Source organism: Oncorhynchus nerka, linkage group LG12, assembly GCF_034236695.1.
Source record: "Oncorhynchus nerka isolate Pitt River linkage group LG12, Oner_Uvic_2.0, whole genome shotgun sequence".
In the NCBI taxonomy this organism is placed as follows: domain Eukaryota; kingdom Metazoa; phylum Chordata; class Actinopteri; order Salmoniformes; family Salmonidae; genus Oncorhynchus; species Oncorhynchus nerka.
Window position 1 is genome coordinate 13,342,043 of NC_088407.1, and position 72,089 is coordinate 13,414,131.

Here is a 72,089-nt window from a genome sequence, read left to right on the forward strand (position 1 = left end):
AGTCTGATGACCAGATGAGACAGTATACAACACCAGTCTGATGACCAGATGAGACAGTATACAACACCAGTCTGATGACCAGATGAGACAGTATACAACCAGTCTGATGACCAGATGAGACAGTATACAACACCAGTCTGATGACCAGATGAGACAGTATACAACACCAGCCTGATGACCAGATGAGACAGTATACAACACCAGTCTGATGACCAGATGAGACAGTATACAACACCAGTCTGATGACCAGATGAGACAGTATACAACACCAGTCTGATGACCAGATGAGACAGTATACAACACCAGTCTGATGACCAGATGAGACAGTATACAACACCAGCCTGATGACCAGATGAGACAGTATACAACACCAGCCTGATGACCAGATGAGACAGTATACAACACCAGTCTGATGACCAGATGAGACAGTATACAACACCAGTCTGATGACCAGATGAGACAGTATACAACACCAGTCTGATGACCAGATGAGACAGTATACAACACCAGTCTGATGACCAGATGAGACAGTATACAACACCAGTCTGATGACCAGATGAGACAGTATACAACACCAGTCTGATGACCAGATGAGACAGTATACAACACCAGTCTGATGACCAGATGAGACAGTATACAACACCAGTCTGATGACCAGATGAGACAGTATACAACACCAGTCTGATGACCAGATGAGACAGTATACAACACCAGTCTGATGACCAGATGAGACAGTATACAACACCAGTCTGATGACCAGATGAGACAGTATACAACACCAGTCTGATGACCAGATGAGACAGTATACAACACCAGTCTGATGACCAGATGAGACAGTATACAACACCAGTCTGATGACCAGATGAGACAGTATACAACACCAGTCTGATGACCAGATGAGACAGTATACAACACCAGTCTGATGACCAGATGAGACAGTATACAACACCAGTCTGATGACCAGATGAGACAGTATACAACACCAGTCTGATGACCAGATGAGACAGTATACAACACCAGTCTGATGACCAGATGAGACAGTATACAACACCAGTCTGATGACCAGATGAGACAGTATACAACACCAGTCTGATGACCAGATGAGACAGTATACAACACCAGTCTGATGACCAGATGAGACAGTATACAACACCAGTCTGATGACCAGATGAGACAGTATACAACACCAGCCTGATGACCAGATGAGACAGTATACAACACCAGTCTGATGACCAGATGAGACAGTATACAACACCAGTCTGATGACCAGATGAGACAGTATACAACACCAGTCTGATGACCAGATGAGACAGTATACAACACCAGCCTGATGACCAGATGAGACAGTATACAACACCAGCCTGATGACCAGATGAGACAGTATACAACACCAGTCTGATGACCAGATGAGACAGTATACAACACCAGTCTGATGACCAGATGAGACAGTATACAACACCAGTCTGATGACCAGATGAGACAGTATACAACACCAGTCTGATGACCAGATGAGACAGTATACAACACCAGTCTGATGACCAGATGAGACAGTATACAACACCAGTCTGATGACCAGATGAGACAGTATACAACACCAGTCTGATGACCAGATGAGACAGTATACAACACCAGCCTGATGACCAGATGAGACAGTATACAACACCAGTCTGATGACCAGATGAGACAGTATACAACACCAGCCTGATGACCAGATGAGACAGTATACAACACCAGTCTGATGACCAGATGAGACAGTATACAACACCAGTCTGATGACCAGATGAGACAGTATACAACACCAGTCTGATGACCAGATGAGACAGTATACAACACCAGTCTGATGACCAGATGAGACAGTATACAACACCAGCCTGATGACAGTAGAGTCTGAGACAGTATACAACACCAGTCTGATGACCAGATGAGACAGTATACAGTCTGAACCAGATGAGACCAGTCTGATGACCAGATGAGACAGTATACAACACCAGTCTGATGACTAGATGAGACAGTATACAACACCAGCCTGATGACCAGATGAGACAGTATACAACACCAGCCTGATGACCAGATGAGACAGTATACAACACCAGCCTGATGACCAGATGAGACAGTATACAACACCAGTCTGATGACCAGATGAGACAGTATACAACACCAGCCTGATGACCAGATGAGACAGTATACAACACCAGTCAGTCTGATGACCAGATGAGACAGTATACAACACCAGTCTGATGACCAAGCCTGATGATGAGACAGTATACAACACCAGCCTGATGACCAGATGAGACAGTATACAACACCAGTCTGATGACCAGATGAGACAGTATACAACACCAGCCTGATGACCAGATGAGACAGTATACAACACCAGTCTGATGACCAGATGAGACCAGATATACAACACCAGTCTGATGACCAGATGAGACAGTATACAACACCAGTCTGATGACCAGATGAGACAGTATACAACACCAGTCTGATGACCAGATGAGACAGTATACAACACCAGTCTGATGACCAGATGAGACAGTATACAACACCAGTCTGATGACCAGATGAGACAGTATACAACACCAGTCTGATGACCAGATGAGACAGTATACAACACCAGTCTGATGACCAGATGAGACAGTATACAACACCAGTACAAGCCTGATGACCAGATGAGACAGTATACAACACCAGTCTGATGACCAGATGAGATGAGTATACAACACCAGCCTGATGACCAGATGAGACAGTATACAACACCAGTCTGATGACCAGATGAGACAGTATACAACACCAGTCTGATGACCAGATGAGACAGTATACAACACCAGTCTGATGACCAGATGAGACAGTATACAACACCAGCCTGATGACCAGATGAGACAGTATACAACACCAGTCTGATGACCAGATGAGACAGTATACAACACCAGCCTGATGACCAGATGAGACAGTATACAACACCAGTCTGATGACCAGATGAGACAGTATACAACACCAGCCTGATGACCAGATGAGACAGTATACAACACCAGCCTGATGACCAGATGAGACAGTATACAACACCAGCCTGATGACCAGATGAGACAGTATACAACACCAGTCTGATGACCAGATGAGACAGTATACAACACCAGTCTGATGACCAGATGAGACAGTATACAACACCAGTCTGATGACCAGATGAGACAGTATACAACACCAGTCTGATGACCAGATGAGACAGTATACAACACCAGTCTGATGACCAGATGAGACAGTATACAACACCAGTCTGATGACCAGATGAGACAGTATACAACACCAGCCTGATGACCAGATGAGACAGTATACAACACCAGTCTGATGACCAGATGAGACAGTATACAACACCAGCCTGATGACCAGATGAGACAGTATACAACACCAGCCTGATGACCAGATGAGACAGTATACAACACCAGCCTGATGACCAGATGAGACAGTATACAACACCAGTCTGATGACCAGATGAGACAGTATACAACACCAGTCTGATGACCAGATGAGACAGTATACAACACCAGCCTGATGACCAGATGAGACAGTATACAACACCAGTCTGATGACCAGATGAGACAGTATACAACACCAGTCTGATGACCAGATGAGACAGTATACAACACCAGTCTGATGACTAGATGAGACAGTATACAACACCAGTCTGATGACCAGATGAGACAGTATACAACACCAGTCTGATGACCAGATGAGACAGTATACAACACCAGTCTGATGACCAGATGAGACAGTATACAACACCAGCCTGATGACCAGATGAGACAGTATACAACACCAGTCTGATGACCAGATGAGACAGTATACAACACCAGTCTGATGACCAGATGAGACAGTATACAACACCAGTCTGATGACCAGATGAGACAGTATACAACACCAGTCTGATGACCAGATGAGACAGTATACAACACCAGTCTGATGACCAGATGAGACAGTATACAACACCAGTCTGATGACCAGATGAGACAGTATACAACACCAGCCTGATGACCAGATGAGACAGTATACAACACCAGTCTGATGACCAGATGAGACAGTATACAACACCAGTCTGATGACCAGATGAGACAGTATACAACACCAGTCTGATGACCAGATGAGACAGTATACAACACCAGTCTGATGACCAGATGAGACAGTATACAACACCAGTCTGATGACCAGATGAGACAGTATACAACACCAGTCTGATGACCAGATGAGACAGTATACAACACCAGTCTGATGACCAGATGAGACAGTATACAACACCAGTCTGATGACCAGATGAGACAGTATACAACACCAGTCTGATGACAGATGAGACAGTATACAACACCAGTCTGATGACCAGATGAGACAGTATACAACACCAGTCTGATGACCAGATGAGACAGTATACAACACCAGCCTGATGACCAGATGAGACAGTATACAACACCAGTCTGATGACCAGATGAGACAGTATACAACACCAGTCTGATGACCAGATGAGACAGTATACAACACCAGCCTGATGACCAGATGAGACAGTATACAACACCAGTCTGATGACCAGATGAGACAGTATACAACACCAGCCTGATGACCAGATGAGACAGTATACAACACCAGTCTGATGACCAGATGAGACAGTATACAACACCAGTCTGATGACTAGATGAGACAGTATACAACACCAGTCTGATGACCAGATGAGACAGTATACAAGCCTGATGACCAGATGAGACAGTATACAACACCAGTCTGATGACCAGATGAGACAGTATACAACAGATGAGACAGTATACAACACCAGTCTGATGACCAGATGAGACAGTATACAACACCAGTCTGATGACCAGATGAGACAGTATACAACACCAGTCTGATGACCAGATGAGACAGTATACAACACCAGTCTGATGACCAGATGAGACAGTATACAACACCAGCCTGATGACCAGATGAGACAGTATACAACACCAGTCTGATGACCAGATGAGACAGTATACAACACCAGTCTGATGACCAGATGAGACAGTATACAACACCAGTCTGATGACCAGATGAGACAGTATACAACACCAGTCTGATGACCAGATGAGACAGTATACAACACCAGCCTGATGACCAGATGAGACAGTATACAACACCAGTCTGATGACCAGATGAGACAGTATACAACACCAGTCTGATGACCAGATGAGACAGTATACAACACCAGTCTGATGACCAGATGAGACAGTATACAACACCAGCCTGATGACCAGATGAGACAGTATACAACACCAGTCTGATGACCAGATGAGACAGTATACAACACCAGTCTGATGACCAGATGAGACAGTATACAACACCAGTCTGATGACCAGATGAGACAGTATACAACACCAGCCTGATGACCAGATGAGACAGTATACAACACCAGTCTGAGTATACAACACCAGTCTGACCAGATGAGACAGTATACAACACCAGTCTGATGACCAGATGAGACAGTATACAAGCCTGATGACCAGATGAGACAGTATACAACACCAGCCTGATGACCAGATGAGACAGTATACAACACCAGCCTGATGACCAGATGAGACAGTATACAACACCAGTCTGATGACCAGATGAGACAGTACACAGCCTGACACCAGTCTGATGACCAGATGAGACAGTATACAACACCAGTCTGATGACCAGATGAGACAGTATACAACACCAGTCTGATGACCAGATGAGACAGTATACAACACCAGTCTGATGACCAGATGAGACAGTATACAACACCAGTCTGATGACTAGATGAGACAGTATACAACACCAGTCTGATGACCAGATGAGACAGTATACAACACCAGTCTGATGACCAGATGAGACAGTATACAACACCAGCCTGACCAGATGAGACAGTATACAACACCAGTCTGATGACCAGATGAGACAGTATACAACACCAGCCTGATGACCAGATGAGACAGTATACAACACCAGTCTGATGACCAGATGAGACAGTATACAACACCAGTCTGATGACCAGATGAGACAGTATACAACACCAGTCTGATGACCAGATGAGACAGTATACAACACCAGTCTGATGACCAGATGAGACAGTATACAACACCAGCCTGATGACCAGATGAGACAGTATACAACACCAGTCTGATGACCAGATGAGACAGTATACAACACCAGTCTGATGACCAGATGAGACAGTATACAACACCAGTCTGATGACCAGATGAGACAGTATACAACACCAGTCTGTGACCTGAGTATGACCAGATGAGACAGAGTATACAACACCAGTCTGATGACCAGATGAGACAGTATACAACACCAGTCTGATGACCAGATGAGACAGTATACAACACCAGTCTGATGACCAGATGAGACAGTATACAACACCAGTCTGATGACCAGATGAGACAGTATACAACACCAGTCTGATGACCAGATGAGACAGTATACAACACCAGTCTGATGACCAGATGAGACAGTATACAACACCAGTCTGATGACTAGATGAGACAGTATACAACACCAGTCTGATGACCAGATGAGACAGTATACACCAGTCTGATGACCAGATGAGACAGTATACAACACCAGTCTGATGACCAGATGAGACAGTATACAACACCAGCCTGATGACCAGATGAGACAGTATACAACACCAGTCTGATGACCAGATGAGACAGTATACAACACCAGCCTGATGACCAGATGAGACAGTATACAACACCAGTCTGATGACCAGATGAGACAGTATACAGTATACAAGCCTGATGACCAGATGAGACAGTATACAACACCAGTCTGATGACCAGATGAGACAGTATACAACACCAGTCTGATGACCAGATGAGACAGTATACAACACCAGTCTGATGACCAGATGAGACAGTATACAACACCAGATGACCTGAGACAGTATACAACACCATGACCAGATGAGACAGTATACAACACCAGTCTGATGACCAGATGAGACAGTATACAACACCAGTCTGATGACCAGATGAGACAGTATACAACACCAGTCTGATGACCAGATGAGACAGTATACAACACCAGTCTGATGACCAGATGAGACAGTATACAACACCAGTCTGATGACCAGATGAGACAGTATACAACACCAGTCTGATGACCAGATGAGACAGTATACAACACCAGCCTGATGACCAGATGAGACAGTATACAACACCAGTCTGATGACCAGATGAGACAGTATACAACACCAGTCTGATGACCAGATGATGACCAGATATACAACACCAGCCTGATGACCAGATGAGACAGTATACAACACCAGTCTGATGACCAGATGAGACAGTATACAACACCAGTCTGATGACCAGATGAGACAGTATACAACACCAGTCTGATGACCAGATGAGACAGTATACAACACCAGTCTGATGACCAGATGAGACAGTATACAACACCAGTCTGATGACCAGATGAGACAGTATACAACACCAGTCTGATGACCAGATGAGACAGTATACAACACCAGTCTGATGACCAGATGAGACAGTATACAACACCAGCCTGATGACCAGATGAGACAGTATACAACACCAGTCTGATGACCAGATGAGACAGTATACAACACCAGTCTGATGACCAGATGAGACAGTATACAACACCAGTCTGATGACCAGATGAGACAGTATACAACACCAGTCTGATGACCAGATGAGACAGTATACAACACCAGTCTGATGACCAGATGAGACAGTATACAACACCAGTCTGATGACCAGATGAGACAGTATACAACACCAGTCTGATGACCAGATGAGACAGTATACAACACCAGTCTGATGACCAGATGAGACAGTATACAAGCCTGATGACCAGATGAGACAGTATACAACACCAGTCTGATGACCAGATGAGACAGTATACACAAGCCTGATGACCAGATGAGACAGTATACAACACCAGTCTGATGACTAGATGAGACAGTATACACCAGCCTGATGACCAGATGAGACAGTATACAACACCAGTCTGATGACCAGATGAGACAGTATACAACACCAGTCTGATGACCAGATGAGACAGTATACAACACCAGTCTGATGACCAGATGAGACAGTATACAACACCAGTCTGATGACCAGATGAGACAGTATACAAGCCTGATGACCAGATGAGACAGTATACAACACCAGTCTGATGACCAGATGAGACAGTATACAAGCCTGATGACCAGATGAGACAGTATACAACACCAGTCTGATGACCAGATGAGACAGTATACAACACCAGTCTGATGACCAGATGAGACAGTATACAACACCAGTCATGACCAGATGAGACAGTATACAACAGCCTGATGACCAGATGAGACAGTATACAACACCAGTCTGATGACCAGATGAGACAGTATACAAGCCTGATGACCAGATGAGACAGTATACAACACCAGTCTGATGACCAGATGAGACAGTATACAACACCAGCCTGATGACCAGATGAGACAGTATACAACACCAGTCTGATGACCAGATGAGACAGTATACAACACCAGCCTGATGACCAGATGAGACAGTATACAACACCAGTGAGACAGTATACAAGCCTGATGACCAGATGAGACAGTATACAACACCAGCCTGATGACCAGATGAGACAGTATACAACACCAGTCTGATGACCAGATGAGACAGTATACAACACCAGTCTGATGACCAGATGAGACAGTATACAACACCAGTCTGATGACCAGATGAGACAGTATACAACACCAGCCTGATGACCAGATGAGACAGTATACAACACCAGTCTGATGACCAGATGAGACAGTATACAACACCAGTCTGATGACCAGATGAGAGACAGTATACAGATGAGACACCAGTCTGATGACCAGATGAGACAGTATACAACACCAGTCTGATGACCAGATGAGACAGTATACAACACCAGCCTGATGACCAGATGAGACAGTATACAACACCAGCCTGATGACCAGATGAGACAGTATACAACACCAGTCTGATGACCAGATGAGACAGTATACAACACCAGTCTGATGACCAGATGAGACAGTATACAACACCAGCCTGATGACCAGATGAGACAGTATACAACACCAGCCTGATGACCAGATGAGACAGTATACAACACCAGTCTGATGACCAGATGAGACAGTATACAAGCCTGATGACCAGATGAGACAGTATACAACACCAGCCTGATGACTAGATGAGACAGTATACAACACCAGCCTGATGACCAGATGAGACAGTATACAACACCAGTCTGATGACCAGATGAGACAGTATACAACACCAGCCTGATGACCAGATGAGACAGTATACAAGCCTGATGACCAGATGAGACAGTATACAACACCAGTCTGATGACCAGATGAGACAGTATACAAGCCTGATGACCAGATGAGACAGTATACAACACCAGTCTGATGACTAGATGAGACAGTATACAAGCCTGATGACCAGATGAGACAGTATACAACACCAGTCTGATGACCAGATGAGACAGTATACAAGCCTGATGACCAGATGAGACAGTATACAACACCAGTCTGATGACCAGATGAGACAGTATACAACACCAGTCTGATGACCAGATGAGACAGTATACAACACCAGTCTGATGACCAGATGAGACAGTATACAACACCAGTCTGATGACCAGATGAGACAGTATACAACACCAGTCTGATGACCAGAGATGAGACAGTATACAACACCAGCCTGATGACCAGATGAGACAGTATACAACACCAGTCTGATGACCAGATGAGACAGTATACAACACCAGTCTGATGACCAGATGAGACAGTATACAACACCAGTCTGATGACCAGATGAGACAGTATACAACACCAGCCTGATGACTAGATGAGACAGTATACAACACCAGCCTGATGACCAGATGAGACAGTATACAACACCAGTCTGATGACCAGATGAGACAGTATACAACACCAGTCTGATGACCAGATGAGACAGTATACAACACCAGTCTGATGACCAGATGAGACAGTATACAACACCAGTCTGATGACCAGATGAGACAGTATACAACACCAGTCTGATGACCAGATGAGACAGTATACAACACCAGTCTGATGACCAGATGAGACAGTATACAACACCAGTCTGATGACCAGATGAGACAGTATACAACACCAGTCTGATGACCAGATGAGACAGTATACAACACCAGTCTGATGACCAGATGAGACAGTATACAACACCAGTCTGATGACCAGATGAGACAGTATACAACACCAGTCTGATGACCAGATGAGACAGTATACAACACCAGTCTGATGACCAGATGAGACAGTATACAACACCAGTCTGATGACCAGATGAGACAGTATACAACACCAGTCTGATGACCAGATGAGACAGTATACAACACCAGTCTGATGACCAGATGAGACAGTATACAACACCAGTCTGATGACCAGATGAGACAGTATACAACACCAGTCTGATGACCAGATGAGACAGTATACAACACCAGCCTGATGACCAGATGAGACAGTATACAACACCAGTCTGATGACCAGATGAGACAGTATACAACACCAGTCTGATGAGACCAGATGAGACAGTATACAACACCAGTCTGATGACAGATGAGACAGTATACAACACCAGTCTGATGACCAGATGAGACAGTATACAACACCAGTCTGATGACCAGATGAGACAGTATACAACACCAGTCTGATGACCAGATGAGACAGTATACAACACCAGTCTGATGACCAGATGAGACAGTATACAACACCAGTCTGATGACCAGATGAGACAGTATACAACACCAGTCTGATGACCAGATGAGACAGTATACAACACCAGTCTGATGACCAGATGAGACAGTATACAACACCAGTCTGATGACCAGATGAGACAGTATACAACACCAGTCTGATGACCAGATGAGACAGTATACAACACCAGTCTGATGACCAGATGAGACAGTATACAACACCAGTCTGATGACTAGATGAGACAGTATACAACACCAGTCTGATGACCAGATGAGACAGTATACAACACCAGTCTGATGACCAGATGAGACAGTATACAACACCAGCCTGATGACCAGATGAGACAGTATACAACACCAGTCTGATGACCAGATGAGACAGTATACAACACCAGTCTGATGACCAGATGAGACAGTATACAACACCAGCCTGATGACCAGATGAGACAGTATACAACACCAGTCTGATGACCAGATGAGACAGTATACAACACCAGTCTGATGACCAGATGAGACAGTATACAACACCAGTCTGATGACTAGATGAGACACCAGTCTGATGACCAGACAGACAGCCAACACCAGTCTGATGACCAGATGAGACAGTATACAACACCAGTCTGATGACCAGATGAGACAGTATACAAGCCTGATGACCAGATGAGACAGTATACAACACCAGTCTGATGACTAGATGAGACAGTATACAAGCCTGATGACCAGATGAGACAGTATACAACACCAGTCTGATGACCAGATGAGACAGTATACAAGCCTGATGACCAGATGAGACAGTATACAACACCAGTCTGATGACCAGATGAGACAGTATACAAGCCTGATGACCAGATGAGACAGTATACAACACCAGCCTGATGACTAGATGAGACAGTATACAACACCAGCCTGATGACCAGATGAGACAGTATACAACACCAGTCTGATGACCAGATGAGACAGTATACAACACCAGTCTGATGACCAGATGAGACAGTATACAACACCAGTCTGATGACTAGATGAGACAGTATACAACACCAGCCTGATGACCAGATGAGACAGTATACAACACCAGTCTGATGACCAGATGAGACAGTATACAACACCAGTCTGATGACCAGATGAGACAGTATACAACACCAGCCTGATGACCAGATGAGACAGTATACAACACCAGTCTGATGACCAGATGAGACAGTATACAACACCAGTCTGATGACCAGATGAGACAGTATACAACACCAGCCTGATGACCAGATGAGACAGTATACAACACCAGCCTGATGACCAGATGAGACAGTATACAACACCAGTCTGATGACCAGATGAGACAGTATACAACACCAGTCTGATGACCAGATGAGACAGTATACAACACCAGCCTGATGACCAGATGAGACAGTATACAACACCAGTCTGATGACCAGATGAGACAGTATACAACACCAGTCTGATGACAAGATGAGACAGTATACAACACCAGTCTGATGACCAGATGAGACAGTATACAACACCAGTCTGATGACCAGATGAGACAGTATACAACACCAGTCTGATGACCAGATGAGACAGTATACAACACCAGTCTGATGACCAGATGAGACAGTATACAACACCAGTCTGATGACCAGATGAGACAGTATACAACACCAGTCTGATGACCAGATGAGACAGTATACAACACCAGTCTGATGACCAGATGAGACAGTATACAACACCAGTCTGATGACCAGATGAGACAGTATACAACACCAGTCTGATGACCAGATGAGACAGTATACAACACCAGTCTGATGACCAGATGAGACAGTATACAACACCAGTCTGATGACCAGATGAGACAGTATACAACACCAGCCTGATGACCAGATGAGACAGTATACAACACCAGCCTGATGACCAGATGAGACAGTATACAACACCAGCCTGATGACCAGATGAGACAGTATACACACCAGTCTGATGACCAGATGAGACAGTATACAACACCAGTCTGATGACCAGATGAGACAGTATACAACACCAGTCTGATGACCAGATGAGACAGTATACAACACCAGTCTGATGACCAGATGAGACAGTATACAACACCAGTCTGATGACCAGATGAGACAGTATACAACACCAGTCTGATGACCAGATGAGACAGTATACAACACCAGTCTGATGACCAGATGAGACAGTATACAACACCAGTCTGATGACCAGATGAGACAGTATACAACACCAGTCTGATGACCAGATGAGACAGTATACAACACCAGTCTGATGACCAGATGAGACAGTATACAACACCAGTCTGATGACCAGATGAGACAGTATACAACATCAGTCTGATGACCAGATGAGACAGTATACAACACCAGCCTGATGACCAGATGAGACAGTATACAACACCAGTCTGATGACCAGATGAGACAGTATACAACACCAGTCTGATGACCAGATGAGACAGTATACAACATCAGTCTGATGACTAGATGAGACAGTATACAACACCAGTCTGATGACCAGATGAGACAGTATACAAGCCTGATGACCAGATGAGACAGTATACAACACCAGTCTGATGACCAGATGAGACAGTATACAAGCCTGATGACCAGATGAGACAGTATACAACACCAGTCTGATGACTAGATGAGACAGTATACAAGCCTGATGACCAGATGAGACAGTATACAACACCAGCCTGATGACTAGATGAGACAGTATACAACACCAGCCTGATGACCAGATGAGACAGTATACAACACCAGTCTGATGACTAGATGAGACAGTATACAACACCAGCCTGATGACCAGATGAGACAGTATACAAGCCTGATGACCAGATGAGACAGTATACAACACCAGTCTGATGACCAGATGAGACAGTATACAAGCCTGATGACCAGATGAGACAGTATACAACACCAGTCTGATGACTAGATGAGACAGTATACAAGCCTGATGACCAGATGAGACAGTATACAACACCAGTCTGATGACCAGATGAGACAGTATACACCAGCCTGATGACCAGATGAGACAGTATACAACACCAGCCTGATGACCAGATGAGACAGTATACAACACCAGCCTGATGACCAGATGAGACAGTATACAACACCAGTCTGATGACCAGATGAGACAGTATACAACACCAGCCTGATGACCAGATGAGACAGTATACAACACCAGTCTGATGACCAGATGAGACAGTATACAACACCAGCCTGATGACCAGATGAATGAGACACTATATAACACCAGCCTGATGACCAGATGAGACAGTATACAACACCAGTCTGATGACCAGATGAGACAGTATACAACACCAGTCTGATGACCAGATGAGACAGTATACAACACCAGTCTGATGACCAGATGAGACAGTATACAACACCAGTCTGATGACTAGATGAGACAGTATACAACACCAGTCTGATGACCAGATGAGACAGTATACAACACCAGTCTGATGACTAGATGAGACAGTATACAACACCAGTCTGATGACCAGATGAGACAGTATACAACACCAGTCTGATGACCAGATGAGACAGTATACAACACCAGTCTGATGACCAGATGAGACAGTATACAACACCAGTCTGATGACCAGATGAGACAGTATACAACACCAGCCTGATGACCAGATGATGAGACAGTATACAACACCAGCCTGATGACCAGATGAGACAGTATACAACACCAGTCTGATGACCAGATGAGACAGTATACAACACCAGTCTGATGACCAGATGAGACAGTATACAACACCAGTCTGATGACCAGATGAGACAGTATACAACACCAGTCTGATGACCAGATGAGACAGTATACAACACCAGTCTGATGACCAGATGAGACAGTATACAACACCAGTCTGATGACCAGATGAGACAGTATACAACACCAGTCTGATGACCAGATGAGACAGTATACAACACCAGTCTGATGACCAGATGAGACAGTATACAACACCAGCCTGATGACCAGATGAGACAGTATACAACACCAGTCTGATGACCAGATGAGACAGTATACAACACCAGCCTGATGACCAGATGAGACAGTATACAACACCAGCCTGATGACCAGATGAGACAGTATACAACACCAGTCTGATGACCAGATGAGACAGTATACAACACCAGCCTGATGACCAGATGAGACAGTATACAACACCAGTCTGATGACCAGATGAGACAGTATACAACACCAGCCTGATGACCAGATGAGACAGTATACAACACCAGTCTGATGACCAGATGAGACAGTATACAACACCAGTCTGATGACCAGATGAGACAGTATACAACACCAGTCTGATGACCAGATGAGACAGTATACAACACCAGTCTGATGACCAGATGAGACAGTATACAACACCAGTCTGATGACCAGATGAGACAGTATACAACACCAGCCTGATGACCAGATGAGACAGTATACAACACCAGTCTGATGACCAGATGAGACAGTATACAACACCAGTCTGATGACCAGATGAGACAGTATACAACACCAGCCTGATGACCAGATGAGACAGTATACAACACCAGTCTGATGACCAGATGAGACAGTATACAACACCAGTCTGATGACCAGATGAGACAGTATACAACACCAGTCTGATGACCAGATGAGACAGTATGAGACAGTATACAACAGATGAGACAGTATACAACACCAGCCTGATGACCAGATGAGACAGTATACAACACCAGTCTGATGACCAGATGAGACAGTATACAACACCAGTCTGATGACCAGATGAGACAGTATACAACACCAGTCTGATGACCAGATGAGACAGTATACAACACCAGTCTGATGACCAGATGAGACAGTATACAACACCAGTCTGATGACCAGATGAGACAGTATACAACACCAGCCTGATGACCAGATGAGACAGTATACAACACCAGTCTGATGACCAGATGAGACAGTATACAACCAGTCTGATGACCAGATGAGACAGTATACAACACCAGTCTGATGACCAGATGAGACAGTATACAACACCAGCCTGATGACCAGATGAGACAGTATACAACACCAGTCTGATGACCAGATGAGACAGTATACAACACCAGCCTGATGACCAGATGAGACAGTATACAACACCAGTCTGATGACCAGATGAGACAGTATACAACACCAGTCTGATGACCAGATGAGACAGTATACAACACCAGTCTGATGACCAGATGAGACAGTATACAACACCAGTCTGATGACCAGATGAGACAGTATACAACACCAGTCTGATGACCAGATGAGACAGTATACAACACCAGTCTGATGACCAGATGAGACAGTATACAACACCAGTGACCAGATGACCAGATGAGACAGTATACAACACCAGTCTGATGACCAGATGAGACAGTATACAACACCAGTCTGATGACCAGATGAGACAGTATACAACACCAGTCTGATGACCAGATGAGAGACACCAGCCTATGACCAGATGAGACACCAGCCTGATGACCAGATGAGACAGTATACAACACCAGTCTGATGACCAGATGAGACAGTATACAACACCAGTCTGATGACCAGATGAGACAGTATACAACACCAGTCTGATGACCAGATGAGACAGTATACAACACCAGTCTGATGACCAGATGAGACAGTATACAACACCAGTCTGATGACCAGATGAGACAGTATACAACACCAGTCTGATGACCAGATGAGACAGTATACAACACCAGTCTGATGACCAGATGAGACAGTATACAACACCAGTCTGATGACCAGATGAGACAGTATACAACACCAGTCTGATGACCAGATGAGACAGTATACAACACCAGTCTGATGACCAGATGAGACAGTATACAACACCAGTCTGATGACCAGATGAGACAGTATACAACACCAGCCTGATGACCAGATGAGACAGTATACAACACCAGTCTGATGACCAGATGAGACAGTATACAACACCAGTCTGATGACCAGATGAGACAGTATACAACACCAGTCTGATGACCAGATGAGACAGTATACAACACCAGTCTGATGACCAGATGAGACAGTATACAACACCAGTCTGATGACCAGATGAGACAGTATACAACACCAGTCTGATGACCAGATGAGACAGTATACAACACCAGTCTGATGACCAGATGAGACAGTATACAACACCAGTCTGATGACCAGATGAGACAGTATACAACACCAGTCTGATGACCAGATGAGACAGTATACAACACCAGCCTGATGACCAGATGAGACAGTATACAACACCAGCCTGATGACCAGATGAGACAGTATACAACACCAGTCTGATGACCAGATGAGACAGTATACAACACCAGTCTGATGACCAGATGAGACAGTATACAACACCAGTCTGATGACCAGATGAGACAGTATACAACACCAGTCTGATGACCAGATGAGACAGTATACAACACCAGTCTGATGACCAGATGAGACAGTATACAACACCAGTCTGATGACCAGATGAGACAGTATACAACACCAGTCTGATGACCAGATGAGACAGTATACAACACCAGTCTGATGACCAGATGAGACAGTATACAACACCAGTCTGATGACCAGATGAGACAGTATACAACACCAGTCTGATGACCAGATGAGACAGTATACAACACCAGTCTGATGACCAGATGAGACAGTATACAACACCAGTCTGATGACCAGATGAGACAGTATACAACACCAGTCTGATGACCAGATGAGACAGTATACAACACCAGCCTGATGACCAGATGAGACAGTATACAACACCAGTCTGATGACCAGATGAGACAGTATACAACACCAGTCTGATGACCAGATGAGACAGTATACAACACCAGTCTGATGACCAGATGAGACAGTATACAACACCAGTCTGATGACCAGATGAGACAGTATACAAGCCTGATGACCAGATGAGACAGTATACAACACCAGTCTGATGACTAGATGAGACAGTATACAAGCCTGATGACCAGAAGAGACAGTATACAACACCAGCCTGATGACCAGATGAGACAGTATACAACACCAGTCTGATGACCAGATGAGACAGTATACAACACCAGCCTGATGACCAGATGAGACAGTATACAACACCAGTCTGATGACCAGATGAGACAGTATACAACACCAGCCTGATGACCAGATGAGACAGTATACAACACCAGTCTGATGACCAGATGAGACAGTATACAACACCAGCCTGATGACCAGATGAGACAGTATACAACACCAGTCTGATGACTAGATGAGACAGAGCCTGATGACCAGATGAGACAGTATACAACACCAGTCTGATGACCAGATGAGACAGTATACAAGCCTGATGACCAGATGAGACAGTATACAACACCAGCCTGATGACTAGATGAGACAGTATACAACACCAGCCTGATGACCAGATGAGACAGTATACAACACCAGTCTGATGACCAGATGAGACAGTATACAACACCAGTCTGATGACCAGATGAGACAGTATACAACACCAGTCTGATGACCAGATGAGACAGTATACAACACCAGCCTGATGACCAGATGAGACAGTATACAACACCAGTCTGATGACCAGATGAGACAGTATACAACACCAGTCTGATGACCAGATGAGACAGTATACAACACCAGTCTGATGACCAGATGAGACAGTATACAACACCAGTCTGATGACCAGATGAGACAGTATACAACACCAGTCTGATGACCAGATGAGACAGTATACAACACCAGTCTGATGACCAGATGAGACAGTATACAACACCAGTCTGATGACTAGATGAGACAGTATACAACACCAGTCTGATGACTAGATGAGACAGTATACAACACCAGTCTGATGACCAGATGAGACAGTATACAACACCAGTCTGATGACCAGATGAGACAGTATACAACACCAGTCTGATGACCAGATGAGACAGTATACAACACCAGTCTGATGACCAGATGAGACAGTATACAACACCAGCCTGATGACCAGATGAGACAGTATACAACACCAGTCTGATGACCAGATGAGACAGTATACAACACCAGTCTGATGACCAGATGAGACAGTATACAACACCAGTCTGATGACTAGATGAGACAGTATACAACACCAGTCTGATGACCAGATGAGACAGTATACAACACCAGTCTGATGACCAGATGAGACAGTATACAACACCAGTCTGATGACCAGATGAGACAGTATACAACACCAGTCTGATGACCAGATGAGACAGTATACAACACCAGTCTGATGACCAGATGAGACAGTATACAACACCAGTCTGATGACTAGATGAGACAGTATACAACACCAGCCTGATGACCAGATGAGACAGTATACAAGCCTGATGACCAGATGAGACAGTATACAACACCAGCCTGATGACCAGATGAGACAGTATACAACACCAGTCTGATGACCAGATGAGACAGTATACAACACCAGTCTGATGACAAGATGAGACAGTATACAACACCAGTCTGATGACCAGATGAGACAGTATACAACACCAGTCTGATGACCAGATGAGACAGTATACAACATCAGTCTGATGACCAGATGAGACAGTATACAACACCAGTCTGATGACCAGATGAGACAGTATACAACACCAGTCTGATGACCAGATGAGACAGTATACAACACCAGTCTGATGACCAGATGAGACAGTATACAACACCAGTCTGATGACCAGATGAGACAGTATACAACACCAGTCTGATGACCAGATGAGACAGTATACAACACCAGTCTGATGACCAGATGAGACAGTATACAACATCAGTCTGATGACCAGATGAGACAGTATACAACACCAGCCTGATGACCAGATGAGACAGTATACAACACCAGTCTGATGACCAGATGAGACAGTATACAACACCAGTCTGATGACCAGATGAGACAGTATACAACATCAGTCTGATGACTAGATGAGACAGTATACAACACCAGTCTGATGACCAGATGAGACAGTATACAAGCCTGATGACCAGATGAGACAGTATACAACACCAGTCTGATGACCAGATGAGACAGTATACAAGCCTGATGACCAGATGAGACAGTATACAACACCAGTCTGATGACTAGATGAGACAGTATACAAGCCTGATGACCAGATGAGACAGTATACAACACCAGCCTGATGACTAGATGAGACAGTATACAACACCAGCCTGATGACCAGATGAGACAGTATACAACACCAGTCTGATGACTAGATGAGACAGTATACAACACCAGCCTGATGACCAGATGAGACAGTATACAAGCCTGATGACCAGATGAGACAGTATACAACACCAGTCTGATGACCAGATGAGACAGTATACAAGCCTGATGACCAGATGAGACAGTATACAACACCAGTCTGATGACTAGATGAGACAGTATACAACACCAGCCTGATGACCAGATGAGACAGTATACAACACCAGTCTGATGACCAGATGAGACAGTATACAACACCAGCCTGATGACCAGATGAGACAGTATACAACACCAGCCTGATGACCAGATGAGACAGTATACAACACCAGCCTGATGACCAGATGAGACAGTATACAACACCAGTCTGATGACCAGATGAGACAGTATACAACACCAGTCTGATGACCAGATGAGACAGTATACAACACCAGTCTGATGACCAGATGAGACAGTATACAACACCAGCCTGATGACCAGATGAGACAGTATACAACACCAGCCTGATGACCAGATGAGACAGTATACAACACCAGTCTGATGACCAGATGAGACAGTATACAACACCAGTCTGATGACCAGATGAGACAGTATACAACACCAGTCTGATGACCAGATGAGACAGTATACAACACCAGTCTGATGACCAGATGAGACAGTATACAACACCAGTCTGATGACCAGATGAGACAGTATACAACACCAGTCTGATGACCAGATGAGACAGTATACAACACCAGTCTGATGACCAGATGAGACAGTATACAACACCAGTCTGATGACCAGATGAGACAGTATACAACACCAGTCTGATGACCAGATGAGACAGTATACAACACCAGTCTGATGACCAGTCTGATGACCAGATGAGACAGTATACAACACCAGTCTGATGACCAGATGAGACAGTATACAACACCAGTCTGATGACCAGATGAGACAGTATACAACACCAGTCTGATGACCAGATGAGACAGTATACAACACCAGTCTGATGACCAGATGAGACAGTATACAACACCAGTCTGATGACCAGATGAGACAGTATGAGCCTGATGACCAGATGAGACAGTATACAACACCAGTCCTGACCAGATGAGACAGTATACAACACCCTGATGACCAGATGAGACAGTATACAACACCAGTCTGATGACTAGATGAGACAGTATACAACACCAGTCTGATGACCAGATGAGACAGTATACAACACCAGCCTGATGACCAGATGAGACAGTATACAACACCAGTCTGATGACCAGATGAGACAGTATACAACACCAGTCTGATGACCAGATGAGACAGTATACAACACCAGTCTGATGACCAGATGAGACAGTATACAACACCAGCCTGATGACCAGATGAGACAGTATACAACACCAGTCTGATGACCAGATGAGACAGTATACAACACCAGTCTGATGACCAGATGAGACAGTATACAACACCAGTCTGATGACCAGATGAGACAGTATACAACACCAGCCTGATGACCAGATGAGACAGTATACAACACCAGTCTGATGACCAGATGAGACAGTATACAACACCAGTCTGATGACCAGATGAGACAGTATACAACACCAGCCTGATGACCAGATGAGACAGTATACAACACCAGTCTGATGACCAGATGAGACAGTATACAACACCAGTCTGATGACCAGATGAGACAGTATACAACACCAGTCTGATGACCAGATGAGACAGTATACAACACCAGTCTGATGACCAGATGAGACAGTATACAACACCAGCCTGATGACCAGATGAGACAGTATACAACACCAGTCTGATGACCAGATGAGACAGTATACAACACCAGTCTGATGACCAGATGAGACAGTATACAACACCAGTCTGATGACCAGATGAGACAGTATACAACACCAGTCTGATGACCAGATGAGACAGTATACAACACCAGTCTGATGACCAGATGAGACAGTATACAACACCAGCCTGATGACCAGATGAGACAGTATACAACACCAGCCTGATGACTAGATGAGACAGTATACAACACCAGCCTGATGACCAGATGAGACAGTATACAACACCAGTCTGATGACCAGATGAGACAGTATACAACACCAGCCTGATGACCAGATGAGACAGTATACAACACCAGTCTGATGACCAGATGAGACAGTATACAACACCAGTCTGATGACCAGATGAGACAGTATACAACACCAGCCTGATGACCAGATGAGACAGTATACAACACCAGTCTGATGACCAGATGAGACAGTATACAACACCAGTCTGATGACCAGATGAGACAGTATACAACACCAGTCTGATGACCAGATGAGACAGTATACAACACCAGTCTGATGACTAGATGAGACAGTATACAACACCAGTCTGATGACCAGATGAGACAGTATACAACACCAGTCTGATGACCAGATGAGACAGTATACAACACCAGTCTGATGACCAGATGAGACAGTATACAACACCAGTCTGATGACCAGATGAGACAGTATACAACACCAGTCTGATGACCAGATGAGACAGTATACAACACCAGTCTGATGACCAGATGAGACAGTATACAACACCAGCCTGATGACCAGATGAGAGAGTACAACACCAGCCTGATGACCAGATGAGACAGTATACAACACCAGTCTGATGACCAGATGAGACAGTATACAACACCAGTCTGATGACCAGATGAGACAGTATACAACACCAGTCTGATGACCAGATGAGACAGTATACAACACCAGTCTGATGACCAGATGAGACAGTATACAACACCAGTGACCAGATGAGACAGTATGACCAGTCTGATGACCAGATGAGACAGTATACAACACCAGTCTGATGACCAGATGAGACAGTATACAAGTCTGATGACCAGATGAGACAGTATACAACACCAGTCTGATGACCAGATGAGACAGTATACAACACCAGCCTGATGACCAGATGAGACAGTATACAACACCAGTCTGATGACCAGATGAGACAGTATACAACACCAGTCTGATGACCAGATGAGACAGTATACAACACCAGTCTGATGACCAGATGAGACAGTATACAACACCAGTCTGATGACTAGATGAGACAGTATACAACACCAGCCTGATGACCAGATGAGACAGTATACAACACCAGTCTGATGACCAGATGAGACAGTATACAACACCAGTCTGATGACCAGATGAGACAGTATACAACACCAGCCTGATGACTAGATGAGACAGTATACAACACCAGTCTGATGACCAGATGAGACAGTATACAACACCAGTCTGATGACCAGATGAGACAGTATACAACACCAGTATGACCAGATGAGACAGTATACAACACCAGCCTGATGACCAGATGAGACAGTATACAACACCAGTCTGATGACCAGATGAGACAGTATACAACACCAGTCTGATGACCAGATGAGACAGTATACAACACCAGTCTGATGACCAGATGAGACAGTATACAACACCAGCCTGATGACCAGATGAGACAGTATACAACACCAGTCTGATGACCAGATGAGACAGTATACAACACCAGTCTGATGACCAGATGAGACAGATGAACATGACCAGATGAGACAGTATACAACACCAGTCTGATGACCAGATGAGACAGTATACAACACCAGTCTGATGACCAGATGAGACAGTATACAACACCAGTCTGATGACCAGATGAGACAGTATACAACACCAGTCTGATGACCAGATGAGACAGTATACAACACCAGTCTGACCAGATGAGACAGTATACAACACCACTGATGACCAGATGAGACAGTATACAACACCAGTCTGATGACCAGATGAGACAGTATACAACACCAGTCTGATGACCAGATGAGACAGTATACAACACCAGTCTGATGACCAGATGAGACAGTATACAACACCAGTCTGATGACCAGATGAGACAGTATACAACACCAGTCTGATGACCAGATGAGACAGTACAACACCAGCCTGATGACCAGATGAGACAGTATACAACACCAGTCTGATGACCAGATGAGACAGTATACAACACCAGTCTGATGACCAGATGAGACAGTATACAACACCAGTCTGATGACTAGATGAGACAGTATACAACACCAGTCTGATGACCAGATGAGACAGTATACAACACCAGTCTGATGACCAGATGAGACCAGATGAGACAGTATACAACACCAGTCTGATGACCAGATGAGACAGTATACAACACCAGTCTGATGACCAGATGAGACAGTATACAACACCAGTCTGATGACCAGATGAGACAGTATACAACACCAGTATACAACACCAGTCTGATGACCAGATGAGACAGTATACAACACCAGTCTGATGACCAGATGAGACAGTATACAACACCAGTCTGATGACCAGATGAGACAGTATACAACACCAGCCTGATGACCAGATGAGACAGTATACAACACCAGTCTGATGACCAGATGAGACAGTATACAACACCAGTCTGATGACCAGATGAGACAGTATACAACACCAGTCTGATGACCAGATGAGACAGTATACAACACCAGTCTGATGACCAGATGAGACAGTATACAACACCAGTCTGATGACCAGATGAGTATGAGACCAGTCTGATGACCAGATGAGACAGTACACCAGCCTGATGACCAGATGAGACAGTATACAACACCAGTCTGATGACCAGATGAGACAGTATACAACACCAGCCTGATGACCAGATGAGACAGTATACAACACCAGTCTGATGACCAGATGAGACAGTATACAACACCAGCCTGATGACCAGATGAGACAGTATACAACACCAGTCTGATGACCAGATGAGACAGTATACAACACCAGTCTGATGACCAGATGAGACAGTATACAACACCAGTCTGATGACCAGATGAGACAGTATACAACACCAGTCTGATGACCAGATGAGACAGACACCAGTCTGATGACCAGATGAGACAGTATACAACACCAGTCTGATGACCAGATGAGACAGACCTGATGACCAGATGAGACAGTATACAACACCAGTCTGATGACCAGATGAGACAGTATACACCAGCCTGATGACCAGATGAGACAGTATACAACACCAGCCTGATGACAGATGAGACAGTATACAACACCAGTCTGATGACCAGATGAGACAGTATACAACACCAGTCTGATGACCAGATGAGACAGTATACAACACCAGCCTGATGACCAGATGAGACAGTATACAACACCAGTCTGATGACCAGATGAGACAGTATACAACACCAGCCTGATGACCAGATGAGACAGTATACAACACCAGTCTGATGACCAGATGAGACAGTATACAACACCAGTCTGATGACAGATGAGACAGTATACAACACCAGTCTGATGACCAGATGAGACAGTATACAACACCAGTCTGATGACCAGATGAGACAGTATACAACACCAGTCTGATGACCAGATGAGACAGTATACAACACCAGTCTGATGACCAGATGAGACAGTATACAACACCAGTCTGATGACCAGATGAGACAGTATACAACACCAGTCTGATGACCAGATGAGACAGTATACAACACCAGTCTGATGACCAGATGAGACAGTATACAACACCAGTCTGATGACCAGATGAGACAGTATACAACACCAGTCTGATGACCAGATGAGACAGTATACAACACCAGCCTGATGACCAGATGAGACAGTATACAACACCAGCCTGATGACCAGATGAGACAGTATACAACACCAGTCTGATGACCAGATGAGACAGTATACAACACCAGTCTGATGACCAGATGAGACAGTATACAACACCAGTCTGATGACCAGATGAGACAGTATACAACACCAGTCTGATGACCAGATGAGACAGTATACAACACCAGTCTGATGACCAGATGAGACAGTATACAACACCAGTCTGATGACCAGATGAGACAGTATACAACACCAGTCTGATGACCAGATGAGACAGTATACAACACCAGTCTGATGACCAGATGAGACAGTATACAACACCAGTCTGATGACCAGATGAGACAGTATACAACACCAGTCTGATGACAGATGAGACAGTATCTGATGACCAGATGAGACAGTATACAACACCAGTCTGATGACCAGATGAGACAGTATACAACACCAGCCTGATGACTAGATGAGACAGTATACAACACCAGTCTGATGACCAGATGAGACAGTATACAACACCAGTCTGATGACCAGATGAGACAGTATACAACACCAGTCTGATGACCAGATGAGACAGTATACAACACCAGTCTGATGACCAGATGAGACAGTATACAACACCACATGACCAGATGAGACAGTATACAACACCAGTCTGATGACCAGATGAGACAGTATACAACACCAGTCTGATGACCAGATGAGACAGTATACAACACCAGTCTGATGACCAGATGAGACAGTATACAACACCAGCCTGATGACCAGATGAGACAGTATACAACACCAGTCTGATGACCAGATGAGACAGTATACAACACCAGCCTGATGACTAGATGAGACAGTATACAACACCAGCCTGATGACCAGATGAGACAGTATACAACACCAGCCTGATGACTAGATGAGACAGTATACAACACCAGCCTGATGACCAGATGAGACAGTATACAACACCAGTCTGATGACCAGATGAGACAGTATACAACACCAGTCTGATGACCAGATGAGACAGTATACAACACCAGTCTGATGACCAGATGAGACAGTATACAACACCAGCCTGATGACCAGATGAGACAGTATACAACACCAGTCTGATGACCAGATGAGACAGTATACAACACCAGCCTGATGACCAGATGAGACAGTATACAACACCAGTCTGATGACCAGATGAGACAGTATACAACACCAGTCTGATGACCAGATGAGACAGTATACAACACCAGCCTGATGACCAGATGAGACAGTATACAACACCAGCCTGATGACCAGATGAGACAGTATACAACACCAGTCTGATGACAGATGAGACAGTATACAACACCAGATGACCAGATGAGACAGTATACAACACCAGTCTGATGACCAGATGAGACAGTATACAACACCAGTCTGATGACCAGATGAGACAGTATACAACACCAGTCTGATGACCAGATGAGACAGTATACAACACCAGTCTGATGACCAGATGAGACAGTATACAACACCAGTCTGATGACCAGATGAGACAGTATACAACACCAGTCTGATGACCAGATGAGACAGTATACAACACCAGTCTGATGACCAGATGAGACAGTATACAACACCAGTCTGATGACCAGATGAGACAGTATACAACACCAGTCTGATGACCAGATGAGACAGTATACAACACCAGTCTGATGACCAGATGAGACAGTATACAACACCAGTCTGATGACCAGATGAGACAGTATACAACACCAGTCTGATGACCAGATGAGACAGTATACAACACCAGTCTGATGACCAGATGAGACAGTATACAACACCAGTCTGATGACCAGATGAGACAGTATACAACACCAGTCTGTGACCAGATGAGACAGTATGACCAGATGACCAGATGAGACAGTATACAACACCAGTCTGATGACCAGATGAGACAGTATACAACACCAGTCTGATGACCAGATGAGACAGTATACAACACCAGTCTGATGACCAGATGAGACAGTATACAACACCAGTCTGATGACCAGATGAGTCTGATGACCAGATGAGACAGTATACAACACCAGTCTGATGACCAGATGAGACAGTATACAACACCAGTCTGATGACCAGATGAGACAGTATACAACACCAGTCTGATGACCAGATGAGACAGTATACAACACCAGTCTGATGACCAGATGAGACAGTATACAACACCAGTCTGATGACCAGATGAGACAGTATACAACACCAGTCTGATGACCAGATGAGACAGTATACAACACCAGTCTGATGACCAGATGAGACAGTATACAACACCAGTCTGATGACCAGATGAGACAGTATACAACACCAGTCTGATGACCAGATGAGACAGTATACAACACCAGTCTGATGACCAGATGAGACAGTATACAACACCAGTCTGATGACCAGATGAGACAGTATACAACACCAGTCTGATGACCAGATGAGACAGTATACAACACCAGTCTGATGACCAGATGAGACAGTATACAACACCAGTCTGATGACCAGATGAGACAGTATACAACACCAGTCTGATGACCAGATGAGACAGTATACAACACCAGTCTGATGACCAGATGAGACAGTATACAACACCAGCCTGATGACCAGATGAGACAGTATACAACACCAGTCTGATGACCAGATGAGACAGTATACAACACCAGCCTGATGACCAGATGAGACAGTATACAACACCAGTCTGATGACCAGATGAGACAGTATACAACACCAGTCTGATGACCAGATGAGACAGTATACAACACCAGTCTGATGACCAGATGAGACAGTATACAACACCAGCCTGATGACCAGATGAGACAGTATACAACACCAGTCTGATGACCAGATGAGACAGTATACAACACCAGTCTGATGACCAGATGAGACAGTATACAACACCAGTCTGATGACCAGATGAGACAGTATACAACACCAGCCTGATGACCAGATGAGACAGTATACAACACCAGTCTGATGACCAGATGAGACAGTATACAACACCAGTCTGATGACTAGATGAGACAGTATACAACACCAGTCTGATGACCAGATGAGACAGTATACAACACCAGTCTGATGACCAGATGAGACAGTATACAACACCAGTCTGATGACCAGATGAGACAGTATACAAGCCTGATGACCAGATGAGACAGTATACAACACCAGTCTGATGACCAGATGAGACAGTATACAACACCAGTCTGATGACCAGATGAGACAGTATACAACACCAGTCTGATGACCAGATGAGACAGTATACAACACCAGTCTGATGACCAGATGAGACAGTATACAACACCAGTCTGATGACCAGATGAGACAGTATACAACACCAGTCTGATGACCAGATGAGACAGTATACAACACCAGTCTGATGACCAGATGAGACAGTATACAACACCAGCCTGATGACCAGATGAGACAGTATACAACACCAGTCTGATGACCAGATGAGACAGTATACAACACCAGCCTGATGACCAGATGAGACAGTATACAACACCAGTCTGATGACCAGATGAGACAGTATACAACACCAGCCTGATGACCAGATGAGACAGTATACAACACCAGTCTGATGACCAGATGAGACAGTATACAACACCAGCCTGATGACCAGATGAGACAGTATACAACACCAGTCTGATGACCAGATGAGACAGTATACAACACCAGTCTGATGACCAGATGAGACAGTATACAACACCAGTCTGATGACCAGATGAGACAGTATACAACACCAGTCTGATGACCAGATGAGACAGTATACAACACCAGTCTGATGACCAGATGAGACAGTATACAACACCAGTCTGATGACCAGATGAGACAGTATACAACACCAGCCTGATGACCAGATGAGACAGTATACAACACCAGTCTGATGACCAGATGAGACAGTATACAACACCAGTCTGATGACCAGATGAGACAGTATACAACACCAGTCTGATGACCAGATGAGACAGTATACAACACCAGTCTGATGACCAGATGAGACAGTATACAACACCAGTCTGATGACCAGATGAGACAGTATACAACACCAGCCTGATGACCAGATGAGACAGTATACAACACCAGTCTGATGACCAGATGAGACAGTATACAACACCAGTCTGATGACCAGATGAGACAGTATACAACACCAGTCTGATGACCAGATGAGACAGTATACAACACCAGTCTGATGACCAGATGAGACAGTATACAACACCAGCCTGATGACCAGATGAGACAGTATACAACACCAGTCTGATGACCAGATGAGACAGTATACAACACCAGTCTGATGACCAGATGAGACAGTATACAACACCAGTCTGATGACCAGATGAGACAGTATACAACACCAGTCTGATGACCAGATGAGACAGTATACAACACCAGCCTGATGACCAGATGAGACAGTATACAACACCAGTCTGATGACCAGATGAGACAGTATACAACACCAGTCTGATGACCAGATGAGACAGTATACAACACCAGTCTGATGACCAGATGAGACAGTATACAACACCAGTCTGATGACCAGATGAGACAGTATACAACACCAGTCTGATGACCAGATGAGACAGTATACAACACCAGTCTGATGACCAGATGAGACAGTATACAACACCAGTCTGATGACCAGATGAGACAGTATACAACACCAGTCTGATGACCAGATGAGACAGTATACAACACCAGTCTGATGACCAGATGAGACAGTATACAACACCAGTCTGATGACCAGATGAGACAGTATACAACACCAGTCTGATGACCAGATGAGAGAGTATACAACACCAGTCTGATGACCAGATGAGACAGTATACAACACCAGTCTGATGACCAGATGAGACAGTATACAACACCAGTCTGATGACCAGATGAGACAGTATACAACACCAGTCTGATGACCAGATGAGACAGTATACAACACCAGTCTGATGACCAGATGAGACAGTATACAACACCAGTCTGATGACCAGATGAGACAGTATACAACACCAGTCTGATGACCAGATGAGACAGTATACAACACCAGTCTGATGACCAGATGAGACAGTATACAACACCAGTCTGATGACCAGATGAGACAGTATACAACACCAGTCTGATGACCAGATGAGACAGTATACAACACCAGTCTGATGACCAGATGAGACAGTATACAACACCAGTCTGATGACCAGATGAGACAGTATACAACACCAGCCTGATGACCAGATGAGACAGTATACAACACCAGCCTGATGACCAGATGAGACAGTATACAACACCAGTCTGATGACCAGATGAGACAGTATACAACACCAGTCTGATGACCAGATGAGACAGTATACAACACCAGTCTGATGACCAGATGAGACAGTATACAACACCAGTCTGATGACCAGATGAGACAGTATACAACACCAGTCTGATGACCAGATGAGACAGTATACAACACCAGCCTGATGACCAGATGAGACAGTATACAACACCAGTCTGATGACTAGATGAGACAGTATACAACACCAGCCTGATGACCAGATGAGACAGTATACAACACCAGTCTGATGACCAGATGAGACAGTATACAACACCAGCCTGATGACCAGATGAGACAGTATACAACACCAGTCTGATGACCAGATGAGACAGTATACAACACCAGCCTGATGACCAGATGAGACAGTATACAACACCAGTCTGATGACCAGATGAGACAGTATACAACACCAGTCTGATGACCAGATGAGACAGTATACAACACCCTGATGACCAGATGAGACAGTATACAACACCAGTCTGATGACCAGATGAGACAGTATACAACACCAGCCTGATGACCAGATGAGACAGTATACAACACCAGTCTGATGACCAGATGAGACAGTATACAACACCAGCCTGATGACCAGATGAGACAGTATACAACACCAGTCTGATGACCAGATGAGACAGTATACAACACCAGCCTGATGACCAGATGAGACAGTATACAACACCAGTCTGATGACCAGATGAGACAGTATACAACACCAGCCTGATGACCAGATGAGACAGTATACAACACCAGTCTGATGACCAGATGAGACAGTATACAACACCAGTCTGATGACCAGATGAGACAGTATACAACACCAGCCTGATGACTAGATGAGACAGTATACAACACCAGCCTGATGACCAGATGAGACAGTATACAACACCAGTCTGATGACCAGATGAGACAGTATACAACACCAGTCTGATGACCAGATGAGACAGTATACAACACCAGCCTGATGACCAGATGAGACAGTATACAACACCAGTCTGATGACCAGATGAGACAGTATACAACACCAGCCTGATGACCAGATGAGACAGTATACAACACCAGCCTGATGACCAGATGAATGAGACACTATATAACACCAGCCTGATGACCAGATGAGACAGTATACAACACCAGTCTGATGACCAGATGAGACAGTATACAACACCAGTCTGATGACCAGATGAGACAGTATACAACACCAGTCTGATGACCAGATGAGACAGTATACAACACCAGTCTGATGACCAGATGAGACAGTATACAACACCAGTCTGATGACCAGATGAGACAGTATACAACACCAGTCTGATGACCAGATGAGACAGTATACAACACCAGTCTGATGACCAGATGAGACAGTATACAACACCAGTCTGATGACCAGATGAGACAGTATACAACACCAGTCTGATGACCAGATGAGACAGTATACAACACCAGTCTGATGACCAGATGAGACAGTATACAACACCAGTCTGATGACCAGATGAGACAGTATACAACACCAGTCTGATGACCAGATGAGACAGTATACAACACCAGTCTGATGACCAGATGAGACAGTATACAACACCAGTCTGATGACCAGATGAGACAGTATACAACACCAGTCTGATGACCAGATGAGACAGTATACAACACCAGTCTGATGACCAGATGAGACAGTATACAACACCAGTCTGATGACCAGATGAGACAGTATACAACACCAGCCTGATGACCAGATGAGACAGTATACAACACCAGTCTGATGACCAGATGAGACAGTATACAACACCAGTCTGATGACCAGATGAGACAGTATACAACACCAGTCTGATGACCAGATGAGACAGTATACAACACCAGTCTGATGACCAGATGAGACAGTATACAACACCAGTCTGATGACCAGATGAGACAGTATACAACACCAGTCTGATGACCAGATGAGACAGTATACAACACCAGTCTGATGACCAGATGAGACAGTATACAACACCAGTCTGATGACCAGATGAGACAGTATACAACACCAGTCTGATGACCAGATGAGACAGTATACAACACCAGTCTGATGACCAGATGAGACAGTATACAACACCAGTCTGATGACCAGATGAGACAGTATACAACACCAGTCTGATGACCAGATGAGACAGTATACAACACCAGCCTGATGACCAGATGAGACAGTATACAACACCAGTCTGATGACCAGATGAGACAGTATACAACACCAGTCTGATGACCAGATGAGACAGTATACAACACCAGTCTGATGACCAGATGAGACAGTATACAACACCAGTCTGATGACCAGATGAGACAGTATACAACAAGCCTGATGACCAGATGAGACAGTATACAACACCAGTCTGATGACCAGATGAGACAGTATACAACACCAGTCTGATGACCAGATGAGACAGTATACAACACCAGTCTGATGACCAGATGAGACAGTATACAACACCAGTCTGATGACCAGATGAGACAGTATACAACACCAGCCTGATGACCAGATGAGACAGTATACAACACCAGCCTGATGACCAGATGAGACAGTATACAACACCAGTCTGATGACCAGATGAGACAGTATACAACACCAGCCTGATGACCAGATGAGACAGTATACAAGCCTGATGACCAGATGAGACAGTATACAACACCAGTCTGATGACCAGATGAGACAGTATACAACACCAGCCTGATGACCAGATGAGACAGTATACAACACCAGTCTGATGACCAGATGAGACAGTATACAACACCAGCCTGATGACCAGATGAGACAGTATACAACACCAGTCTGATGACCAGATGAGACAGTATACAACACCAGCCTGATGACCAGATGAGACAGTATACAACACCAGTCTGATGACCAGATGAGACAGTATACAACACCAGTCTGATGACCAGATGAGACAGTATACAACACCAGTCTGATGACCAGATGAGACAGTATACAACACCAGCCTGATGACCAGATGAGACAGTATACAACACCAGTCTGATGACCAGATGAGACAGTATACAACACCAGTCTGATGACCAGATGAGACAGTATACAACACCAGCCTGATGACCAGATGAGACAGTATACAACACCAGTCTGATGACCAGATGAGACAGTATACAACACCAGTCTGATGACCAGATGAGACAGTATACAACACCAGTCTGATGACCAGATGAGACAGTATACAACACCAGTCTGATGACCAGATGAGACAGTATACAACACCAGTCTGATGACCAGATGAGACAGTATACAACACCAGTCTGATGACCAGATGAGACAGTATACAACACCAGTCTGATGACCAGATGAGACAGTATACAACACCAGTCTGATGACCAGATGAGACAGTATACAACACCAGTCTGATGACCAGATGAGACAGTATACAACACCAGTCTGATGACCAGATGAGACAGTATACAACACCAGTCTGATGACCAGATGAGACAGTATACAACACCAGTCTGATGACCAGATGAGACAGTATACAACACCAGTCTGATGACCAGATGAGACAGTATACAACACCAGTCTGATGACCAGATGAGACAGTATACAACACCAGTCTGATGACCAGATGAGACAGTATACAACACCAGTCTGATGACCAGATGAGACAGTATACAACACCAGTCTGATGACCAGATGAGACAGTATACAACACCAGTCTGATGACCAGATGAGACAGTATACAACACCAGTCTGATGACCAGATGAGACAGTATACAACACCAGTCTGATGACCAGATGAGACAGTATACAACACCAGCCTGATGACCAGATGAGACAGTATACAACACCAGTCTGATGACCAGATGAGACAGTATACAACACCAGTCTGATGACCAGATGAGACAGTATACAACACCAGCCTGATGACCAGATGAGACAGTATACAACACCAGCCTGATGACCAGATGAGACAGTATACAACACCAGTCTGATGACCAGATGAGACAGTATACAACACCAGCCTGATGACCAGATGAGACAGTATACAACACCAGCCTGATGACCAGATGAGACAGTATACAACACCAGTCTGATGACCAGATGAGACAGTATACAAGCCTGATGACCAGATGAGACAGTATACAACACCAGTCTGATGACTAGATGAGACAGTATACAACACCAGTCTGATGACCAGATGAGACAGTATACAACACCAGTCTGATGACCAGATGAGACAGTATACAAACCACCAGTCCAGATGACCAGATGAGACAGTATACAACACCAGTCTGATGACCAGATGAGACAGTATACAACACCAGCCTGATGACCAGATGAGACAGTATACAACACCAGCCTGATGACCAGATGAGACAGTATACAACACCAGTCTGATGACCAGATGAGACAGTATACAACACCAGTCTGATGACCAGATGAGACAGTATACAACACCAGTCTGATGACCAGATGAGACAGTATACAACACCAGCCTGATGACCAGATGAGACAGTATACAACACCAGTCTGATGACCAGATGAGACAGTATACAACACCAGTCTGATGACCAGATGAGACAGTATACAACACCAGCCTGATGACCAGATGAGACAGTATACAACACCAGCCTGATGACCAGATGAGACAGTATACAACACCAGTCTGATGACCAGATGAGACAGTATACAACACCAGTCTGATGACCAGATGAGACAGTATACAACACCAGTCTGATGACCAGATGAGACAGTATACAACACCAGTCTGATGACCAGATGAGACAGTATACAACACCAGTCTGATGACCAGATGAGACAGTATACAACACCAGTCTGATGACCAGATGAGACAGTATACAACACCAGTCTGATGACCAGATGAGACAGTATACAACACCAGTCTGATGACCAGATGAGACAGTATACAACACCAGTCTGATGACCAGATGAGACAGTATACAACACCAGTCTGATGACCAGATGAGACAGTATACAACACCAGTCTGATGACCAGATGAGACAGTATACAACACCAGTCTGATGACCAGATGAGACAGTATACAACACCAGTCTGATGACCAGATGAGACAGTATACAACACCAGTCTGATGACCAGATGAGACAGTATACAACACCAGTCTGATGACCAGATGAGACAGTATACAACACCAGTCTGATGACCAGATGAGACAGTATACAACACCAGTCTGATGACCAGATGAGACAGTATACAACACCAGTCTGATGACCAGATGAGACAGTATACAACACCAGTCTGATGACCAGATGAGACAGTATACAACACCAGTCTGATGACCAGATGAGACAGTATACAATGACCAGATGAGACAGTATACAACACCAGCCTGATGACCAGATGAGACAGTATACAACACCAGTCTGATGACCAGATGAGACAGTATACAACACCAGTCTGATGACCAGATGAGACAGTATACAACACCAGTCTGATGACCAGATGAGACAGTATACAACACCAGTCTGATGACCAGATGAGACAGTATACAACACCAGTCTGATGACCAGATGAGACAGTATACAACACCAGTCTGATGACCAGATGAGACAGTATACAACACCAGTCTGATGACCAGATGAGACAGTATACAACACCAGTCTGATGACCAGATGAGACAGTATACAACACCAGTCTGATGACCAGATGAGACAGTATACAACACCAGTCTGATGACCAGATGAGACAGTATACAACACCAGTCTGATGACCAGATGAGACAGTATACAACACCAGTCTGATGACCAGATGAGACAGTATACAACACCAGTCTGATGACCAGATGAGACAGTATACAACACCAGTCTGATGACAGATGAGACAGTATACAACACCAGTCTGATGACCAGATGAGACAGTATACAACACCAGTCTGATGACCAGATGAGACAGTATACAACACCAGTCTGATGACCAGATGAGACAGTATACAACACCAGTCTGATGACCAGATGAGACAGTATACAACACCAGTCTGATGACCAGATGAGACAGTATACAACACCAGTCTGATGACTAGATGAGACAGTATACAACACCAGTCTGATGACCAGATGAGACAGTATACAAGCCTGATGACCAGATGAGACAGTATACAACACCAGCCTGATGACCAGATGAGACAGTATACAACACCAGTCTGATGACCAGATGAGACAGTATACAACACCAGTCTGATGACCAGATGAGACAGTATACAACACCAGTCTGATGACCAGATGAGACAGTATACAACACCAGTCTGATGACCAGATGAGACAGTATACAACATCAGTCTGATGACCAGATGAGACAGTATACAACACCAGTCTGATGACCAGATGAGACAGTATACAACACCAGTCTGATGACCAGATGAGACAGTATACAACACCAGTCTGATGACCAGATGAGACAGTATACAACACCAGTCTGATGACCAGATGAGACAGTATACAACACCAGTCTGATGACCAGATGAGACAGTATACAACACCAGTCTGATGACCAGATGAGACAGTATACAACACCAGTCTGATGACCAGATGAGACAGTATACAACACCAGTCTGATGACCAGATGAGACAGTATACAACACCAGTCTGATGACCAGATGAGACAGTATACAACACCAGTCTGATGACCAGATGAGACAGTATACAACAAGTCTGATGACCAGATGAGACAGTATACAACACCAGTCTGATGACCAGATGAGACAGTATACAACACCAGCCTGATGACCAGATGAGACAGTATACAACACCAGTCTGATGACCAGATGAGACAGTATACAACACCAGCCTGATGACCAGATGAGACAGTATACAACACCAGTCTGATGACTAGATGAGACAGTATACAACACCAGTCTGATGACCAGATGAGACAGTATACAACACCAGTCTGATGACCAGATGAGACAGTATACAACACCAGCCTGATGACTAGATGAGACAGTATACAACACCAGCCTGATGACCAGATGAGACAGTATACAACACCAGTCTGATGACCAGATGAGACAGTATACAACACCAGCCTGATGACCAGATGAGACAGTATACAACACCAGTCTGATGACCAGTCTGAGATGAGACAGTATACAACACCAGTCTGATGACCAGATGAGACAGTATACAACACCAGTCTGATGACCAGATGAGACAGTATACAACACCAGTCTGATGACCAGATGAGACAGTATACAACACCAGTCTGATGACCAGATGAGACAGTATACAACACCAGTCTGATGACTAGATGAGACAGTATACTGATGACCAGATGAGACAGTATACAACACCAGTCTGATGACCAGATGAGACAGTATACAACACCAGTCTGATGACCAGATGAGACAGTATACAACACCAGCCTGATGACCAGATGAATGAGACACTATATAACACCAGCCTGATGACCAGATGAGACAGTATACAACACCAGTCTGATGACCAGATGAGACAGTATACAACACCAGTCTGATGACCAGATGAGACAGTATACAAACCAGTCTGACCAGATGAGACAGTATACAACACCAGTCTGATGACTAGATGAGACAGTATACAACACCAGTCTGATGACCAGATGAGACAGTATACAACACCAGTCTGATGACCAGATGAGACAGTATACAACACCAGTCTGATGACCAGATGAGACAGTATACAACACCAGTCTGATGACCAGATGAGACAGTATACAACACCAGTCTGATGACCAGATGAGACAGTATACAACACCAGTCTGATGACCAGATGAGACAGTATACAACACCAGTCTGATGACCAGATGAGACAGTATACAACACCAGTCTGATGACCAGATGAGACAGTATACAACACCAGCCTGATGACCAGATGAGACAGTATACAACACCAGTCTGATGACCAGATGAGACAGTATACAACACCAGTCTGATGACCAGATGAGACAGTATACAACACCAGTCTGATGACTAGATGAGACAGTATACAACACCAGTCTGATGACCAGATGAGACAGTATACAACACCAGTCTGATGACCAGATGAGACAGTATACAACACCAGTCTGATGACCAGATGAGACAGTATACAACACCAGTCTGATGACCAGATGAGACACCAGTCTGATGACCAGATGAGACAGTATACAACACCAGTCTGATGACCAGATGAGACAGTATACAACACCAGTCTGATGACCAGATGAGACAGTATACAACACCAGCCTGATGACCAGATGAGACAGTATACAACACCAGTCTGATGACCAGATGAGACAGTATACAACACCAGTCTGATGACCAGATGAGACAGTATACAACACCAGTCTGATGACCAGATGAGACAGTATACAACACCAGTCTGATGACCAGATGAGACAGTATACAACACCAGTCTGATGACCAGATGAGACAGTATACAACACCAGTCTGATGACCAGATGAGACAGTATACAACACCAGTCTGATGACCAGATGAGACAGTATACAACACCAGTCTGATGACCAGATGAGACAGTATACAACACCAGTCTGATGACCAGATGAGACAGTATACAACACCAGTCTGATGACCAGATGAGACAGTATACAACACCAGTCTGATGACCAGATGAGACAGTATACAACACCAGTCTGATGACCAGATGAGACAGTATACAACACCAGCCTGATGACCAGATGAGACAGTATACAACACCAGTCTGATGACCAGATGAGACAGTATACAACACCAGTCTGATGACCAGATGAGACAGTATACAACACCAGTCTGATGACCAGATGAGACAGTATACAACACCAGTCTGATGACCAGATGAGACAGTATACAACACCAGCCTGATGACCAGATGAGACAGTATACAACACCAGTCTGATGACCAGATGAGACAGTATACAACACCAGTCTGATGACCAGATGAGACAGTATACAACACCAGTCTGATGACCAGATGAGACAGTATACAACACCAGTCTGATGACCAGATGAGACAGTATACAACACCAGTCTGATGACCAGATGAGACAGTATACAACACCAGCCTGATGACCAGATGAGACAGTATACAACACCAGTCTGATGACCAGATGAGACAGTATACAACACCAGTCTGATGACCAGATGAGACAGTATACAACACCAGTCTGATGACCAGATGAGACAGTATACAACACCAGTCTGATGACCAGATGAGACAGTATACAACACCAGTCTGATGACCAGATGAGACAGTATACAACACCAGTCTGATGACCAGATGAGACAGTATACAACACCAGTCTGATGACCAGATGAGACAGTATACAACACCAGTCTGATGACCAGATGAGACAGTATACAACACCAGCCTGATGACCAGATGAGACAGTATACAACACCAGTCTGATGACCAGATGAGACAGTATACAACACCAGCCTGATGACCAGATGAGACAGTATACAACACCAGTCTGATGACCAGATGAGACAGTATACAACACCAGTCTGATGACCAGATGAGACAGTATACAACACCAGTCTGATGACCAGATGAGACAGTATACAACACCAGTCTGATGACCAGATGAGACAGTATACAACACCAGCCTGATGACCAGATGAGACAGTATACAACACCAGTCTGATGACCAGATGAGACAGTATACAACACCAGTCTGATGACCAGATGAGACAGTATACAACACCAGTCTGATGACCAGATGAGACAGTATACAACACCAGTCTGATGACCAGATGAGACAGTATACAACACCAGTCTGATGACCAGATGAGACAGTATATACAACACCAGTCTGATGACCAGATGAGACAGTATACAACACCAGTCTGATGACCAGATGAGACAGTATACAACACCAGTCTGATGACCAGATGAGACAGTATACAACACCAGTCTGATGACCAGATGAGACAGTATACAACACCAGTCTGATGACCAGATGAGACAGTATACAACACCAGTCTGATGACCAGATGAGACAGTATACAACACCAGTCTGATGACCAGATGAGACAGTATACAACAAGCCTGATGACCAGATGAGACAGTATACAACACCAGTCTGATGACCAGATGAGACAGTATACAACACCAGTCTGATGACCAGATGAGACAGTATACAACACCAGTCTGATGACCAGATGAGACAGTATACACCAGCCTGATGACCAGATGAGACAGTATACAACACCAGCCTGATGACCAGATGAGACAGTATACAACACCAGTCTGATGACCAGATGAGACAGTATACAACACCAGTCTGATGACCAGATGAGACAGTATACAACACCAGTCTGATGACCAGATGAGACAGTATACAACACCAGTCTGATGACCAGATGAGACAGTATACAACACCAGTCTGATGACCAGATGAGACAGTATACAACACCAGTCTGATGACCAGATGAGACAGTATACAACACCAGTCTGATGACCAGATGAGACAGTATACAACACCAGTCTGATGACCAGATGAGACAGTATACAACACCAGTCTGATGACCAGATGAGACAGTATACAACACCAGTCTGATGACCAGATGAGACAGTATACAACACCAGTCTGATGACCAGATGAGACAGTATACAACACCAGTCTGACCAGATGAGACAGTATACAACACCAGCCTGATGACCAGATGAGACAGTATACAACACCAGTCTGATGACCAGATGAGACAGTATACAACACCAGTCTGATGACCAGATGAGACAGTATACAACACCAGTCTGATGACCAGATGAGACAGTATACAACACCAGTCTGATGACCAGATGACCTGATGAGATGAGACAGTATACAACACCAGTCTGATGACCAGATGAGACAGTATACAACACCAGCCTGATGACCAGATGAGACAGTATACAACACCAGTCTGATGACCAGATGAGACAGTATACAACACCCTGATGACCAGATGAGACAGTATACAACACCAGTCTGATGACCAGATGAGACAGTATACAACACCAGTCTGATGACCAGATGAGACAGTATACAACACCAGTCTGATGACCAGATGAGACAGTATACAACACCAGTCTGATGACCAGATGAGACAGTATACAACACCAGTCTGATGACCAGATGAGACAGTATACAACACCAGTCTGATGACCAGATGAGACAGTATACAACACCAGTCTGATGACCAGATGAGACAGTATACAACACCAGCCTGATGACCAGATGAGACAGTATACAACACCAGCCTGATGACCAGATGAGACAGTATACAACACCAGTCTGATGACCAGATGAGACAGTATACAACACCAGTCTGATGACCAGATGAGACAGTATACAACACCAGTCTGATGACCAGATGAGACAGTATACAACACCAGTCTGATGACCAGATGAGACAGTATACAACACCAGTCTGATGACCAGATGAGACAGTATACAACACCAGTCTGATGACCAGATGAGACAGTATACAACACCAGTCTGATGACCAGATGAGACAGTATACAACACCAGTCTGATGACCAGATGAGACAGTATACAACACCAGTCTGATGACCAGATGAGACAGTATACAACACCAGTCTGATGACCAGATGAGACAGTATACAACACCAGTCTGATGACCAGATGAGACAGTATACAACACCAGTCTGATGACCAGATGAGACAGTATACAACACCAACACCCAGCCTGATGACCAGATGAGACAGTATACAACACCAGTCTGATGACTAGATGAGACAGTATACAACAGTCTGATGACCAGATGAGACAGTATACAACACCAGTCTGATGACCAGATGAGACAGTATACAACACCAGTCTGATGACCAGATGAGACAGTATACAACACCAGTCTGATGACCAGATGAGACAGTATACAACACCAGCATACAACACCAGCCTGATGACCAGATGAGACAGTATACAACACCAGTCTGATGACCAGATGAGACAGTATACAACACCAGTCTGATGACCAGATGAGACAGTATACAACACCAGTCTGATGACCAGATGAGACAGTATACAACACCAGTCTGATGACCAGATGAGACAGTATACAACACCAGTCTGATGACCAGATGAGACAGTATACAACACCAGTCTGATGACCAGATGAGACAGTATACAACACCAGTCTGATGACCAGATGAGACAGATGAGACAGTATACAACACCAGTCTGATGACCAGATGAGACAGTATACAACACCAGCCTGATGACCAGATGAGACAGTATACAACACCAGTCTGATGACCAGATGAGACAGTATACAACACCAGTCTGATGACCAGATGAGACAGTATACAACACCAGCCTGATGACCAGATGAGACAGTATACAACACCAGTCTGATGACCAGATGAGACAGTATACAACACCAGTCTGATGACCAGATGAGACAGTATACAACACCAGCCTGATGACCAGATGAGACAGTATACAACACCAGTCTGATGACCAGATGAGACAGTATACAACACCAGTCTGATGACCAGATGAGACAGTATACAACACCAGTCTGATGACCAGATGAGACAGTATACAACACCAGTCTGATGACCAGATGAGACAGTATACAACACCAGTCTGATGACCAGATGAGACAGTATACAACACCAGTCTGATGACCAGATGAGACAGTATACAACACCAGTCTGATGACCAGATGAGACAGTATACAACACCAGTCTGATGACCAGATGAGACAGTATACAACACCAGTCTGATGACCAGATGAGACAGTATACAACACCAGTCTGATGACCAGATGAGACAGTATACAACACCAGTCTGATGACCAGATGAGACAGTATACAACACCAGTCTGATGACCAGATGAGACAGTATACAACACCAGTCTGATGACCAGATGAGACAGTATACAACACCAGCCTGATGACCAGATGAGACAGTATACAACACCAGTCTGATGACCAGATGAGACAGTATACAACACCAGTCTGATGACCAGATGAGACAGTATACAACACCAGTCTGATGACCAGATGAGACAGTATACAACACCAGTCTGACCAGATGAGACAGTATACAACACCAGTCTGATGACCAGATGAGACAGTATACAACACCAGTCTGATGACCAGATGAGACAGTATACAACACCAGTCTGATGACCAGATGACCAGATGAGACAGATGAGACAGTATACAACACCAGTCTGATGACCAGATGAGACAGTATACAACACCAGTCTGATGACCAGATGAGACAGTATACAACACCAGTCTGATGACCAGATGAGACAGTATACAACACCAGTCTGATGACCAGATGAGACAGTATACAGTCTGATGACCAGATGAGACAGTATACAACACCAGCCTGATGACCAGATGAGACAGTATACAACACCAGTCTGATGACCAGATGAGACAGTATACAACACCAGTCTGATGACCAGATGAGACAGTATACAACACCAGTCTGATGACCAGATGAGACAGTATACAACACCAGTCCTGATGACCAGATGAGACAGTATACAACACCAGTCTGATGACCAGATGAGACAGTATACAACACCAGTCTGATGACCAGATGAGACAGTATACAACACCAGTCTGATGACCAGATGAGACAGTATACAACACCAGTCTGATGACCAGATGAGACAGTATACAAGCCTGATGACCAGATGAGACAGTATACAACACCAGTCTGATGACCAGATGAGACAGTATACAACACCAGCCTGATGACCAGATGAGACAGTATACAACACCAGTCTGATGACCAGATGAGACAGTATACAACACCAGCCTGATGACCAGATGAGACAGTATACAACACCAGCCTGATGACCAGATGAGACAGTATACAACACCAGTCTGATGACCAGATGAGACCAGTATACAGTATACAACAGCCTGATGACCAGATGAGACAGTATACAACACCAGTCTGATGACCAGATGAGACAGTATACAACACCAGTCTGATGACCAGATGAGACAGTATACAACACCAGTCTGATGACCAGATGAGACAGTATACAACACCAGCCTGATGACCAGATGAGACAGTATACAACACCAGTCTGATGACCAGATGAGACAGTATACAACACCAGTCTGATGACCAGATGAGACAGTATACAACACCAGTCTGATGACCAGATGAGACAGTATACAACACCAGCCTGATGACCAGATGAGACAGTATACAACACCAGTCTGATGACCAGATGAGACAGTATACAACACCAGTCTGATGACCAGATGAGACAGTATACAACACCAGTCTGATGACCAGATGAGACAGTATACAACACCAGTCTGATGACCAGATGAGACAGTATACAACACCAGTCTGATGACCAGATGAGACAGTATACAACACCAGTCTGATGACCAGATGAGACAGTATACAACACCAGTATGACCAGATGAGACAGTATACAACACCAGCCTGATGACCAGATGAGACAGTATACAACACCAGTCTGATGACCAGATGAGACAGTATACAACACCAGTCTGATGACCAGATGAGACAGTATACAACACCAGCCTGATGACCAGATGAGACAGTATACAACACCAGTCTGATGACCAGATGAGACAGTATACAACACCAGCCTGATGACCAGATGAGACAGTATACAACACCAGTCTGATGACCAGATGAGACAGTATACAACACCAGTCTGATGACTAGATGATGACCAGATGAGACAGTATACAACACCAGTCTGATGACCAGATGAGACAGTATACAACACCAGTCTGATGACCAGATGAGACAGTATACAACACCAGTCTGATGACCAGATGAGACAGTATACAACACCAGTCTGATGACCAGATGAGACAGTATACAACACCAGCCTGATGACCAGATGAGACAGTATACAACACCAGTCTGATGACTAGATGAGACAGTATACAACACCAGCCTGATGACCAGATGAGACAGTATACAACACCAGTCTGATGACCAGATGAGACAGTATACAACACCAGTCTGATGACTAGATGAGACAGTATACAACACCAGCCTGATGACCAGATGAGACAGTATACAACACCAGTCTGATGACCAGATGAGACAGTATACAACACCAGCCTGATGACCAGATGAGACAGTATACAACACCAGCCTGATGACCAGATGAGACAGTATACAACACCAGTCTGATGACCAGATGAGACAGTATACAACACCAGTCTGATGACCAGATGAGACAGTATACAACACCAGTCTGATGACCAGATGAGACAGTATACAACACCAGTCTGATGACCAGATGAGACAGTATACAACACCAGTCTGATGACCAGATGAGACAGTATACAACACCAGTCTGATGACCAGATGAGACAGTATACAACACCAGTCTGATGACTAGATGAGACAGTATACAACACCAGTCTGATGACCAGATGAGACAGTATACAACACCAGTCTGATGACCAGATGAGACAGTATACAACACCAGCCTGATGACTAGATGAGACAGTATACAACACCAGTCTGATGACCAGATGAGACAGTATACAACACCAGTCTGATGACCAGATGAGACAGTATACAACACCAGCCTGATGACCAGATGAGACAGTATACAACACCAGTCTGATGACCAGATGAGACAGTATACAACACCAGTCTGATGACAAGATGAGACAGTATACAACACCAGTATACAACACCAGCCTGATGACCAGATGAGACAGTATACAACACCAGTCTGATGACCAGATGAGACAGTATACAACACCAGTCTGATGACCAGATGAGACAGTATACAACACCAGTCTGATGACCAGATGAGACAGTATACAACACCAGTCTGATGACCAGATGAGACAGTATACAACACCAGTCATGACTAGATGAGACCAGTCTGATGACCAGATGAGACAGTATACAACACCAGTCTGATGACCAGATGAGACAGTATACAACACCAGTCTGATGACCAGATGAGACAGTATACAACACCAGTCTGATGACCAGATGAGACAGTATACAACACCAGTCTGATGACCAGATGAGACAGTATACAACACCAGTCTGATGACCAGATGAGACAGTATACAACACCAGTCTGATGACCAGATGAGACAGTATACAAGCCTGATGACCAGATGAGACAGTATACAACACCAGTCTGATGACCAGATGAGACAGTATACAACACCAGTCTGATGACCAGATGAGACAGTATACAACACCAGTCTGATGACTAGATGAGACAGTATACAACACCAGTCTGATGACCAGATGAGACAGTATACAACACCAGTCTGATGACCAGATGAGACAGTATACAACACCAGCCTGATGACCAGATGAGACAGTATACAACACCAGTCTGATGACCAGATGAGACAGTATACAACACCAGTCTGATGACCAGATGAGACAGTATACAAGCCTGATGACCAGATGAGACAGTATACAACACCAGTCTGATGACTAGATGAGACAGTATACAAGCCTGATGACCAGATGAGACAGTATACAACACCAGTCTGATGACCAGATGAGACAGTATACAAGCCTGATGACCAGATGAGACAGTATACAACACCAGTCTGATGACTAGATGAGACAGTGACCAGATACAACAACCAGCCTGATGACCAGATGAGACAGTATACAACACCAGCCTGATGACTAGATGAGACAGTATACAACACCAGCCTGATGACCAGATGAGACAGTATACAACACCAGTCTGATGACCAGATGAGACAGTATACAACACCAGCCTGATGACCAGATGAGACAGTATACAACACCAGCCTGATGACCAGATGAGACAGTATACAACACCAGCCTGATGACCAGATGAGACAGTATACAACACCAGTCTGATGACCAGATGAGACAGTATACAACACCAGCCTGATGACCAGATGAGACAGTATACAACACCAGTCTGATGACCAGATGAGACAGTATACAACACCAGCCTGATGACCAGATGAGACACTATACAACACCAGTCTGATGACCAGATGAGACAGTATACAACACCAGCCTGATGACCAGATGAGACAGTATACAACACTTCTCTTTCTATTTCTAAGCAGCAAATGTGAGTCATATATAGTCTATTTGGATGGCTTTTACACCAGCTAGTACTGTGCTGTTCATCCCACACAACTGGAATGATTCTGTTCTATTCCTATGGGTCATGGAATGTCTCCTGGTATGGTTGCTATGGTGTCTGTGGGCTTTTAATCTGTGACATCACAGCAGCCATAAGAAAACACGTCATAGAATCTATCCAAGGTACCACCCCATTCCTCCTATGCAACCAATCAACTTACAGTCTGAAACGTTAGAGCCAATGGCGTTAGTGCTTCATTAAAGGGAGAGACAGAGACATACGTAGCATAGAATGTGGTCGCTATGGCAACGCCATGAAAGCCACAGGTGTATATCCCTGATATATAAATAAGCCACAGAGTAGAGAGAGAAAGAGAGAGAGACAACCGAGAGTACAGAGAGAACAGAGAGAACAGAGATAAAGAGAGAGAAAGAGAGAGAGAGAACCGAGAGTACAGAGAGAACAGAGATAGAGAGAGAGAAAGAGAGAGAGAGCGAGAGAGAGTACAGAGAGAACAGAGATAGAGAGAGAAAGAGAGAGAGTGAGAGAGAGTACAGAGAGAACAGAGATAGAGAGAGAAAAAGAGAGAGAGTGAGAGAGAGAACCGAGAGTACAGAGATAGAGAGAGAGAGTAATGGTGTGTGTGTGTGTGTGTGTGGTGTGGGTGTGGGTTTGTGAAAAGATGTACAGTTTTTCTGATATGCTACCTTGAGACTCAGTAAATAGAGGGAGGGAGGGAGGGAGGGAGGGATGACACAGTGAAAGTTCTCCTCTCATTTCCTCTTCCCAATTGGCATCCTATACCCTATGTAGTGTACTACTTTAGACCAGGGCCCACAGGGTGCTATTTGGGACACAGCCAGAGATGACTGCAAGGCAGGCATCCCGTGGCACTAGTTCTATCTAGATCATAGGCCTTTTGGGATGCAGACACTGTTCTCTCTAGACGACGTGACAAACGACCGGTGGAGACAGGAGCTCCATACTTTATAACACACAACCATTTAAGACCTTCACTTTAAGAACCATTTAATGATTTTAGAGGGGTGGTGTAGATTTCTAAGAGGGAGGGAGAGAGAGAGAGAGAGAGAGAGAGAGAGAGAGAGAGAGGGAGAGAGAGAGGGAGAAAGAGAGAGAGAAAGAGAGACAGAGAGAGAGAGGGAGAGAGACAGAGAGAGGAGAGAGAGAGAGAGAGAGAGAGAGAGAGAGAGAGAGAGAGAGAGAGAGAGAGAGAGAGAGAGAGAGAGAGAGAGAGAGAGAGAGGGAGAGAGACAGAGAGAGAAGGAGAGAGGGAGAAAGAGAGAGAGAGAGAGAGAGAGAGAGAGAGAGAGAGAGAGAGAGAGAGAGAGAGAGAGAGAGAGAGAGAGACAGAGAGGGAGAGAGAAAGAGAGACTGAGAGAGGGAGAGAGACAGAGAGAGACAGACAGACAGACAGACATACAGTGGGCATAGCCATGGAAAGCAGAGGTACTGAGTGTGTGGCAGCACCCCCTGAAGGATATTTTTTTTTTACTAAAGTAGTGCACTGGGCCTTTACTAGTTGTGTCTTATACAGCCGTCCATTAATACAACACAATCAGCCTAGAGCAATGGAACTCAACTTTTTCAGCTTTGTCAAACAGCTGGTTCTCCAGGCGATGCTGGAGGACTTGTCGGACGTGGATAATGTGTTCTTGAGCCGAGCGTGAAAAGACGAGAATGTCGTTGAGGTAGATGAACACGAACCAGTTCAACATATGCCAGATGACGTCATTAACCAGGGCCTGGAACACAGAAGGAGCATTGGTCAAACCAAAGGGCATCACCAGGTATTCATTATGTCATTATGTCCCTTAGCAATGTTGAAGGCTTCACCTTCCCGTATCCGTACCAGGTGGTAGGCGTTCCGCAGGTCTAACTTAGAGAAGATAGTGGCCCCCTGGAGTGGCTCAAAACCCGAGGCAATGAGTGGTAGCGGGTAGCGGGTATCGGGTAGCGGGTAGCGGTTCTCAACTGTGATGTCATTGAGGCCCCAGTAGTCGATGCACAGGCGCTGGCAGAAGAGGCAGAAGGACAGATACCCCCTGCAGCCAGGGAGTCGGCGATGTACATCTCCATTGCCTTGGTCTCCGGACCCGACAGAGAATACAGCCGTCCCCAGGGTGGTGTAGTGCCTGGGAGAAGGTTGATCCCGCATTCATAGATTCGATGCGGAGGAAGCAAAGTTGCCCGCGCCTTGCTGAAAACCTCCAGCAGATTCTGGTGGAGAGGCCCGAGGCCTATTCCGAGCCCACAGGAAGACGTCCCGGGGCAGGCTGCTCCGACTTCAGGCAATGGGTGTGGCAGAACGGGCTCCAGCGGGCTGCAAGCTCGTCCTTAACCTCCTCCAATAATCCGTGAAGGAATGTGTCGAACAGGGATTCCGGGTTCCAGGCACTCTTGGCAGCCAACATGCGTAAATCAACCGTATAGTCCGCCACACTGCGGGAGTCTTGGCGAAGCTGGATTAACTTCCGTGCAGCCTCTCTCCCGGACAACGGAAACCCGAAAACCTTTTTCACCTCAGCCACGAAGTCCTCCAGGCTGAAACGTACAGCAAATTGTTGTTCCCACACCTCCGCAGCCCAGGCGAGAGCCCTCCCGGACATTAGAGTTATGAGATACACTATCTTCGAGCGGTCAGAGGGGAAGGACGAGGGCTGCAGTTCGAAGATGAGGGAACACTGGGAGAGAAACGCCCAACAGGTTCCTGACCTTCCAGCGACGCGTTCCGTAGGAGGCCAAAGGGGTTCTCTGGAGAGCCGCACTGCTGACATCGGTGTTACTGGGGGGCTGTTAGGCTACTGTCTTGGCCGGCTGCCTCACAGATAATCTGTGGAATTGCTCCAGCAATGTATTCAAGGCACAGTCATAGCATTCTGCCAAGGTCTGGAATCCGTCCAGAAGACCTCGAAGTAACTCCTCATGTCTCCCAATGGTGGCTCCTTGGGAGGAGATGTCGTTGCGGAGCTGGTCCGAGTCTGTCGGGTCAGTCATGGCCAGTTCATACTATCAGACCTCAGGATAAGACCCAGATGCAGACAGTTCGAAGTAACAAAAGTTTATAACAAAAACAGGGGGCAGGAAAATGACAGGTCAAGGGCAGGCAGAGGTCAGTATTCCAGAGCAGAGTACGAAAGGCAGAGAACGGCAGGGAGGCTCAGGTCAGGGTCAGGGTCAGGGTAGGCTGAGGTCAGTAATCCAGGCTCAGGGTCAGGGTCAGGGTCAGGGTAGGCTGAGGTCAGTAATCCAGGCTCAGGGTCAGGGTCAGGGAAGGCAGAATGGTCAAAACCAGGAAAAAAAGAAAACAGGGACAAGAGAGAAAACCGGAGTACACAGAAAGTTCTGGTAGGCTTGACGAGACAAGATAACCTGGCAACAGACAAACAGAGAACACAGGTGTAAATACACAGGGGATAACTGGGCAGATGGGGATACACCTGGAGGGGGTGGAGACAAGCACAAAGAAAGGTGAAACAGATCAGGGTGTGACAAGACTAAACACTGAGCTAAAATATGTGATGGATAAATTAATGCACATAATCAACTTTATCGGGGAGACATCAAGCAACACAACACCGTCTTTTCCACAAGCTTGTGACAGAATCAGAGGAGGCCACCCCCGATGATCTCCTGCTTCACAGCAACGTGCACTGGCTGAGTAAAGGAAAAGCTCTAGAACAATTCTGTGAGCTGCATGACCAGGTTGTGGATTTTCAGAGAAAAAGCTAAATGAGGGCAGCAGCTGATCACCTTCGTATTCTGGAAATGTAGAGATGACTCTCTAATGTTTCTTTTTGGCAGTTACAAGGAAGAGGGACAACAGTCGTGGACATGGTGGAAAAACTTGAGGCCTTTACTAGGAAGCAGAGGGACCAGGCCGCAGCATTGTCACAGAGGTGATGGAAGATTTCATCAAGCAGCTGAGGGACAACTTCTCTACCAGATTTGAAGACTACAGCATACCCAAGGATATCATTGCGTTTGTACGTGATCATTTCACAGTCCGCCCAGGTGGAGAATTCTCCTCCTTTGCTAAGCAAGCAAACGATACCCTCCCTGAATGAGGCCGCAATTCAAACTGAGCTGTATGAAATCCAGACGTCGAGCCAAATCAGCGATGCGCTCAGGAGTGCCGAGTCCTTGTGTGCATTTTGGGTGGCATTATCAGAGGGAAAACAGCACAATAAAGACACGTGCCAACAAGGTTTGCATCGACTTACACCTGCGAGTCCTCCTTTTCCTCTATTAATGCAATCAAGACTCACAGCAGGAACTAGCTTTCAAATAAGTCAATCGAGGACTGCCTGCACATCAGGAAATGCACCTCGTCCCATGAAGTAAGTAACTTAGTATTTAATAAATGGCCATATAGGCTGCTAACATTATTGCGATTGTTATTATTATTAATATTATTACTATTGGTGCTTATCCAGGGCTATCTTAGGTCTATGCTGACAGTATTTTCTGTTTGTTCTGTCATTACAGGAGCAGGCTATCCTGAGACTCCCGACATCCTGAGACTCCCGAGATCCTGAGACTCCCGAGATCCTGAGACTCCCGACATCCTGAGACTCCCGAGATCCTGAGACTCCCGAGATCCTGAGACTCCCGAGATCCTGAGACTCCCGACATCCTGACACTCCCGACATCCTGAGACTCCCGAGATCCTGAGACTCCCGAGATCCTGAGACTCCCGACATCCTGAGACTCCCGAGATCCTGAGACTCCCGAGATCCTGAGACTCCCGACATCCTGAGACTCCCGAGATCCTGAGACTCCCGACATCCTGAGACTCCCGAGATCCTGAGACTCCCGAGATCCTGAGACTCCCGATATCCTGAGACTCCCGACATCCTGAGACTCCCGACATCCTGAGACTCCCGAGATCCTGAGACTCCCGAGATCCTGAGACTCCCGACATCCTGAGACTCCCGAGATCCTGAGACTCCCGAGATCCTGAGACTCCCGACATCCTGAGACTCCCGACATCCTGAGACTCCCGAGATCCTGAGCCTCCCGAGATCCTGATCCTTTTTTTCTTTAAATTATACTTTTATGTAGGATGCTACCCTTTTGGATAGTTGAAATTGTAAGTTGTTGTTGTAAATTGCATGTTGTATCTGACAATTGATCTTGACGGTTGTACAGTCGTCTCAAATAAAACTGTGAAGGACCTCGGGCGTTACTCTGGACCCTAATCTCTCTTTTGACGAACATATCAAGACTGTTTCAAGGACAGCTTTTTTCCATCTAAGTATCATTGCAAAAAATCTGAAACTTTCTGTCCAAAAATTATGCAGAAAAAGGTATACATGCTTTTGTCACTTCTAGGTTAGACTACTGCAATGCGCTACTTTCCGGCTACCCGGATAAAGCACTAAATAAACTTCAGTTAGTGCTAAACACGGCTGCTAGAATCTTGACTAGAACCAAAAAATTTGATCATATTACTCCAGTGCTAGCCTCTCTACACTGGCTTCCTGATAAGGCTAGGGCTGATTTCAAGGTTTTACTGCTAACCTACAATGAATTACGTGGGCATGCTCTTACCTATCTTTCTGATTTGGTCCTGCCGTACATACTTACACGTACGCTATGGTCACAAGACGCAGGCCTTATTATTGTCCCTAGAATTGCTAAGCAAACAGCTGGAGGCAGGGCTTTCTCCTATAGAGCTCAATTTTGGTTGAAGACTCGGTTAAAGACCAATAAGTCTGGGGTGGGGTTATATCCTGCCTGTTTGGCCCTGTCCGGGGTTATTGTCGGATGGGGCCACAGTGTCTCCCAACCCCTCCTGTCTCAGCCTTCAGTATTTATGCTGCAATAGTTTGTGTGTCCGGGGGCAAGGATCAGTCTGTTATATCTGGAGTATTTCTCCTGTATTATCCGGTGTCCTCTACCTACCTACCTACCTACCTACCTACCTACCTACCTACCTACCTACCTACCTACCCGGAATCTGTAGATTCAGTTAGACTTTATTACAAAGTAACAGAGCCGAGCAATTCCATGAAACAGCTTAATTCTCATATCACAGAGCCCTGCCTTTATAGTATTCTGTCTTTGCATCCCTCTATATGAAAATAGCTTCCCTTGACCTTTCTCCAACATTACCTTTCCGTCTCAGTTCTTCATTGTTAATGCCCACATCTGACAGCTGTATAAGTTATAATGGTAGCGGGGCCCTGGTCCTATATATTCCATTCCTTATATAGCCATTTTGTCTCAGCTCTTCAAAGTGGACAATCTAGATGCTGCTAATAATGGAATGTTATAATAGTCATGAGTTTAGCTCCCACATAATCCCCCCTTTGGGACTAACGTAGTCCCATACCAAAACACAGACAAATAAATCAAAGGAAAGGGAGCATCAATCATCACGCACTGGGGGCAAACTTCCCCCTAACCGTCCTAATCATCACGTACTGGGGGCAAACTTCCCCCTAACCGTCCTAATCATCACGCACTGGGGGCAAACTTCCCCCTAACCGTCCTAATCATCACGTACTGGGGGCAAACTTCCCCCTAACCGTCCTAATCATCACGCACTGGGGGCAAACTTCCCCCTAACCGTCCTAATCATCACGCACTGGGGGCAAACTTCCCCCTAACCGTCCCTAATCATCACGTACTGGGGGCAAACTTCCCCCTAACCGTCCTAATCATCACGCACTGGGGGCAAACTTCCCCCTAACCGTCCTAATCATCACGCACTGGGGGCAAACTTCCCCCTAACCGTCCTAATCATCACGTACTGGGGGCAAACTTCCCCCTAACCGTCCTAATCATCACGTACTGGGGGCAAACTTCCCCCTAACCGTCCTAATCATCACGCACTGGGGGCAAACTTCCCCCTAACCGTCCTAATCATCACGCACTGGGGGCAAACTTCCCCCTAACCGTCCTAATCATCACGTACTGGGGGCAAACTTCCCCCTAACCGTCCTAACGACTGGGGGCAAACTTCCCCCTAACCGTCCTAATCATCACGTACTGGGGGCAAACTTCCCCCTAACCGTCCTAATCATCACGCACTGGGGGCAAACTTCCCCCTAACCGTCCTAATCATCACGCACTGGGGGCAAACTTCCCCCTAACCGTCCTAATCATCACGCACTGGGGGCAAACTTCCCCCTAACCGTCCTAATCATCACGCACTGGGGGCAAACTTCCCCCTAACCGTCCTAACGACTGGGGGCAAACTTCCCCCTAACCGTCCTAACGACTGGGGGCAAACTTCCCCCTAACCGTCCTAATCATCACGTACTGGGGGCAAACTTCCCCCTAACCGTCCTAATCATCACGCACTGGGGGCAAACTTCCCCCTAACCGTCCTAACGATCGGGGGCAAACTTCCCCCTAACCGTCCTAACGACTGGGGGCAAACTTCCCCCTAACCGTCCTAACGATCGGGGGCAAACTTCCCCCTAACCGTCCTAACGATCGGGACTCCACAAACTCAAAGAAAAGACCGGACCAAAACATCTCCATTCGTGTACAATGGAAAGGAGTAAAAGATCCAATCTGTACAAATGCAAATGTGGAAACATGAGCATGTAGTACACAGCCTTGCCTGAGGGTATCTCAGTTATGTATAAATAAACAAAACAGTGTGAATAATAAAGTCAATAACAAGATCCTCCCTTGCAGACACCTCTGTAACAACAGTGAAATCACAACTGAAACACCTGTTTTAAGGACGAAGGACATGGTCTGTGGTCACGTGTAACCGGAATTTCCCAATGTTTACCTACAAGTTTAACTAGACACAATTCAGAAGTTGGAACTTCATTCAACTATTGATCAAAGGTAGAACGTAAATAGAAAATACCCTCCAGAGTAAGTGATTACACGGTTATACATATAGCGGCTGTCCAGTTTTCAATCAAGCACATTAGAGACAGGTGCTTTACTGAAAACAGGAAAACCTTAAATCACTATAAAATCATGGAAAGCATAACCTCCTCCTGGAGTAACCCCATAGAGACAATTCGGGTTACCAAAAGGATAATCAAGTGGTCATCCGAGAAGCATTATAAGCTACACCATGTCTATTTGTATACTGTCCAGGAACCGGGTTAACAACCACTGGAACTGGTTTTGACCTTTGACCTATCACCATCTGTTTAACTGTAGTTTGGACCAACATTGAACCCCATTTAGGACACAACAAACATTGAACCCCATTTAGGACACAACAAACACTGCACCCCATTTAGGACACAACAAACATTGCACCCCATTTAGGACACAACAAACATTGAACCCCATTTAGGACACAACAAACATTGAACCCCATTTAGGACACAACAAACATTGAACCCCATTTAGGACACAACAAACACTGCACCCCATTTAGGACACAACAAACATTGAACCCCATTTAGGACACAACAAACATTGCACACCATTTAGGACACAACAAACATTGAACCCCATTTAGGACACAACAAACACTGCACCCCATTTAGGACACAACAAACACTGCACCCCATTTAGGACACAACAAACATTGAACCCCATTTAGGACACAACAAACATTGCACACCATTTAGGACACAACAAACATTGAACCCCATTTAGGACACAACAAACACTGCACCCCATTTAGGACACAACAAACACTGCACCCCATTTAGGACACAACAAACATTGCACCCCATTTAGGACACAACAAACACTGCACCCCATTTAGGACACAACAAACATTGAACCCCATTTAGGACACAACAAACACTGCACCCCATTTAGGACACAACAAACATTGCACCCCATTTACCTACAGCTAAGTCCAACCAGTCCCAAGTATGGGTATCAAATCCTGTAATGTCCTTAACTTCTTCTCGTAACCCTTTTCAGTTTGGTCATAGCTATTGTGAAAGATCCATCTGGTGCAGTGTTATTGGGCAGGAAGGCACAACATTCATCTCTGAACATTACGCAGACTCCCATCCTTCTCAGCTGAGAGCCATTTTAAAGCTGGTCTATTCTGCCATGACATTTTACTGGTTGCCTACCTGTTTCTCTAAGGTTGTTTTAACGCAGAGTCAGTATAGTTAATGAATCTCTGTTGATTATAGTAAATATACGTTTTTATTAGGTGTTATCCACAGAAATATTGATTCAAACCCTGATTTAACCTCATCTCTTGCTTTGTATTCATCAGGAACTCCTGTCAGCTGTCCAATTGCATCTTGGTATACTTTTGGATCTAATTCATAGGCTCTCCTTACTCTATGCCTTACAGACTTATCCTGCTGTGATTTAATGATAGACACCTGTTGTATCACTCTAACTAAAGCACAGAGACCTGTCCAGTCTTCTGGTAAAACATTCAAGAGTTTGTTCTGCCCATACATCCAGAAACTATCAGCTATACCTCTAACTTGATTCGTTAACATCGTAAGAGATGGTGTTACTTGAGTTATATTACCACATTTACCTTTGTGATTCATAATCATTCCAATAGTTTAACAATCAACTGTATTGTTTCCCACATCTATCCCACTATCTCCATAGCTGTAGAAACATTCATATTTACTTTTTACAATAGTAAACCTGTCATTATGAGGACCATTTAACTCAGTTCTTATGTCACACGTTGCACATTCATGTTCTTCCAACATAGTTTTGTTTAATTCACTTCTGCCTTTAGTGCTACCTAATGCCAACCTGCAGTCACTTCGGAGCGGCTCCTTTAGTGCTACCTAATGCCAACCTGCAGTCACTTCGAGCCAACCTGCAGTCACTTCAGAGCTCCTTTAGTGCTACCTAATGCCAACCTGCAGTCACTTCAGAGCGGCTCCTTTAGTGCTACCTAATGCCAACCTGCAGTCACTTCAGAGCGGCTCCTTTAGTGCTACCTAATGCCAACCTGCAGTCACTTCGGAGCGGCTCCTTTAGTGCTACCTAATGCCAACCTGCAGTCACTTCGGAGCGGCTCCTTTAGTGCTACCTAATGCCAACCTGCAGTCACTTCGGAGCGGCTCCTTTAGTGCTACCTAATGCCAACCTGCAGTCACTTCGGAGCGGCTCCTTTAGTGCTACCTAATGCCAACCTGCAGTCACTTCGGAGCGGCTCCTTTAGTGCTACCTAATGCCAACCTGCAGTCACTTCGGAGCGGCTCCTTTAGTGCTACCTAATGCCAACCTGCAGTCACTTCGGAGCGGCTCCTTTAGTGCTACCTAATGCCAACCTGCAGTCACTTCGAGCGGCTCCTTTAGTGCTACCTAATGCCAACCTGCAGTCACTTCAGAGCGGCTCCTTTAGTGCTACCTAATGCCAACCTGCAGTCACTTCGGAGCGGCTCCTTTAGTGCTACCTAATGCCAACCTGCAGTCACTTCAGAGCGGCTCCTTTAGTGCTACCTAATGCCAACCTGCAGTCACTTCGGAGCGGCTCCTTTAGTGCTACCTAATGCCAACCTGCAGTCACTTCGGAGCGGCTCCTTTAGTGCTACCTAATGCCAACCTGCAGTCACTTCAGAGCGGCTCCTTTAGTGCTACCTAATGCCAACCTGCAGTCACTTCAGAGCGGCTCCTTTAGTGCTACCTAATGCCAACCTGCAGTCACTTCGGAGCGGCTCCTTTAGTGCTACCTAATGCCAACCTGCAGTCACTTCGGAGCGGCTCCTTTAGTGCTACCTAATGCCAACCTGCAGTCACTTCGGAGCGGCTCCTTTAGTGCTACCTAATGCCAACCTGCAGTCACTTCGGAGCGGCTCCTTTAGTGCTACCTAATGCCAACCTGCAGTCACTTCGGAGCGGCTCCTTTAGTGCTACCTAATGCCAACCTGCAGCCAACCGCCGGAGCGGCTCCTTTAGTGCTACCTAATGCCAACCTGCAGTCACTTCAGAGCGGCTCCTTTAGTGCTACCTAATGCCAACCTGCAGTCACTTCGAGCGGCTCCTTTAGTGCTACCTAATGCCAACCTGCAGTCACTTCGGAGCGGCTCCTTTAGTGCTACCTAATGCCAACCTGCAGTCACTTCGGAGCGGCTCCTTTAGTGCTACCTAATGCCAACCTGCAGTCACTTGCCAACCTGAGCGGCTCCTTTAGTGCTACCTAATGCCAACCTGCAGTCACTTCGGAGCGGCTCCTTTAGTGCTACCTAATGCCAACCTGCAGTCACTTCAGAGCGGCTCCTTTAGTGCTACCTAATGCCAACCTGCAGTCACTTCGGAGCGGCTCCTTTAGTGCTACCTAATGCCAACCTGCAGTCACTTCAGAGCGGCTCCTTTAGTGCTACCTAATGCCAACCTGCAGTCACTTCAGAGCGGCTCCTTTAGTGCTACCTAATGCCAACCTGCAGTCACTTCGGAGCGGCTCCTTTAGTGCTACCTAATGCCAACCTGCAGTCACTTCGAGCGGCTCCTTTAGTGCTACCTAATGCCAACCTGCAGTCACTTCGGAGCGGCTCCTTTAGTGCTACCTAATGCCAACCTGCAGTCACTTCGAGCGGCTCCTTTAGTGCTACCTAATGCCAACCTGCAGTCACTTCGGAGCGGCTCCTTTAGTGCTACCTAATGCCAACCTGCAGTCACTTCGGAGCGGCTCCTTTAGTGCTACCTAATGCCAACCTGCAGTCACTTCAGAGCGGCTCCTTTAGTGCTACCTAATGCCAACCTGCAGTCACTTCGGAGCGGCTCCTTTAGTGCTACCTAATGCCAACCTGCAGTCACTTCGGAGCGGCTCCTTTAGTGCTACCTAATGCCAACCTGCAGTCACTTCGGAGCGGCTCCTTTAGTGCTACCTAATGCCAACCTGCAGTCACTTCGGAGCGGCTCCTTTAGTGCTACCTAATGCCAACCTGCAGTCACTTCGGAGCGGCTCCTTTAGTGCTACCTAATGCCAACCTGCAGTCACTTCGGAGCGGCTCCTTTAGTGCTACCTAATGCCAACCTGCAGTCACTTCGGAGCGGCTCCTTTAGTGCTACCTAATGCCAACCTGCAGTCACTTCGGAGCGGCTCCTTTAGTGCTACCTAATGCCAACCTGCAGTCACTTCGGAGCGGCTCCTTTAGTGCTACCTAATGCCAACCTGCAGTCACTAATGCCAACCTGCAGGAGCGGCTCCTTTAGTGCTACCTAATGCCAACCTGCAGTCACTTCAGAGCGGCTCCTTTAGTGCTACCTAATGCCAACCTGCAGTCACTTGGGAGCGGCTCCTTTAGTGCTACCTAATGCCAACCTGCAGTCACTTCGGAGCGGCTCCTTTAGTGCTACCTAATGCCAACCTGCAGTCACTTCGGAGCGGCTCCTTTAGTGCTACCTAATGCCAACCTGCAGTCACTTCGGAGCGGCTCCTTTAGTGCTACCTAATGCCAACCTGCAGTCACTAATGCCAACCAGAGCGGCTCCTTTAGTGCTACCTAATGCCAACCTGCAGTCACTTCGGAGCGGCTCCTTTAGTGCTACCTAATGCCAACCTGCAGTCACTTCGGAGCGGCTCCTTTAGTGCTACCTAATGCCAACCTGCAGTCACTTCGGAGCGGCTCCTTTAGTGCTACCTAATGCCAACCTGCAGTCACTTCGAGCGGCTCCTTTAGTGCTACCTAATGCCAACCTGCAGTCACTTCAGAGCGGCTCCTTTAGTGCTACCTAATGCCAACCTGCAGTCACTTTGGAGCGAGCTCCTTTAGTGCTACCTAATGCCAACCTGCAGTCACTTCGAGCGGCTCCTTTAGTGCTACCTAATGCCAACCTGCAGTCACTTCGGAGCGGCTCCTTTAGTGCTACCTAATGCCAACCTGCAGTCACTTCGGAGCGGCTCCTTTAGTGCTACCTAATGCCAACCTGCAGTCACTTCGGAGCGGCTCCTTTAGTGCTACCTAATGCCAACCTGCAGTCACTTCGGAGCGGCTCCTTTAGTGCTACCTAATGCCAACCTGCAGTCACTTGGGAGCGGCTCCTTTAGTGCTACCTAATGCCAACCTGCAGTCACTTCGGAGCGGCTCCTTTAGTGCTACCTAATGCCAACCTGCAGTCACTTCGGAGCGGCTCCTTTAGTGCTACCTAATGCCAACCTGCAGTCACGCGGCTCCTTTAGTGCTACCTAATGCCAACCTGCAGCTCCTTTAGTGCTACCTAATGCCAACCTGCAGTCACTTCAGAGCGGCTCCTTTAGTGCTACCTAATGCCAACCTGCAGTCACTTCGGAGCGGCTCCTTTAGTGCTACCTAATGCCAACCTGCAGTCACTTCGGAGCGGCTCCTTTAGTGCTACCTAATGCCAACCTGCAGTCACTTCAGAGCGGCTCCTTTAGTGCTACCTAATGCCAACCTGCAGTCACTCGGAGCGGCTCCTAATTTAGTGCTACCTAATGCCAACCTGCAGTCACTTCGGAGCGGCTCCTTTAGTGCTACCTAATGCCAACCTGCAGTCACTTCGGAGCGGCTCCTTTAGTGCTACCTAATGCCAACCTGCAGTCACTTCGGAGCGGCTCCTTTAGTGCTACCTAATGCCAACCTGCAGTCACTTCAGAGCGGCTCCTTTAGTGCTACCTAATGCCAACCTGCAGTCACTTCGGAGCAGCTCCTTTAGTGCTACCTAATGCCAACCTGCAGTCACTTCGGAGCGGCTCCTTTAGTGCTACCTAATGCCAACCTGCAGTCACTTCGGAGCGGCTCCTTTAGTGCTACCTAATGCCAACCTGCAGTCACTTCGGAGCGGCTCCTTTAGTGCTACCTAATGCCAACCTGCAGTCACTTCGAGCGGCTCCTTTAGTGCTACCTAATGCCAACCTGCAGTCACTTCGGAGCGGCTCCTTTAGTGCTACCTAATGCCAACCTGCAGTCACTTCGGAGCGGCTCCTTTAGTGCTACCTAATGCCAACCTGCAGTCACTTCGGAGCGGCTCCTTTAGTGCTACCTAATGCCAACCTGCAGTCACTTCGGAGCGGCTCCTTTAGTGCTACCTAATGCCAACCTGCAGTCACTTCGGAGCGGCTCCTTTAGTGCTACCTAATGCCAACCTGCAGTCACTTCGGAGCGGCTCCTTTAGTGCTACCTAATGCCAACCTGCAGTCACTTCGGAGCGGCTCCTTTAGTGCTACCTAATGCCAACCTGCAGTCACTTCGGAGCGGCTCCTTTAGTGCTACCTAATGCCAACCTGCAGTCACTGGAGCGGCTCCTTTAGTGCTGCCAACCTGCAGTCACTTCGGAGCGGCTCCTTTAGTGCTACCTAATGCCAACCTGCAGTCACTTCGGAGCGGCTCCTTTAGTGCTACCTAATGCCAACCTGCAGTCACTACGGAGCGGCTCCTTTAGTGCTACCTAATGCCAACCTGCAGTCACTTCGAGAGCGGCCCTTTAGTGCTACCTAATGCCAACCTGCAGTCACTTCGGAGCGGCTCCTTTAGTGCTACCTAATGCCAACCTGCAGTCACTTCGGAGCGGCTCCTTTAGTGCTACCTAATGCCAACCTGCAGTCACTTCGGAGCGGCTCCTTTAGTGCTACCTAATGCCAACCTGCAGTCACTTTAGTGCTACCGCCAACCTGAGCGGCTCCTTTAGTGCTACCTAATGCCAACCTGCAGTCACTTCGGAGCGGCTCCTTTAGTGCTACCTAATGCCAACCTGCAGTCACTTCGGAGCGGCTCCTTTAGTGCTACCTAATGCCAACCTGCAGTCACTGGAGCGGCTCTTTAGTGCTACCTAATGCCAACCTGCAGCTTCGGAGCGGCTCCTTTAGTGCTACCTAATGCCAACCTGCAGTCACTTCGAGCGGCTCCTTTAGTGCTACCTAATGCCAACCTGCAGTCACTTCGGAGCGGCTCCTTTAGTGCTACCTAATGCCAACCTGCAGTCACTTCGGAGCGGCTCCTTTAGTGCTACCTAATGCCAACCTGCAGTCACTCGAGCGGCTCCTTTAGTGCTACCTAATGCCAACCTGCAGTCACTTCGGAGCGGCTCCTTTAGTGCTACCTAATGCCAACCTGCAGTCACTTCGGAGCGGCTCCTTTAGTGCTACCTAATGCCAACCTGCAGTCACTTCGGAGCGGCTCCTTTAGTGCTACCTAATGCCAACCTGCAGTCACTTCGGAGCGGCTCCTTTAGTGCTACCTAATGCCAACCTGCAGTCACTTCGGAGCGGCTCCTTTAGTGCTACCTAATGCCAACCTGCAGTCACTTCGGAGCGGCTCCTTTAGTGCTACCTAATGCCAACCTGCAGTCACTTCGGAGCGGCTCCTTTAGTGCTACCTAATGCCAACCTGCAGTCGGAGCGGCTCCTTTAGGAGCGCAGCTCCTTTAGTGCTACCTAATGCCAACCTGCAGTCACTTCGAGCGGCTCCTTTAGTGCTACCTAATGCCAACCTGCAGTCACTTCGAGCGGCTCCTTTAGTGCTACCTAATGCCAACCTGCAGTCACTTCAGAGCGGCTCCTTTAGTGCTACCTAATGCCAACCTGCAGTCACTTCCGGAGCGGCTCCTTTAGTGCTACCTAATGCCAACCTGCAGCAGTCACTAATGCCAACCTGCAGCTTCGGAGCGGCTCCTTTAGTGCTACCTAATGCCAACCTGCAGTCACTTCGAGCGGCTCCTTTAGTGCTACCTAATGCCAACCTGCAGTCACTTCGGAGCGGCTCCTTTAGTGCTACCTAATGCCAACCTGCAGTCACCGAGCGGCTCCTTTAGTGCTACCTAATGCCAACCTGCAGTCACTTCGGAGCGGCTCCTTTAGTGCTACCTAATGCCAACCTGCAGTCACTTCGGAGCGGCTCCTTTAGTGCTACCTAATGCCAACCTGCAGTCACTTCGGAGCGGCTCCTTTAGTGCTACCTAATGCCAACCTGCAGTCACTTCGGAGCGGCTCCTTTAGTGCTACCTAATGCCAACCTGCAGTCACTTCGGAGCGGCTCCTTTAGTGCTACCTAATGCCAACCTGCAGTCACTTCGAGCGGCTCCTTTAGTGCTACCTAATGCCAACCTGCAGTCACTTCGGAGCGGCTCCTTTAGTGCTACCTAATGCCAACCTGCAGTCACTTCAGAGCGGCTCCTTTAGTGCTACCTAATGCCAACCTGCAGTCACTTCGAGAGCGGAGTGCTACCTAATGCCAACCTTTAGTGCTACCTAATGCCAACCTGCAGTCACTTCTGAGCGGCTCCTTTAGTGCTACCTAATGCCAACCTGCAGTCACTTCGAGCGGCTCCTTTAGTGCTACCTAATGCCAACCTGCAGTCACTTCGGAGCGGCTCCTTTAGTGCTACCTAATGCCAACCTGCAGTCACTTCGGAGCGGCTCCTTTAGTGCTACCTAATGCCAACCTGCAGTCACTTCGGAGCGGCTCCTTTAGTGCTACCTAATGCCAACCTGCAGTCACTTCGGAGCGGCTCCTTTAGTGCTACCTAATGCCAACCTGCAGTCACTTCGGAGCGGCTCCTTTAGTGCTACCTAATGCCAACCTGCAGTCACTTCGGAGCGGCTCCTTTAGTGCTACCTAATGCCAACCTGCAGTCACTTCAGAGCGGCTCCTTTAGTGCTACCTAATGCCAACCTGCAGTCACTTCGGAGCGGCTCCTTTAGTGCTACCTAATGCCAACCTGCAGTCACAGTTCGGAGCGGCTCCTTTAGTGCTACCTAATGCCAACCTGCAGTCACTTCGAGCGGCTACTTTAGTGCTACCTAATGCCAACCTGCAGTCACTTCGAGCGGCTCATTTAGTGCTACCTAATGCCAACCTGCAGTCACTTCGGAGCGGCTCCTTTAGTGCTACCTAATGCCAACCTGCAGTCACTTCGGAGCGGCTCCTTTAGTGCTACCTAATGCCAACCTGCAGTCACTTCGGAGCGGCTCCTTTAGTCCTACCTAATGCCAACCTGCAGTCACTTCGGAGCGGCTCCTTTAGTGCCAACTAATGCCAACCTGCAGTCACTTCAGAGCGGCTCCTTTAGTGCTACCTAATGCCAACCTGCAGTCACTTCGGAGCGGCTCCTTTAGTGCTACCTAATGCCAACCTGCAGTCACTTCGGAGCGGCTCCTTTAGTGCTACCTAATGCCAACCTGCAGTCACTTCGGAGCGGCTCCTTTAGTGCTACCTAATGCCAACCTGCAGTCACTTCGGAGCGGCTCCTTTAGTGCTACCTAATGCCAACCTGCAGTCACTTCGGAGCGGCTCCTTTAGTGCTACCTAATGCCAACCTGCAGTCACTTCAGAGCGGCTCCTTTAGTGCTACCTAATGCCAACCTGCAGTCACTTCGGAGCGGCTCCTTTAGTGCTACCTAATGCCAACCTGCAGTCACTTGGAGCGGCTCCTTTAGTGCTACCTAATGCCAACCTGCAGTCACTTCGGAGCGGCTACTTTAGTGCTACCTAATGCCAACCTGCAGTCACTTCGGAGCGGCTCCTTTAGTGCTACCTAATGCCAACCTGCAGTCACTTCAGAGCGGCTCCTTTAGTGCTACCTAATGCCAACCTGCAGTCACTTCGGAGCGGCTCCTTTAGTGCTACCTAATGCCAACCTGCAGTCACTTCAGAGCGGCTCCTTTAGTGCTACCTAATGCCAACCTGCAGTCACTTCGGAGCGGCTCCTTTAGTCCTACCTAATGCCAACCTGCAGTCACTTCGGAGCGGCTCCTTTAGTGCTACCTAATGCCAACCTGCAGTCACTTCGGAGCGGCTCCTTTAGTGCTACCTAATGCCAACCTGCAGTCACTTCGGAGCGGCTCCTTTAGTGCTACCTAATGCCAACCTGCAGTCACTTCGGAGCGGCTCCTTTAGTGCTACCTAATGCCAACCTGCAGTCACTTCGGAGCGGCTCCTTTAGTGCTACCTAATGCCAACCTGCAGTCACTTCGGAGCGGCTCCTTTAGTGCTACCTAATGCCAACCTGCAGTCACCGGAGCGGCTCCTTTAGTGCTACCTAATGCCAACCTGCAGTCACTTCGGAGCGGCTCCTTTAGTGCTACCTAATGCCAACCTGCAGTCACTTCAAAGCGGCTCCTTTAGTGCTACCTAATGCCAACCTGCAGTCACTTCGGAGCGGCTCATTTAGTGCTACCTAATGCCAACCTGCAGTCACTTCGGAGCGGCTCCTTTAGTGCTACCTAATGCCAACCTGCAGTCACTTCGGAGCGGCTCCTTTAGTGCTACCTAATGCCAACCTGCAGTCACTACGGAGCGGCTCCTTTAGTGCTACCTAATGCCAACCTGCAGTCACTTCGGAGCGGCTCCTTTAGTGCTACCTAATGCCAACCTGCATTCACTTCGGAGCGGCTCCTTTAGTGCTACCTAATGCCAACCTGCAGTCACTTCGGAGCGGCTCCTTTAGTGCTACCTAATGCCAACCTGCAGTCACTTCGGAGCGGCTCCTTTAGTCCTACCTAATGCCAACCTGCAGTCACTTCGGAGCGGCTCCTTTAGTGCTACCTAATGCCAACCTGCAGTCACTTCGGAGCGGCTTCTTTAGTGCTACCTAATGCCAACCTGCAGTCACTTCGGAGCGGCTCCTTTAGTGCTACCTAATGCCAACCTGCAGTCACTTCGGAGCGGCTCCTTTAGTGCTACCTAATGCCAACCTGCAGTCACTTCGGAGCGGCTCCTTTAGTGCTACCTAATGCCAACCTGCAGTCACTTCGGAGCGGCTCCTTTAGTCCTACCTAATGCCAACCTGCAGTCACTTCGGAGCGGCTCCTTTAGTGCTACCTAATGCCAACCTGCAGTCACTTCGGAGCGGCTCCTTTAGTGCTACCTAATGCCAACCTGCAGTCACTTCGGAGCGGCTCCTTTAGTGCTACCTAATGCCAACCTGCAGTCACTCGGAGCGGCTCCTTTAGTGCTACCTAATGCCAACCTGCAGTCACTTCGAGCGGCTCCTTTAGTGCTACCTAATGCCAACCTGCAGTCACTTCGGAGCGGCTCCTTTAGTGCTACCTAATGCCAACCTGCAGTCACTTCGGAGCGGCTCCTTTAGTGCTACCTAATGCCAACCTGCAGTCACTTCGGAGCGGCTCCTTTAGTGCTACCTAATGCCAACCTGCAGTCACTTCGGAGCGGCTACTTTAGTGCTACCTAATGCCAACCTGCAGTCACTTCGGAGCGGCTCATTTAGTGCTACCTAATGCCAACCTGCAGTCACTTCGGAGCGGCTCCTTTAGTGCTACCTAATGCCAACCTGCAGTCACTTCGGAGCGGCTCCTTTAGTGCTACCTAATGCCAACCTGCAGTCACTACGGAGCGGCTCCTTTAGTGCTACCTAATGCCAACCTGCAGTCACTTCGGAGCGGCTCCTTTAGTGCTACCTAATGCCAACCTGCATTCACTTCGGAGCGGCTCCTTTAGTGCTACCTAATGCCAACCTGCAGTCACTTCGGAGCGGCTCCTTTAGTGCTACCTAATGCCAACCTGCAGTCACTTCGGAGCGGCTCCTTTAGTCCTACCTAATGCCAACCTGCAGTCACTTCGGAGCGGCTCCTTTAGTGCTACCTAATGCCAACCTGCAGTCACTTCGGAGCGGCTTCTTTAGTGCTACCTAATGCCAACCTGCAGTCACTTCGGAGCGGCTCCTTTAGTGCTACCTAATGCCAACCTGCAGTCACTTCGGAGCGGCTCCTTTAGTGCTACCTAATGCCAACCTGCAGTCACTTCGGAGCGGCTCCTTTAGTGCTACCTAATGCCAACCTGCAGTCACTTCGGAGCGGCTCCTTTAGTGCTACCTAATGCCAACCTGCATTCTACGTTACACAAAGGAATTTAGACTTTTCTCTGAGTACAGTGAACCTTTTCCCAGTGAGAACATTCTTCAAATGATGCAGGTTCAGGTACAATTAACAGAGCTGCCAAAAGGGATTTACTACACAATATACAATGGTCCATCCCATGTTTGGTGGCTGTATGCTGAGCCCACTTATAACAGCCATTTGTTATTGCTTTTCTACATTTTTGGTCAATGTTTGATTCTGGGGTAGTTTCTTCATTATGGCTACCCCAGTTGGTAACAGATGTCCAGATTTTCTTCATCAACCTACTTTCTTGTGGTTTTGCCATTGTCTTAGTCGATGTACTAGTCTCTAGTGGGAGGTGATTTTACATTTTTTTCTAGGTTTGTCGATGTTGCTGTCAAGGCCATTCTACCGTTCTTCATCTGTCCTGGTTTTCACGTTCTGTTAGAAAGACCATGTGAGGGCAGAGAAGTCGATGGTCAGAAAGTCTCCTTCCCGTTTTCCTGTCTTTGTTTCTTCGTCCCCTTGGACCTCTGTCAGGGGTATCTGCCAGAGTAGGTATGTCATCAGGAGCAACAGGCATGTCTCTCCTCCCCCCATCCCGGGACTCTGGATATTCAGGTGAGGTATCTGCCAGAGTAGGTCTGTCATCAGGAGGAACAGGCATGTCTCTCCTCCCCCCATCCCGGGACTCTGGATATTCAGGTGAGGTATCTGCCAGAGTAGGTCTGTCATCAGGAAGAACAGGCATGTCTCTCCTCCCCCCATCCCGGGACTCTGGATATTCAGGTGAGGTATCTGCCAGAGTAGGTCTGTCATCAGGACGAACAGGCATGTCACTCCTCCCCATCCCGGGACTCTCTGGATATTCAGGTGAGGTATCTGCCAGAGTAGGTATGTCATCAGGAGGAACAGGCATGTCTCTCCTCCCCATCCCGGGACTCTGGATATTCAGGTGAGGTATCTGCCAGAGTAGGTCTGTCATCAGGAGGAACAGGCATGTCCCTCCTCCCCATCCCGGGACTCTCTGGATATTCAGGTGAGGTATCTGTTGGCTGTTGGAAGTTGCACCTTGATCAAGCCTCTCCTTCGGCTTCTTCCTGGCCCCTGCCTGACTCCTGCCTGGCACGTCGACCTCCTCTGCTCCCGTTCCCTCCGGACACCTGCCTGGTTTATCAGCATCCTCTGCGTCCTCATGGCCCTATGGTGGCTCACCGATCCTCTCCGGAACTCTGATACAGTGGTTTAGATGGTACCACATAGTTTTTCCTTCCACCTAGATGGCTGTTGGTGTTGCTAGGACCACTTTGTAGAGACCCTCTTGCCTTGACTAGTTCCACTCCCTCCGGAACACTTGGATGTATTCCTGGGTCCTGGGTCCCCTGGGATCACCTGACAGGGACCCTCTGGTCCTGGTTTTCCAACGCAGAGACTTATGGCCTCTGTTCTATGATTACACCATACACCATCTTATTTCCATCTCTCATCACACAACAAACTGACATTCCAGCTGAATCTGGTGACTTCCTTCACTTCAGCTGAGCTGCTTTAAGTTTCTCCACTTTCTCCTGCTGGTTCCTAAGAGAGAGATAGCATAAGACTCGCAAAGCAACGAAAAACACAAAACATAAAAACAGTATTAACAATGTGGTATGTTATGCATAAGTATATTCATGAAAACCAAAGTCTGAGACCATGACAATTCCCACTCTCTCTTCACCTGACTCTATGCCTCCAGGATACTTTTCTGCTGGACTCCACAAAAATAAATGCCCTAAAGAAGCTTCCTTGTGCTTTCGCCCAGTCTTCTCCTTTCGGCCCCAGGTTCCGAGAGGTGTTCCCAAGTCATGTAATTTTCACTTTGTTCCCCATCTTCTCCATCTCAACTGATAGGCACGTCACCTGATATGTGAGTGCATATCCCTAATTAACATTATATCCTCATTCATACGATGCATTAACCAATAAATCAGCTAACCCATCTATGATGCTGAAGTAGCTCCCAGACATAACACATCTGCATGTCTACAGTGGAATCTAGTCTCTCTCTCTCTTTGGCTCCTCTTCTTCTGTCATGGTGTCTTCAAGCTCACCCATTATGCAGCTGGACCTTACTTCTTGTGAGACTTATGCCACCGAAGAGAGACGTGACGATCTTTATCTCTGGCTCTTTATGTGCTGCTTTTACCTGAGGACAAACACACTGCAACACATGGGTCATTTCCTGACAACATAGACTCTCTTCTTATGTCAAGATTACTCATTCGTAATATAAAAAATAAAATAAAACATTCTGTCTCAAACACCTCACCTCCTGCTACAGATACATTTACACATAACGATAGCCAAATGATGGTCCCTACAGATACATTTACACATAACGATATCCAAATGATGGTCCCTACAGATACATTTACACATAACGATATCCAAATGATGGTTCCTACAGATACATTTACACATAACGATATCCAAATGATGGTCCCTACAGATACATTTACACATAACGATATCCAAATGATGGTCCCTACAGATACATTTACACATAACGATATCCAAATGATGGTCCCTACAGATACATTTACACATAACGAGCCAAATGATGGTCCCTACAGATACATTTACACATAACGAGCCAAATGATGGTCCCTACAGCAACTGTCCATTCTGCTGTTAAAAATTAAGAAAAAAAAACTATGAATTGGAATAATATTCAACCTAACAAAACTCAGAGGCATAAGTTGATTAAACTTTTACTATAGTGTTCAAAAGGATCACTTTTACTCTCACCGTAATATAAGTATGTGTAATGTTATATGTACTTAGAATTGTCCCTATATTTTACATCCCTATATTTTACAGCCAGCTGTCCTTCCTCTCCTATGAGCCATCTCCTGTAATTATATACATAGTCTCGAGAAATAACACCCCTCTACTGCCACAACCTTAATTTATGAGCCCCCTCAGATCCCCAATGTAGTCACAGTCCATCTAACCCATAACACATTAGTCACTACTCCTAATTTACTACGACAATTAGATACATACAGTTGAAGTCGGAAATTTACATACACCTTAGACAAATACATTTAAACTCAGTTTTCACAATTCCTGACATTTAATCCTAGTAAAAATTCCCTGTTTTAGGTCAGTTAGGATCACCACCTTATTTAAAGAATGTGAAATGTGAGAATAATAGTAGAGAGAAGGATTTATTTCAGCTTCTATTTCTTTCATCGCATTCCCAGTGGGTCAGCCGTTTACATACACTCAATTAGTATTTGGTAGCATTGCCTTTCAAATTGTTTAATGAGTAATCTTGACGTTCACCGTCTACCGTAGCACTGTAGTAACTATCACACTCAACTGAACGACTTGATTAGTGTAGTGTTAGCTAGCTACATAGTTGTCTTTGCTGTCTTCGTATCCAAGATAATTGTGTAGTTAGAGTGTGTAGTCTTAGAGTGATTATCTTAATTTACCGAGGTTAGCTAGCCAGCTATTTTGTCGTCCTTAACGTAGGAGACACTCCTAGCTAGCCAATAGCCAGCCAACGTCTACTGAATAGAACTTTCGCATTCCGGTCGCATTCCGCTTCGCTCCACAGGTAGTATCATATTTTCATTTAATTTCATTACAGTCCCAACGGTGTGATTTGTTTGATCGTAGCTAGCTACATAGCTAGCTACATAGCCGTCTTTGTTTCAAAGATAATTGTGTAGTCTAGAGCGATTTTCTAGGTTAGCTAGCCAGCTATTGTCGTTCTCCTAACGCAACGTAACGTAACCAACACTGCTAGCTAGCCAGCTTGCCTCGTAAAGCAGCATTGTAGAAACTTCACACTCAACGGAACGACTTGATTAGGGTAGTGTCAACAACGCAGCTAGCCTACCTCAGCAGTACTGTATCATTTTAATCATTTTAGTCAATTAGATTCTTGCTACGTAAGCTTAACTTTCTGAACATTCGAGACGTGTAGTCCACTTGTCATTCCAATCTCCTCTGCATTAGCGTAGCCTCTTCTCTAGCCTGTCAACTATGTGTCTGTCTATCCCTGTTCTCTCCTCTCTGCACAGACCATACAAACGCTCCACACCGCATGGCCGCGGCCACCCTAATCTGGTGGTCCCAGCGCGCACGACCCACGTGGAGTTCCAGGTCTCCGGTAGCCTCTGGAACTGCCGATCTGCGGCCAACAAGGCAGAGTTCATCTCAGCCTATGCCCCCTCCAGTCCCTCGACTTCTTGGCTCTGACGGAAACATGGATCACCACAGACAACACCGCTACTCCTACTGCTCTCTCTTCGTCCGCCCACGTGCTCTCGCACACCCCGAGAGCTTCTGGTCAGCGGGGTGGTGGCACCGGGATCCTCATCTCTCCCAAGTGGTCATTCTCTCTTTCTCCCCTTACCCATCTGTCTATCGCCTCCTTTGA